At 38.9% G+C, this 72,089-nt stretch overlaps 2 protein-coding genes across 2 annotated transcripts; both read left to right on the top strand.

The window, feature by feature from the left end:
- Positions 1-450: 450 nt before the first annotated feature.
- Ankrd66 (ankyrin repeat domain 66) lies at positions 451-11,239 on the top strand. The gene is made up of 4 exons (XM_074081692.1): positions 451-498; positions 3,338-3,508; positions 4,719-4,947; positions 9,573-11,239. The coding sequence occupies exons 2-4, from the start codon at positions 3,346-3,348 to the stop codon at positions 9,751-9,753; spliced, it is 573 nt and encodes a 190-aa protein (XP_073937793.1). The 5' UTR covers positions 451-498; positions 3,338-3,345; the 3' UTR covers positions 9,754-11,239.
- Positions 11,240-35,034: 23,795 nt separating this feature from the next.
- On the top strand, positions 35,035-70,731 carry Mep1a (meprin A subunit alpha). Its single transcript, XM_020182539.2, has 14 exons — positions 35,035-35,168; positions 35,256-35,280; positions 35,364-35,414; positions 38,804-38,844; positions 39,352-39,427; positions 42,364-42,481; positions 45,485-45,660; positions 50,115-50,336; positions 51,084-51,233; positions 54,718-54,933; positions 57,929-58,402; positions 64,991-65,164; positions 65,848-66,148; positions 69,963-70,731. The coding sequence occupies exons 1-14, from the start codon at positions 35,100-35,102 to the stop codon at positions 70,117-70,119; spliced, it is 2,250 nt and encodes a 749-aa protein (XP_020038128.1). The 5' UTR covers positions 35,035-35,099; the 3' UTR covers positions 70,120-70,731.
- Positions 70,732-72,089: the final 1,358 nt, after the last annotated feature.

The following is a 72,089-nucleotide window of genomic DNA, read 5'->3' as shown; positions in this document are numbered from 1 at the left end:
TATGAAAAAGTTGTTAGCATTTTCTTTATTGGAGAGATAAATGAAGCTGTACAAAAGTAAGGAACTTGCCCAAGATCTCATAGCTGGTTCTGAATGTGAGACTCAAGCTGTCCTTTACACTTCTTGGGGTTCCTTGGGGTTCCTTGGGGTTCCTTGGGGTTCAGACACTTCTTTTATCCCAGTGGTTAGTAAACAGTATCTGTGAGCTGACAATCTTTAGCTACTTTTTTTTTTTTTTTTACTTTTTTTTTGTTTTCAAATGCTATTTGAAAGAACCTGTTGAGGACTACCACATTTGGACTAAAGTAGAAGATGGAGTTGCTAAAGAGTTTTCAAGTGGAACAGAGGGGCAACCCTATACTGCCACATACCCAGGGAAGCTTAAGCTGATTGCCCAGCTTTCCTGAGGAAGGAGGGATCAGTTACCATGGTGTAAGCACAACAACACTCCAGACAGTTAGGGCTGCCTGCAAGCACAGAGTTCCTTGGGAAAAGACAGTAAGTATTCTTCGTACCCCTCTCTTATTTACTATAGTAGTAATAGATCACTCATACCTATTAGAACCTGCATTACTGGCTACTGTGCAAATTGAGACACATCTACAAGAAAGATAGAAATTCAAGGGCACTTAATCAACTCATAAGAATTCATGTAAAGTTTTCTAAATTCAGTAGAAATGGTAAGTGTACTTCTGAGGCTGAGGAAGGAGAATTACATAGCAGGTTCCCACCCATCTCCCAACCCTGTTCTAACTCAAGAATACAATATATACTCTTCTGTTACTTGCTTTGTTCACTTAGCATGTCTCAGGATTTATCCATGAAGCGTGTGTCACTATTTTATTCCTTTTCATCAACAAATGATATTCCATTGTATGGATAGTCCTCATTTTATTCATCCATTATTCTGTTAACTAAGATTTGGGATGTTTCCACATCTTTGCCTATGAATGCTGTGAATATTCATTTACAAATTTTTACATAACTGTATGTTTCATCCTCTTGGGTATATACTCCATTAGAATATTTATACTTTCCAATTTCAAAACTTACTACAAATATGCAGTAACCAAAATTGTGGTGGTAATAAAACAAGGATACATAGAGCAAGAGAATAGAACTGAGAGCCTAGAAATAAATACTTACCCTTATGCTCAATTGCTTTTAGACAAGTGTATATATATATATATATATATATATATATATACACACACACTTTGAATATATATATTCAAAATGGGTCACCTAAATGTAAGACTTAAATCTATAAAATGCTCAGAGGAATACACAGGAAAAGATCTTTGTGAGATAGAGGACAATTCCTTTCCCACTGAATTACCCTGGCATGCTTATTGAAATCAGGAAGTCTGAGTCCTCCGATTTTATTATTTTTAAGATTGTTTTGACTGTTCTGGGTCCTTGCCTTTCCATGTGAATTTTTAACATCAGCATTTCAGTTTCTCTAGAAGTAAATGTTGCTGCCCAATGACAACAACTTCTACTTGAATTGCAATTCATCCATAGAAAGTACAATTTCTTTGCTATGAACTTGAATGCAGAACAGATGGGGAAGGTTTAAGTGTAAATCTGTTTAAATACTTGTACAGAAAGCAAGAAAAAAGGCTTCTAGATACTGATTATAAATCATTATAAAAATGTTTTTTTTTTATTTTTGCAGGTTTAGTGACACCTGCAGATTAGAGGTACCAGTACCTTTTTAAAAACCATTTTATCATTGATCAAGTCCTCCAGTGTAAGGTTTTCTATTTAAGCAGAGCATCTACTTCATGCAACCTGCATAATCCTTGGCCTGCACACCCAGAGGTCCAGGCATCTTTATTTTTAAAATCCCACTTGTGATTTTCTGGAGCCCCTCAGTTGAGAACAACAGCTGCCTCCTTGATGTCCCCTACAAGGTTCTAATTTTGCTGCCTGCCATCTATCTTCCGCTTTCTGCCCAGATAGTAAAGCTACTGGAAGTCTGGTGAATGAATTAGACCTGCTGTGGGACCTTATTACAAACACAGAAACTCAGGTCCCATTCCAGACCTATTCAATAAGAAGTGCAATTAAACATGCCTGCCAAATGATTTGTATAAACTAGAGGTTGGCAAATTGTGATCTAAAGGACAAATCGGTTTCGTAGGTCTGTGGTTGCCACCTATGGTGTTGGTCCTCCATGGCTTTCTATTGTGGGACTCTAAAAGCAAGCTCATACACCTCTCTTTACTTCTGTTGCCCTTTTCATCCCTGTCCTCCCTGGCTATGTCTGGTCACTGCTTAGAACCCTTCTGGTGACAATGGTGAAGGATCCTAAACCCAGGCACAGCTCAGCACCAGCTAGAGGCACACATTGCAAAATGTAAGTAGTTCCAATACTGGGGACTCTGTTGCTGGATCTCAGTATGGAAGTTCATGAGTCTGAGTTGCCTGACCTCTAGCCAGCTGCCAACTTGAGATTGCTACCCTCTCCAGGAAGAGAGAGGGCTCTCTGGGACCTACATAGCACTGGGGCTAAGAATGAACTGGACCACCTACTAATCAGCCCCTACCTCCTCAGGTCTGTCCTCTTTGCCCTGAGAATGTCTCCAGCTGAAGGCTGCTGGCACAAAGGGGATGGAACATCCACTTCAGGCAAATGGTGAAGGGCAGGCAGAAATTTTTCCTCTTGTTATAAAAATTGCTTTTAGGATCCTATGTGATAGCCTTGACTTTGACCCTTGGCCTAAAAATTACTTGCTATCTGACTCTTTACAGAAAAATGTTGTCAATCTTTGGTCTGCACATTACTGTTGGAAGTGTTTACACTTTGCAGTGTGTGCCTCCTGGCCTCAGATGTGCTGTGTCTGGGTTTGGGATCCTCCACTGTCAATGATCAAGGTGACTTCTAGTCATTCCTTTGTGATCCAGCATTTAATTTTAAATAGCATTTAATTTTCATGGATTACTTGCTCTGCATCCATGTGGGTTGTCATTCTCACAATAGCCCTGGATGATTATAACCATTCTACAGATGAGAAAGACAAGACAGAATTACACAACTAACTTAAGGTAACACTTCTAGACTTTTGAAGTAGAAAAAGGCACTAGAAGGTGGTTTGAGGCTAGATGGTACAGTGCCATTTTATGAGTTTAGACATATTTCTGAGTGTAGTTTTTGCAAAAGGGACTGGCATGCACTAACTGTTGTAACTAAGATTCAAGTACCTACTCAGCAGAACACACACAATCATAGATATAAATTCATGAGGCAGGAAAGAAAATCACTGACACAGAAATCTAAGGAACACTCACTAGGATTAAGTGGAATTTCCTGAGTGGCATGTTTCTCCCACAGTTTCTGTTATGGAATTGACCAAAATGTCAGACATGACAAAGCTCCATCAAGCTGTGGCTGCAGGGGACTGTAATTTAGTGAAAAGGATTTTGAAGAAAGGTCTCTGTGATCCAAACTATAAGGACATGGACTGGAATGACCGGACCCCACTTCACTGGGCTGCAATCAAAGGTGAGTAGGCAATGCCTAGGCAGATCCACCCCTGTGAGTCCACCATTCATGAGAATATCAGTCTACAGGTTGTGGAGGGGAAAGAACATTTCTTTGAGGCCAGGTGGAACATTTTAGTCCTGACATCACCCTTGCTAGCTGTAGAATCTTGCACATGTTATTTAATGTCTCTGGGCTTCTGTTTATTCTTCTATACAATGGGGCAGTAGTGCTACACTGGAGTCATCTGAATTCAGTAAGATAATGGGTGTATAGGTTTAGCATATATTCTGCTCTAAATTGTTAGTAGCCGTTGGCCCTCTTGATCTCTAATAGGGATGGAGATCATGGACAAGGATAGGGACTTTGTCTGTCTTTCTGAATCCCTCATGCTCAACACAGTCCAATTGTAAAATTGGAGAAAGATAGTAAAACAAATACAGCCAATATACTTGTCAAGGACTTTGGCACTAAAACACCATCAAAAATGTTAAGTGATAAAGTACTATTGTCAACTTTACTTTTAAAATATTTGTTTCCACTCCTGTGAGGAGAATGGGTTGGCAGAAAACGAGACTGGCTATAGGAAACTTAGTTATTTTTGCAGAAATCTAAAGACAAAGCCATGGCAGTTAGAAGACAACTCCTGTTAGAGAGTATTTGCTATGGACTGGCCGCCGTGCTGTGTACTTTATGTGTGTGACATCACTTGCACACCTTAAGAATTCAATGAGTAACTGGTAATATCCTAATTTACAAATGAGGAAAAGGAGCCTCAGACATTTGTTTCTTGTTCAAGGTGTCACTTGTCAGTAAATGATATTGTAAGGATGTGAACCCACATCTGTCTGGTTAGAAAGCCTATGCTCTTAAGCTGTGTTAGCTATACTGTAAGTGGGCTTTAAGGTGGTTGTTTTTGAAATGGGCTGTGAGTCTGCAAAAGCAGAGTGAGACTTACAATGCTTCCATGGGCAAGACTTGAACAGCTTTCTAGGCTAGACCTGGGACAATGGACAAGGGAGAAGAGTGCCCTGGAGGGCTCAGGTCTCTGGTGGAGATGAGGTTTCTGGAGTGCACTGATTGCCCAATAATAAGGAGAAGGGTGAGGGTGATGATAGCAAAATGGAGGTACCTCAGAGGCAAATTTCCTTCCCTTTTTTGTGTTGTCTAGTCTGTCCACCAGGGGCATTTTTTCTGTTAACTTCATCTGTTCCTTTTTGGTTCATTTAAGGGCAAATGGAGGTGATGCATCTTCTGATAGCATATGGAGCCAGACCCTGCCTGGTAACTGATGTGGGCTGGACCCCAGCTCATTTTGCAGCTGAGTCAGGCCATCTGAATGTTCTCAAAACCCTCCATGCACTGCATGTTGCTATTGATGCCCCTGACTTCTTTGGAGACACACCTAAGAGGATCGCACAGATCTACGGACAGAGAGCCTGTGTGGCCTTCCTGGAGAAGTAAGTTTCATTTCTTTTCAGCTATAAAAAGGGAAGAATCTATAGTCAAGGTCTCTGCCAACTCAATGATCTCAAGTCAATGAAAATGAAATGAAGAGAGTCAACCAACTGACTGTTTTTATTAATTTTAAATTGAGTTATTTTTATTAATTTTTCACTGAAATGACCATTGGGGGTAAAACCTAGATTAATCTATTTTTTTAGATCATAAAAAATTATCTCCAATAACAGAGTTAGGACACTAAGTTTGAAGATAGGACATTGTCCGAAATTCATGGCTCCTTCAGCTTTCTGAAAGGTATTCAAGCAGCTGTGTGACTTTGTGCAAGTTAAATTGCCTTCATGATCCTTAGCTTCCTGAGGCAGGTGAATTAAACTGCTATTCTTAAGACCCTTTTACTTTTTAAAATGTCTATGTTCATCTGTGAAACTCCTCCCTATACATACACCAAAGATAATAACTTGTCTAACATTTGTATATTTTTTTACTTAACCAAGAAATTGAACATAATTAACTATCAGTTAAGTATATTACTGTTATATCTCTGAGAAGTATGGAAAGAAAATTTATAATTTGATTGGGTTGATAATAATTCATACAAGAAAAATGTTGAGTAACAGTCTGGGCATTACAGCTTGGAGATAAAGATGGAATAAATAGCAGTTCCATCAGTAGAGTAGTTTCCACTAGGGAAGAGGGTGACAGTAAACTGCCTTCTAAAAGCTTGAAAATATAGTTATTCTCAGAAAGTTAAACTAGTAATATGCTTGTCTATGATAAGATTAGTTATGTGTACAAATTATTCAAGAGACCCTCTCTTAAAGGTGGTGTCACCTATTGAAAATATCAAAAATCATGAATGAAGTGGTTTGGAGAGTAGAGAAGCAGAACCTGAGTGTTAACTCACAGACTCTTCACAATTCCTGCTACCATCCCCTATACTCAGTGACCTCCAGGCACTGTGGACCTCGGCATCATCATATCTTATTCTCTGAACTTTCTATAACTCTAAAATACCACTGTGTGAACATAGTTACCTTCATCATACCAGTTTCTAGGTCCTCACAAAGGTCATTGAATTGTCAAGCCCTCTTGTCATTCAACATTTTTTTCCCTAGCCTATTACCTGCCTGGAATAAGTTCACTAACTTCTCTCTGCCATATGGACACCATGATACACTACTTCTACTTTCTTCCCTCAACCTATCACTGTCCAACCCTTTGTCATTCTGAGGCATTTCACCTGAAATTCACAACTTTGGATGAATCTCTGAAATGTCCACTCCTATGTTTTGTTGACCAAAGAAAACCCCACACATAAGTAGATGAATATCTCCAGAAGGTTTAAGATTTCTACCTCTAGTTGAGTTCTCAAGTGCATCTTGGGTATCTCTTCCTGTTCTATTCCCTCATTGACAATTCCAATTCTCAACACACCTCAGTCTGTCTCTCAGAGGCTATGTCTTCTACTTGAAACTATGGAGTACATATTTGTGACCCCTGTACCTACAGATCTTCCATGTACCTCCATCGGTTCCTTCTTGCCTTCCTACCTCCTTCTGTGAAATGTTAATAGACTCTTTGTCTTCTACAAGGCCATCATTCCTGTATTCTTTGTTGCATCTTTACTCTTTCTCCTGTTTTTTTAGTTGTTTCTGATCTTTTTGGTCCTGTGAACAAGTTCAAATAGCTCTTATTAAATAAATAAAACATTAAGGGCCCCGCTAACTTCTGAGTTTCTCTTCTTCCCTAAATGTCTAAGCCACTTGAAAGTGGATCTATGTAGTTGTTTCTACTTCCTCATCTCATATTCACTCTTAATTCTTCTTTTCCCATCTTTGCACTGAATCATATCTCACCCGAGTTATCATGATGAGACCCAAGACAATGGCTTCTTCCCGATTCACACCTGAACTCCATTTAATTCCATATTTGATATTCCTGGAACTATCTCCCTGGCCTTATCTGGTGCTACTCACTTCTACTTTTCTTTCTGCCTCTGATAATTTTTCATGCTTTTTATATGCTTTTTCTAAAGATAAAGCTCATGACTGATTCTTACATGCCTTTTTAGATGCTGGAATTCCTTGGGGTCCTGTCCTTGGCTCTCCTTTACTGACTTTCTCTGAGTAATTTCAGGCCTTTCCTAATGACCACAGGCAGATGAACATGATATGTGGCCTCTGCATAACCAATGTGGAAGAAGAGTGTCTCCCCTCCAAATATTTGGGATTGCTATTGCAAAGAAAAATGGGTAGGCAGTATTGAGCAGACAAAAACAACAAAAGTCAACCACATCACATGCTAGTCATTCTTACTTCTCATCATTTCCTACCAGGAACTTCCCTTCTGATGTTAGAGGGATGAGAGAGAAAAATCTGTTGATTTTGAGTGAAGCCACCAAGCTGGAAATATACATAGGTTTTTGTTTTTTTTTTTATGTGTGTGTGTGTGTGTGTGTAGAGGTGAATGGTTTGGCTAAGCAGAGCCTTCATACCAGGGAGATATGTGGAATAGGTTTGGATGGGTGAGTGACCATCATTAGCTGGTCATGTAGCTGAGGGCGAATTCATTGTGGGATTGACATGCCGAAATAGATGTTAGCAAAATTGCTTACTCAGAGGAGGAGGTGGAAGTGGCACTGTGAGGCAGGATTGGAGGCATTAGACTCTAGACAAAGAGATCACTGGATTTCTTAGCAGGTCACATTGTGAGGAAGTGAGCTTCTGGGCCAAGGGTACAGATGCAGGAAAAGGACATAAGAGAATTTTAAAAGACGTCTAGAGAGTATTTAACAATTTTCTGAATATCCTGGCACTTATTGAGGAGAACTTCAGTTTTGTGTGTGTGTGTGTGTGTGTGGTACTGGGGTTTGATTTTAGAACCTCACATTTGCTAGGTAAGTACTCCACCACTTGACCCATCCCCCAGTCCATAAAACATCAACTTTCAATTGAGCCTTTCTAAGAGGCAAGCCACTCATTCAGCCCTACTATGTGCAAGCCATTGAGCTGTACCCTTAAAAAGACATAAAGATAAATCTGATACAGGGATGAATATCAAGAAGTTTGCTGTCTGGAAATAACTTGTTTGTTTGTTTGTTTTATAAATAACACTGATACAAGATAAAAAGTGACAAGACAGAAGAATGTCATGTGGTCTGAAGATGGAAAAGTCATATTCAAGTGGCTAGGGGTAGGGAGAGGGAGTAAGGGACAAACACATTTGCTATCCTCTGAATGAACTGAGCATTTTTTATACTGGTTTGTCTTGCCTGTCCCTTCTTTATCCTCTCCAATTCCATTTATCTTCATATTCGCTTGAATGCTATCTCTGTCACCAAGGTCTCTAAGCAAGTCATGTATTCACCTTTGGCCTCATACACAAAACTTCATATTTTTTTTTTCAAATTAAAAAAATTTTTTTTAATGAAAATAGGTTTTCTTGTTACAGAATATACCAGGCCAATACTTAACTGTTTATTGACAAAAAATTAAATTTAAATAGAAAGGAAGAATCAAAATGACCGGAAACCTTGGCCTCTAGATTTAGTTATCATCAACCAGTTTGTGACTGATTTTTTTCTTAGATCTCTACAGACATAATTGTGTTCCACTGGTATCTTATATAAATTATATATATATATATTTCCTTTTTCTTTTATTCATATGTGCATACAATGTTTGGGTCATTTCTCCCCCCTCCCCTCTTCCCCTACCTTCCTACCTGCCCTCTCCCTCTCCCCCCTCATCCCCTCAATACCAGGCAGAAACTATTTTGCCCTTATCTCTAGTTTTGTTGAAGAGAGAGTATAAGCAATAATAGGAAGGAACAAGGGTTTTTGCTAGTTGAAAGCAGTTGACCTGCACTGCTTTCCTGTACATGTGTGTTACCTTCTAAATTAATTCTTCTCAAACTAACCTTTTCTCTAGTTCCTGGTTCCCTTCTCCAATTGGCCTCTGTCACTTTAAAATATCTGCTTTAGTTTCTCTGTGTTGAGGGCAACAAATGCTATCTAGTTTTTTGGGTGTCTTACCTATCCTGATACCTCCCTTGTGTGCTCTCGCTTTATCGTGTGATCAGAGTCCAGTCACAAAACTTCACATATATGCACCTGTATATGTGGATATGATAGCTCACACATCTAATTGTCCATCCACCTGTCCTTCATAACTATTTTTATGTAATTCGTCTACACATACAATGCATGTGATTATCAGTGATTTTCATTTTCTTATGTTTCTGCACTTTAGAATTTTAAACAATGAATATGCATTGCTTTTATAATAAGGAGAATACAATTAGAAACAAAAAACAGCTTTCTAATCATATTCAGTTTGCTTTAGAAACATGAGCAATTTAAGAATGAACAGCCCTTTCTTCAAGCTGTCTTTGAGTCTGTGTACTAACATCTCACTCAGGACATCATTTTTCTCCACCTCCAAAGAGTTCTTCAGTCTCCAGACCTCCCTGTGTGTACCCTTGGACATGTGCACACTTGGTGTCCTCTTCAACTGAACAATGAATTGCCCATGCTGTGTGCAGAGTGTGGAAGGAGAGGTTGGTCCCCAATCTGGGACAGGCTCATCTATTCTGAATGCAGAAGTCCTCTTTCTTTTCCTAGGGCAGAGCCTGAGTGTCAGAACTACCGGCGTGTCGCCCAGCAGAAGGGGCTGCTGCTGGATGAACTGGACCCAGACTGGGACCAAAAGAAAAAGGAGCTGGAGCTGTCTCTTCCTTCCCGAAACCAAAACACTAACAAAAAGAATAAGAGAGGCCGAGGATCTAAGGAGTGGAGAGTGTGAGGAGGAGCCCAGGAACTCTGGCAAAGGACTTTTCCTGGGGCCAGAAGTAGTTTGTTAGGCATGTGTTGTCTTTATGTGATTTCATTCAGATACCCTCACCCAGGCTTCTTCCAGAATCTCATGGTCTGTCATTCAATTTGAAAGTCTTGCCTGAGTTCCCTCTATATGAGCTGTTGTCTCCAGGCTAAAACCTGCTGCCCACAAGAATGACCAGGAGGGGACAAATGTCAGCCTGTCAGCTGCTTATCTTTTGTCACCAGTGACTTGTACTATTAGCATTTCCTGACGACCACCTTCACCCATACACACACACACAATTACACAATGTCAGAATCAAAGAAAAAGTTCTAAGGAAACTTGTTGTTGTTTTTTTTTTTTTCAGGAAAATAAAAAGTAAAACAAAGGCCTAAAAAAAACATAATCAGTTCAATTTATGAAAAAATTATTCTTTGTAGCATAGATTAAGCACAAATATGTGTGAGTTTCTCCCAGTTTGCATCTTTTTTTTCCTTAGGAGCAGGAGTCCATGGTCTCAGCATGGCCATTTTTACCCATGATCACATCCACAAAGTGGCACCAATCTGAGCAATGAACCAGTTCAGTGAGAAATAACTGGAAACCCCAGCACAAATTAGTTCTATTCCTCATAACTAATGAGAGATAATGCAAAACAATGGGATGTGATTATAAGTCTACGTCTTATTTTTATTGACATTTTATCATGTTTGCATAATCTTATTTAAATAAAACTTACAAAATATTAATAATTAAACTGATTTTCTGGAATCCCACCACTCTTTTGGATAGTTATAGTAATTGTATGTGTACATATGCACACATAGGTATCTGGGAGCTATGTAGAATGTTTATTAAATTTATATAAATTATATAATACTATGCCTTTTCTAAAATATAGTTTTTATTAGTATATATTAATTGTACAGAGTGAGGATTTTATTGTGTTAATTCCATACATGTATTTTATGTACTTAGATCATATTCTACTTCCTATATTACTATTTCTTATAGGCTTCCTTTTTCAGTTGTAAATTGAAATATAGATCAGATACAGAATATTTAAATACAGATCAGATATTTCCAAGAAAAGTATATCATCAAAATTGAGATGTACAATACACATTAGAGTTTGAAGACTTCGTATAAAAAGGTAAAATTAATATTGCTTTGTCAAAAAGATAACATTTTAAATGTTTTAGGGCTAAATACAATTTATCACCAAAATTAAGTTTACCTCTTTCCTTTTCCTTTTTAAAATATGTGCCTACTTCACTGCTTAAAGTACCTATGTAGTTTGTATTTTATTTGTATTAGCATTGCTATAGAATTCGGACATGAAAAGCCTAAATAGGAGATTAGTCTGGTATATTTTTAGTTTCTCCACATTCTAAATTTATTAATTTATCTACTTAAATGAATCTTTACTAAACATTTTTATCAAACATTCTTCAGTCCATGCTTCTGTTAATGCAGGCCATGTTTGATTTGAACTTTCTGAAATAAAAAATGCTTTGGTATCTCACAGAAAAGCAGTGTACTTATCTCTTCCTGAGCATCAGTCCCCTTTCTAGATGCCTTGCAATTCACAGGGTGTTTCCTGCCTGCCTTGTTTTTCCTGATCCTCAACCAGCCCAAACATTGGAAGACACCTGACTCAAGCTGGACTAAGAAGATTCTGCACCCAGGATCTAGAAAAAATATTTTCATTAGAGATTGGACCAGTAGCAGATAACTTCAGAAAAATGAAGAGGCTAATTCTCTATGAGTGGGAAATGTAGAGTTGCTCTACAGAGAGGAAGAGAGTACTAAGGCAAAAGATAGAGATAGATAGATACATGATAGATAGATAGGTAGATAGATAGATACATGCATGCATACATACATAAACATACAGATAAACAGCTTTCCATTTCTTGGTATGGTTCCTTATTCAAGAATCTGTCACATACTATTTTCACAATAAACTTCCCCTTTGCTAACAGTGTATTAAATTGACATTTTTTCTTGCAACCAGTCTTTTTTCTAATACATATAATACTTTTCAAGATCATGGGCTCATAATTCAAGTGGATTTAGGTTTGTACCCTCCTCTATGAAATATGAGAAATAATCTTCCTCTCCTGGGATTGCTGTGAGCATGAGATGTGGTGATGTGTATAAAATGCTGGCCTTGATACCCTACAACTGGTTCATGTATTGTAGGACTACAGATGAGAGGTCAGTTTTGCTGAGGGCTTTGATGGGTCAAGTGAAGCTTTTTGTCATCTAGGATTTTTTTTTTTTTTTGAGGTGCTGGGGCTTGAACCCAGGGCCTTGTGCATGCCAGGTGAGCATGTTCCACTGAGCTACATCCCCAGCCCCCATTGCCCAGTTTATAAATAATCTTGTCTGCTTTTGTGGAATGGGAGATAGCCTGTCCTTCACTGGCTGGAAAGACTTGGGCCAAGTGCTAAGTCAAGTCTCCTTGGGTGGTCCTTACTGCATTCATAACCCCATGCCTTCCTGTGCCCTCCTTTTACACTTCCTCTCATTGAGGGATTAGGAGGCATCCTTCTGCCATGAGTTTTTATATAGCAAGTGGAACAACAGGAAGAGGATCCTAAAATAGCTTCCCTGTGTGAAGAACTTATGCAAAGTAGGCCTAGTTGTGGTGGATCACACACACCCAGCACTTGGGAGGCCAAGGGGGGAGGATCCCAAGTTTGAAGCCACCCTGGGCCACATAGTGAGTTTGAGGCCAGTCTTTAGTTCAAGGCCAACAAAGTGAGACTCTGTCTCAGAAAAAAAGAAAGAAAGAAAGAAAGAATTTTGTGCAATAGAGACAGTTTACAAACAGTTTACATGTAATTATGTCTAATTTGCATGACACATCTTCAAAGCAGATGTCATTATCTCCAACTGATATGACACACTGAGGTTGTGAGAGGCTGAGTGACGTACCTTAGGTCACCTGACTGGATTTGGACACAGCACTAACCCTTTTGTTTTGGGATCTTGCTTAATTTCGCTGGTTTCCCCATCTGGAAATTAGGGATAACACCAGTGCTTATGTCACTGGCTTGTGGTGAGGATTAGATGAGATAATGCATTTTGTATTTTGACAGTACCATGTCCTCCACCTGGGAAGCATTCATTAAATGCTAGTTGTTGGGCTTATTGTTTTTCTCTGCCTTCAATGTCTCAGATAAGTAACTAGCATGCTTGCTAAGAAGCATTAGCACCCTTCCACAGTGGGAGACTTAGGGGACAGTGGTGTCTCTGAAGCACCTGAGTGGAGGTGCTCAGTTATTTTTTCTGCCCCTGTGGTTGAATTCTCAAATGAGTAGCCTCAGAGCTGAGTTTACTTCACAGAGATGTGGGCTCATTCCTTGGAAGGTTAATGTACTGCTCATCCCACCCTCATCCTGCTGTGCTACAGAGACATTTCAATGGGTCAGCAGCTGGAGGGTGAGGCTTTAGTGGCTCTCTCCCACCCTCAGAGGCAAGGAGGAATTAACTCTTCGCACATGTACAAAATAGAGGAAGTGGCAAGTTATGGGAAGAGCAGTGGAAGAGGAGACAGGCCACTGTGGACTTGACTTGGTGTGGAACTGTCTATGTGACTACAGACTGTGATCCTAGGATGGAATTGTTTACCTGTAAAACAGAAGGGCAGAGCTGATCTCCAAGATCACATCTAATGTTGATATTGTGTATGAGTCTAGGGCCCTATACCTAGACTGACTAAGAAACCAAGACAAAGTTGGATGTTGCCTCTGGTGAATTTACACCAGGCATCCAGGCTAAATATTTAAATTAATATGTTTGTATTTGCTAGAATCTTGAATGTTGGATCTATGCAAAGCCTTGAACTCATTAAGGAAATGACCAGCAATGACATTTTTTGTCTCTAGTGAAGCTCTACTCTAAGCAAAATCCTCTCTTCTCCTTTCCTTCTTCCTTTCTTGTTGCCAGTCACCAAATACTTACTGAGCTATAATCTGTGCTTAGCCCTACTCTTGCTTCTGAGAAACAAGGGATAAGTAAGGCCTGAATAGGCTGTGTGGTCCTGAGGGCACTTTACTTAACTTTGAATCCTATTGCTCAGAACAGTAATTATAAATGTTTCTTAAAAGAATATGAAGCAAGTTACAAGAAAAATAGAAGATGCCTTTGATCTGGTTTTATAAATTCAGCCTGTTATGAACTGAATTATATGCCCCTCTCCCACCAAACTCCTAGGTTGAAGTCCTAATCTTCAGTTCCTCGTGTTTAATGTAGGGACTAGGGAAGGAGTTAGGAAACCTGATGGCTGAGAACCAAGCTTGAATGTTAATAAGGAATCGCTTCCTAGATTAACAGAATGGCTGGTGACATACAGCAGGGGCTTGTTGATCTGCAGTTCCTGAAGCCCTCAGAAAACAGCAGCCCCAGTCTGACCATCCAAGGCTACCCCTCTCCCCACCATGGGAGGAGCAGATGAAACATAGCCCAGTCTCTGAGAGTTAATGACATATAACCCAGTTTTCCAGGACTAACTACATCTCTGCAGACCCCAATAAAAGCAAAGCCTTGGGACCTCCACTGCAGCACTCCTTCTGGAGCCTGCCTACCATCCCACTGGAGGGTGCATTGTTCCTTTGCTTTTGGTTTGCTTTGCATTAATAAACCTGCCCCAACCTTCATATCAGCACAGCAGCAGCGCTCCCTTATGCCTGCATGCCTACTGCTTCTCTTCGCAGAGCCCTAATAAACCTTTGGCTTGTTCTACTTGTTTGTCTTGGTAAATTCTTTTTACCAACCATGGCACCACCAGTTACTGGAACTGGTGAGGCTCTAGGGGGAAGTCTCCAAAAGGAGATTCTATCTGGCCCTTGGGTATTGACTTTGTGACATTGTCACAAATAAGAATTTAAGGATACACAAATTACAGACCAAGAAAGTTTATTGATAAAGTAAAGTAAAGAAAATAAAGTACAAAGGCCAGATATGAGTGAGAGCACATCTGATAAGAGGTACAGTGAGTGCTTTAATATCAGGGGTCTTTATGACAAAAAGGTAGGTCGGGGGATTGGCTCAAATTCTCTTAGGGTAAGTTCTGGACACCTGGTACATTTAATCGTTCTTGTTGTTACGTGGTTTTATCAGTTGGGTCCAGTGATATCAAGATTGATTTGCTTATTAAATTTGGGTCACAATCACATAGGTGTCTGTGTCCTACTTTACGCAAAGATGGATTCTCCTAGGTATTCCCTTTAAGACAGGTGTCCTGCCTTGAGATATTTTCCCTTGCAAACAGTTTTGTGCTCAGAGGAGTCATTTCATCAAAGGTTTTTCTTTTTCTCCAGGATAAATGTCTTTCTTTAAAGTATTCTTGAATGTGATAATCATTTGGACCAGTTGGCAAGGTCAGCGGGAAAGAGCTGCTCTTTTTCCTTTTATTTTTTTTTCTCTTTTTAGCAAATGTTGCAGTTTAGTGAGGGACTTGAGGCTTAAAGCAAAGAAAATAGTGCCTGTGTGCTTTGAATCAAGCCACTCATTCTTACAACATTTACCTCTGATTTCCTGGTTCCCTGACTTATTCTGTCTCACTCAGAATGTGATCCTATTTGAAAACAGAGTCATAGTAAATGTACTTGGTTAAGATTGGGGTCACAGTGGCAGAGAGCAGGTCCCTAATCTGATGGTAACCTTATAAAGAGACACACGTATTGAAGGAAGTATACACACACTCACACAAGCATAAAACAAGGCCACGAATATGAAGCTTAATTATTTCATCTCCCTTAAAACACAGTACTTGAAGTTCTCCTCTTAGCAGAGTGAGTAAATCCTCAGTTGTTTTTGTTTTTGCTTTTTTCTTTTTACTCTATTGTGCTAAAAGATGTAATGACCTAAAGGAAAAAATTCCCAATGGAAATAAAGGCAGACTGGCCAAAGGGAAGACATTCTGGGAAAAGTCATATCAGAGGGTGCTGGAGAATAGTGCTAAGTGCTGAGGCTTTTGCCTGAAACAGAAGTGAGCTCTGGTGCATCCCAGGTCAGTGATCTTGAGCAAAGTTCTAACTTTGCCAGCTTCAGCTTCTTCTTTCATAAGTGAGGCTTGGCAAGGGAAAAAAGGATTGGACAGGCAAAAGCTTTCTCAAAGTTCAAGACCAAAGACTTCTCAAAGAATAATATAAATCTGTGGAAGAACAGTGAGATGGGTAGGTGCCTAGCTATGCCTAAGCCAAGGTATATAAGGGCATCATTGTGACATTCTTCCAGTTTTCCTGTTTATAACCATTGTAAGTACAGTGCTGTAAATAAATCTACAGGATATTCTATAGCAGTGATCTGCCTTTGAGAAAGTCTTATGAACACTGTTACAAGCACAGGAAATGAGGAAAAATTCCCTTACACTCTACTTTGTTGTTAGATTTCAGGTTTAGAGTCAAAAGATTTGGGTAAATCCAAGCAATTCTGTTAGCTATCAGTTTGAACTTGAGGAATTTGGTTACTTACCTTTTCCTCAATTTCCTCATTTATAAATGGTGATAACAACTATGCCTATGGTTGTTCCTTCCATCTTACAAAGTCACATAGACCAACTATAAGGCAATAAGGTGTTACCAATAATTTCCATGCAAAAGGTCAAATTCCAGCAAAAGCCAACCTAGAAGCAGGGCAGTGGAGAGCTCTCCCTGCTGGCTTTGCTGCTCTGTCCTCAGCATGAGTAGTCCTAGATTCCACAGGGTGAAATCTTTTGGAGCAACTAGACTTGAACTCACTGGGTATCTTGGACCTACAAAGCACCACAATTTTTCTATTTGGGCACTAGGGTATGATGTGTGCAAAGCAGCAGGCACACAGCAAGCCATTTCTTGTTCCATCTCCTTTAACTCTTGTTAACTCTTTAACTCCTGTTCTTACAGGAAAAGAAGTTCCCCTCCAGGACATGGCTGGGGTCTCAAGGCCAGCCTATTCCTATATATGTTTCCCCTTGTTAGACTGGGAAGCTACACATCTTTACCAATTTGCAGAAGAGAAAGGAGAGACCTTCCATTCATTAGGAAACAAGTGACTGTCTAGCAACTTTTGTACCACTAGTTCAAAATTTACAGAAAACAGCTTCTGCTCTCTACCTCAGCTTCCTATCACTAGCCTGGTCACACTGGGACACTTCTCTGGCCTTATTTAATGTGCACGTACATTTGCTAGTCCCTAAGTAGGTTGATCTACAAAGATTTTTTGTGTTTTAATGCTGAGTATGAGAATTCTCACAGCCATGTGATGCTGGCCTCCTTAATCAGGTGAAGGGAAATTTGATTATAGACTCAAGAATTTGAGGTAGCAAAATATCTTTCACTGAGAAGTCAAAGTTGCAGATGAAGCAGTAAAATTTGAGGTCTGAATATTATTGATTTTATAAATATGTTTCATAAAATTTGGGGCTCAGCCCTGCTGTCAGAGAAGTCTCTGGAACCGATTGCTAAGGAGCCAGCAAAGACTAGACTTTTTTTAAAAAATGGTTTTATTTAAGTGTGTTTTACAGGTCATAAAATGCTCTCACCTTAAGTGTACAATTTAGCAATTTTTGGTAAACACACAGAGTAGTGCAAACATCACCACAATCCAACTTTCAAGCATTTTCATCAACATAAGGAGATTTCTCCAGCCCATCAGCAATTACTCCTCATTCCCACTCCTGGCAACCACTGATCTTCTGTCTCTATGGAACTGTGTTTCTGGACATTTCATGCAAATGGCTAGGATGAGCATTTAAGAGGGTGAATAGTTTCTCTATTACTCATTTACTCAATAAATGGCTTAACAAATATCTATTAAGCAGGCATTTTGTATCAGACACTAGGCTAGATGTTAGGATTTTGCCTTAAAGTGACCCAGCCAGCTGGAAAGGCAAGAAATTACGCAATCGAAAACAATAAAAGGTGGGCGGGCTGTGAAAGGGGAATCCCAGAGATTTCAGAAGTCCTTACCTGAAGCTCATGTGTAGTCCGAAGAAGTCAAAGGAGATGCATCAGAGCAAGTAGCATCTGGACGGAAAACTGAAGGGCGGGTGGGAGAAGAGGCCGGGAGTGGAACACTCCGGTTCAGGGAACTGCTACAAGGAGGCCCAGATCTTCATGTAGGATGCTGCTGAGTTTGAGGGACCAAAGTCAGTTTGGCAAAGGTGGAGTGGAGTGTGCATAAGGTGGCCTGGGAAGGCCATGAGGAGGTGGTGACCATGGAGAGTAAATGAAGGCAGGACACAAATACTCATAGTATAGCCCTCGGGAGGCCTCTGAAGGGCTTTAGTTAGGATTGGTTGTGACATAACAGCATTGCAAACATACTGGAACAGTACAACATACAAACAATACCAACTAAGGAAACTCCTGGAGTACTGAGGTGAGAGATGTCGCTAGGAGGCAGCCTAGCCTAGTAGTTAGCAGTTTGGATTCCCAAGTCAGACGGTCCAGTTTAAGAGGTGTTTAATCTTGGGGGAAATTAACTAATTTCTCTAAACTGCTTATCTGTGAGTTCTCTCATCTGTGAGTTGGGGAGAATGGTATTCTTCTCTAGGGTTTGTGACTGTGAGAATTAAGTGAGAGCAGCTTCTAAGGCATTTCACACAGCGCCAGGTGTAAGGATTGTGCTCAGCAAATGTTAAGTCCACCCTTCTCCAAAGCCTCTCCATTTCTCACTCTGCCCATTACACATTGAGCATCTGAAATATGTTAAGTGCCATGACTAAAGGTAAAGATGTTATTCCTGCCCTCAGATCATTTTAATGGAGCAAGGTAAATTCTTAGCGTCTTTGTACCAGACTCTTTTGACTGTCTGGTGAAACTTAGGGACCACATGTCAGAGTCATGAATGTGCTTTGAAGGGACAGCAGAGGACCCAGTAGTTGGATGAGTAGACAGATGTGCAGGACATGCCCTGTCAGCCCTTTCCATGGACATTGATTGTGTAAGATACCAGCTCAGCTTTCAAGGAGGGAACCCTTTTGTTAGGGGGGCCTCTGTGAGCTGATTTTTTTCTGAATAGCTATGGATATTGCTCTTGCTTTATTCATCACTATCTGCTTCTGACTGTTGCTTGGGAAACGATCTCTGTATGTGCTGCCCTTCCTGTATCTTGATAACTCAGCTTTGTTTTGTAAACTATTTTTGGCTAGTTAATTATCATGGACTCACTTGTGTTTTATTTTTCTGAAGAACTAACCTGCTATTAAGGTCTAATTTACATGTCAACTGTACAAAGCTTAAGCGAACAGTGTATTATATGTGTACACCCGTGAAATCCACTCTCAAAACATGATTAGAACATTCTCATAACCAGAGAGAGTTCCCCCATATCCCTTTCAGGTAGCTCCTACTTGTCCAGACCCTCTTTCTCCCCTGCCACCTCCACCTCCCACTTACAACTTCTGATTGTCACCACAGACTAGTTCAGCTTGTTCTTGAAAATCTTATAAAGAAATCATTTTATTTCAGGTTTCTTTCATTTAAAACATTTTGGAGATTTATGTGTTATTGACTATGTCAGTATCTTACTCCCTGGGTGAATATACCACAATTTACCATTATCAATTTACCGTTTTATGGACACTAGGGTTGCTTTCAGTTTGAAGCCATTGCAATTAAAACAGCAATGAAGGTTTAGTACATGCTTTTTTATTTATACATGCTCTCATTTCTCTCTGTTAAACATCTAGGAGTAGAATTGCTTGGACATCGGGTTGAACTTCATAAGAGTTTTGCTTTCAATTTAATTGCCATGCCTGGGAAGGCACAAAAGTCTTCTAGCTAGGTCCACTCACTGAAGGACTTGCATCAACAAGTCTTAGAAAGAAAACAATGTATGATGAGAGAGATAAAAATGGTGATGAAATAGGTGGGAGGACGGTGCTGCTGCTGTTTCTATCAGAGGTGATATTTTGCAGTACTCACCATATGTGACTTTATACGTCTTACTTTGTTAAATCCTTCCATCCTCACTGAGAGGTACTATTAGCCCCATTTTATATAATAAAGGGGGTGAACTTGTTCAAAGTACACTCCGCACATCTATGGAATTATCGCAATGACACCCCCTCGTGCTATTAATGTATGCTAATAAACAGTGGGGAAAAAAGACAGCATTAGGTGCTCAAGAAAGAAAATAAACTTGAAGAAACTGAAGCTCAGAAACAGTACTTAACTTTTTCAAGGTCACTCAAACCCATATTGAAAGCCTTACGAACTCTAGGGCTTAATATAAGAAGTCTTTCTTGTAGATGTCATCTCTCCTGTCTCCTGATGACATGGCCAACCTTCTGGATGGCTGCTTTGCCTTTTGTGTGACTTTTTGAAAACTGGTTCCAGCAGCCTGGCAGCTGCTGTATGGTTACTGAGGTCATGATCCACTGTGCCTGCCTGCTGGATACCTTAGACGAACACTATATCCCCCACTCCTCTAATTTGCCCTACTCCTTTCTCCTCTGCTCCCTTATCTCTATCACCTTGGCCCCACCCCTCCGTCACTACCATCTCCATCACCAAATCCCACAATCATTTACCTAAAGTCCTTCAGTGTAGATCCTTGAATCACCCTTTCTCAATGGTTAGAAGAATCTTTCCTCAAAACTTCCTGTTTGAGGGAGACAACACAAGGAGGAGGTGACAGGTGTCAAAAGGAAGGTGCAGTCAACAATCCTGGTGAGGCTCAGAGAAAGGAAAAAACTTCCTGGAAATGGTAACATTTAGAGCCCTTGAGGATACATTTTATTGTTGACTCATCTGGTAGAGAAGGAGGAAAGAATATTGCATTTAGAAAGAAGAGCAAAGGGAAAAAAAGAAGACTGGAAGTTGGGAAAGCATGAAGTGTACATGGATGGGACATAGACAGACAAGGGAAGATAGTCTGGACCAGTAACTTGGGGCTGGGGCATACACAACCTTGGATGTCTGCTAAGGTCAGCAGTCTTAGAATGTTTGTCAGCAAGAGCTTCTCGTCTTTGCTTTAGGAAAATAAGTAGAGAAGCTATGTCCTTCATGGACTGAAGCCTGGTTAAATTAGGAGGGTAACGCAGTGCTCAGAGTGAGAAATGATGAGGAAAACAATAGGACATGGAGGACAGGATGGAGATGCAAGAGACCATGCAAGTATCAAGACTTGGCAAATGATTTGCAATAACCAATTTCTGATCCGCAGAAACTGCTTATGCCAGTAATCCCAGCTACTTAGGAGGAAACCAGAGCTCTAAAATCTCTACTTAGGAGGTAGAGATCCGGAAATGGTGGCTTGAGGGCAGCTCCAGCAAATAGGAAGACCCCATCTCAACCAATAAGCTGTGCGTGGTGGTAAACACCTGTCATCCTGATTAAAAAGAAAAACCCCAAGGGAAAGATCTGAAGGCAAGCTCCCTCCTCCAGCCAGCCCCAGTTTCACACATGTGCTCTCTCCCTCGGCCAGGTCGGATGTGCTAATGTGGTGTTCTGTAACCTTGTGCCAGTATATGTTGTAACCTCCTAGCAAGAGGCTAACTGCCACGTCTGCTTTTGTCCTTCCCGCTCACTTGCTTCCACATTCTGAGGCATAAAAACCCCCGCAACCTTGAGCTGCAGGGCCGGTGCCATTTTTGGAGAGATCCAGGATGCTGGCCCCCTAGCATAATAAATCTTCCTTTCCTACAAAAAACAAACAAACAAACAAAAAAACTTCTTTTTGTTCCCCCAAAATGTTCTGTTGTTTTGTGAAGACTCGTGCCAAAATAACTTTGTTTTGAAAATGTTTGATTCAATGTCCTTATTTTCACAAATCCACCAGGTAGCATAAAAAGTATGTACACTATAGAGTACAGACATGTTCTTTGGTATGTTATTTATTTTTGAAGCAGGGTCTGACTGCGTATCTCAGTCTACTCTTGAAATTGAAATTCTCCTGCTTTAGCTGGGATTATAGACATGTACCATCACTTCCAGCTCGAGACATGCTGTTTATGTGTGGTTACCTTTTATCTATTTGATGGAAATGTCATATAAATACATTTCAAGAGGAAAACTTGGATCTTTTATTATTTTATTTTACCTTCTTCCCCCACAGGTATCAAATTATAATTAAGATAGTTAACACACATCCTGAGCTCTGATTGTTCAAGCAGCGAACTCCTGCCTAATAGTCACATACTACATTTAGGTAATGTTTCCAGTCACTTCTGTACATTGTGCAGATGCAATTAGGGAACACAACTGAGAGCAAGATGTTCGTAAGTTAAGGAATTAGGAGCTCTCTATTGTGTCAAGAAGAACCTCAACTCTAACTCCAAACAAATTCCACTTTAATATCATGTCATGTTCACACATTTGTGGAAATACTCTTTTTAAAAAACTGAAATCAATTTGTTGTAACAATTGTCTTTTGAGATATCTAAATAAGTTATAAGAGATGCTTAAATTGTTTGTAATCCTGTGCTCATGGCGATTTCTCTGAAGTTTTCAAAGAATGTCTGTGAAACCAGAGCTCTAATATTCAATTTGTTAGAAGTGGGTGCCCTCTTGTGGAACACCCTAAAACTAAAGAAAGCCAGTTGCAGTGTAGTAGTAGCTTTTCACCCAGGTGTGCATTGAATCTATAGACATGAATTATAAAATCAAATAAAATCCTAACACAGAAGTTTATTCAACACAAAAATTTTAGAATTTGGCAAAGACCTCATCAAGGTGTGACATCATTTTAGGGTCAAGGAAAGCAGAGTTCAAAGACATTGACTACTCTCAAATCATAAGACAAAAAATACAGGGTCCTGCTAAGAATTCCTTCATGAAATTCCTTCATGAAACCAGCATTAACAGGTTTCACATCTACAGCAGACCACAGAGAGACGTCAAGAGAAACACCTGTAGTATGGCAAATATAAAAACTTAAGAATATGTTATTGCAATGCATTCTTCAGACGTTCTTGATGTTTCTTATCCTCCATAAGTGAACTGGGGTGGGGGCGGGTTTGGTTAGGCTGCTTAGGGGTTGATGCAGGATTTGGGAGTCATGTAGCACCTGAGGAAGGGGCCGTGTAGGAAGGTGTGAGGCAGCTGGTGAGGGAAGTTAGGTGTGAGGGTAAAGCCACAGAGCTTAGTGAGTTGGTTGTGGAAGAGGAAGAGGCAAAGATGGTTCCTAAATTTTTCTTAGGACGACTGAGTGGATTGTAGTTGAGGCAGGGAATCTAAAAGCAAGAGCAAGCTTGAATGACTAAATGATACCCCAAAAAGTTAACAGCAGTGTTGTTTACACTTTCAGGATTAGACCATACGATCTGAAGCTTTGTATGTGTCCACATGATTTACTTAAAGTAAATTCATGCTTGACTGGCTTGCAAGTGTTCATGAGTCAAAGAACACAACCAATAAGTAAAAATCCCACGGGCATAACAGAACTTCATTTTCTATTTTGGTTGTCTGGTTTTTTTAAAGAAAACTTCCTTCAATCCCAGTGTCAGGATGTAATTACAATAGAGTCGTTCTAAATTATATAATAATGGCTTTTAGTTTCAATTATGAAGAAGTATGGATTCTGTCCTCTTTGTCTGATGACTGAAACAGAATTGTGTTGATGGACAACAGGTTAGACTTCTTTGTCATCTTCTGTAGTCTGGATTATTGGACAAAGGTAATGCTCTGAAAAGTTTAGGTGGTCTGTAACTTTGGGGAAGAGACTGCGTGCCAGATTTCTTGGTTTAAAATCCTTCTTCTAGGATTTTTGGAATTTTATAGGAGGTTTCCAATAAGAGAGAGAGGATATTGGAACTTTGGGCAAAAATTCTTTAATGATAGGTAAAAGACATGTCTTGGAACTTTGGAGGGTTGAGTAGAGTGTCTCAAATCACACCAATTTTCACTCCTAGTACATTCAAGAGGGAAAACAGGCAGAATGTGACTGCAGCATCAGACAGGATGAGTTCAAAAGCTGGCTATGGCTTACCTGTGACCTTACACAAATTGTTAGGCTTTCTCAGTTCTTATCTATGACACAGCTGATGACAATAACCATGTTGTGTCAATATTCTCAGTTTGCTGTTACAAAATACCACTGATGAGGTGACTGCACAACAGAAATTAGTTTATAGTTTGGAGGTCTCAGCAAATTGATTATGGAAAGGGCTCTCTCCTCTTCCTGACTTGAAGGTGGTCATCCTCTTTTCTCCATGCATGGTCTTTCTTCTGTGTATGTGCCAGGAAAGGGAGAAGAAGAATGTTCTCTGCATTTCCTCTTGAGGATAGAGCCTCAGCATATAAATTTGGGGAGTCCATAACAAACATCAAAGGGCTTGAATGAAGATTAAGTGATAGAATAATGCTGGATGCCTACTTCCATTCTGGTTGCAGCATATAGATAACAAAGGTTGACTTCCTTTACCCCTTCAGAGACCTGTCCTGGGTTTGATGTTCCTAACTCTCATCCTATTTGAAGGTTCCACTATAGGAAACTTCCATTTTACTCTTCTTGCTTTTTATGTATCACAGCATCTAACAAAGACCCTAAGTGAATTGCTGTCCTCACCTTTGTGTTACTTTTGATGAGCCACCAAACCACAGTGCAACTACTTTGTTTCCCAGTAATTCCTGCATTCCTAAGGTCTTTGGCTAAAGGAACTTTCTGGAAGAAGCACCTGGAGGGTTGGGGAATTGAGGATTTATTGAAATCGATCCCTTTAAAAAAATAAAACAACCCACTACCCTCTGACTCATTTGTTTCCTCTTTGAATTTGTCCTAAGGCAATACTATCAACGATTGCAAATGCAAGGGTTTTCACTTCCTGTAGCTTTGCATGTGATTAGAAAGATCAGTTGGAAACAACCTTTAAATTCACAGCACAGGCTGGGTTAGATAAATTCAGCATATGCATTTAATAGGATTATAAGTAGCTGCTGAAAGGCATGTTGTTTAAGAACGTCTATCAATGTGGGAAAACATTTATAAGCCAGGCTATAAGCCTGATGTAACGAACACTTTTTTTTTTTTGGTGGGACTGGGGTTTGAACTCAGGGCCTTGCACCTGCTAGGCAGATGTTCTGTCACCTGAACTACACCCCCAGACCCTTTTCCTTTGGTTACTTTTGACATAAGGTCTCTCATTTCTGACAGGGCCAATTTGCACTGAGATCCTCTTATTTGTGCTTCTCTTGTTAGTTAGGGTGACAGACATGTGCCACCATACATAGCTTTTTTTTTTTTTTTTTGCAGTATGGGGCTTGAACTCAGGGCCTTCACCTTGAGCCACTCCACCAGCCCTGATTTTGTAAAGGGTTTTTCGAGATAGGGTCTTGTGAACTGTTTCCCCGGGCTGGCTTTGAACTTCGATCCTCCTGATCTCTGCCTCCTGAGTAGCTATGATTACAGGCGTGAGCTACCGGCGCCCAGCCATACATAACTTTTTAATGGTTGAGACGGTGTCTCGTGAACTTTTTGCCTGCTGGCCTCAAACTGCAATCCTTCAGATCACCACCTCCCAAATAGCTAGGATTACAGGTGTGAACCGTTGCACCTGGTTTCAGCGTTATTAAGCTGAGACATTCAAAGTAGTGTTTTGGTGGAGCTCTGTATCAATCAAAACCTATTGGAGAGGACTAAGTACTGATGAGCACTCTCAGGGAAAGATCATTTATGAAAAATAGGTAACACTCCAACTCAATACCTCTTTGAAAGTCCTACTGGTCACATTTAAGTGGATAAATATATTATCATAAAGTGTGCAGATATTAAAACATTGATGTGCCATCACTGGCATTTGTGGAGATTTTTTTTCTTTAATTTTTTGTAATTAAAAATATCTTTAGGGCTGGACATGGTGGTATACACCTGTAATCCCAGCTACTCAGAAGGTAGAAATCAGGAGGATCACAGTATAAGGTGAAAAGTTTCCAATGCCCCATTTCAACCAACAAACCAGGTGTGATGGCACGAGCTTGTGGAAGGAGGAAGGTAGGTGGATCTCAGTCCAACAATGGCCTTGGACAAAAATGCAGAATCTATGAGGTTGGAGGGGGACATTAAAGCAAAAAAAAGGACTGGGGATATAGCTCAAGTGATAGAATGCCTGCTTAGCAAATGTGAGGTCCTGAGTTCAGACCCCAGTACTGCCAAAAAGAATGCTTTATATTTTCAAAAAAATTAAAAATTCCATAATGGAGACACTTTAATGTCATAAACATTTTTTTCCTGATCAGTAAATGAAGAAGCTGAACTCAGAAAAACTTAAAACTTGCAGGCCTCTGAAAGTTTCTTCTCACCTCAGCAGTCAATCTCCTTCCCAGTCCCTGGCTCCTGGCATCCACTGGTTTGGATTAATTTTGCATTTATCTAGTATTTAAAAGAAGCATCACACAGCATATGGGTTTGTGTCTGGCTTCGTAGCATCATTCTTTTGAGATCCATCCATGATGTGTCATGTATCAATAGCTCAGTGCTTTTTACTGCTGAGTAGGGTTCCACGGTGACAGGAATCTATTGTGCATTCTATCCTAGTAAGATTCTATTGTGACCTATGAAGATAGCACAGTGTCTTCCTCTAGTTACCTGTCGAGCTGTATTTACTTTGGGGTCTACTAAAATGTTTGCCTCCTAATGATGTCACTTCTGTCTAAGGTCCCCGAGGGCAGGAACACAGATGTATAGCTGGTCCTCATTGCCTACTATGAGATCTGGCATGGAAAATGTCATCAATAAAAACTTTATGGATGAATGCATGAACAGAATCATAAATGAACACATACCTGTGGCAAGCAATGTGTTGATAATCTGCTAAGAATGAAGACTGAGTGGAAGAGAAACACATCTTTTTTTTTTTGGTGGTGGTACTGGGGTTTGAACTCAGGACCCCATATTTGCTAAGCAAGCACTCTACCACTTAAGCCATAACTCCTCCCCTTTTTGATTTAGGTATTTTTCAAATAGGGTCTCAGATTTATGTCCAGGCTGGTCTGGACCTCAATCTTCCTATTTACACTTCCTGCATAGTAGGGATGACAAACTTGCACCACCACGCCCAGCTTCTATTGGTTGAGATGGGGTCTCATAAACTTTTTGCCTGGGCTGGCCTCAAACTTCAACTCAATCTCCACCTCCCAACTAGCTAGGATTATAAGTGTGTGCACCCCGGGCATCATTTCTTTGTTTAGATATTTTTCAGGTTCTGGGCACTTATGTGTCAAGCTCAGTCTTTTATAAAATGAGGGTAACAATTCTTACCTTCTGTGGCTGTTATGAGAATTAAATAAGATAGTCCATATAAATTAATCCCTGGAAACATTGCCTATTAAGTCATCTGATTGTTATATAATAGCAGTTACTTTAATAAGAAGAAATGCCATTCAAGGTAAAAAAAAAAAAAAAAAACTTTGCCAGGAATTGGCAAACTATTATTCCCAGAAACTCAACTGAAAAACCAAGTGTGGCTATTTTTCTTCCTTTCCTGGTTTGTAAAGTAATTTTACCCATCTATTCATGGGTCATCAGTGATTGGTACTCTTGCTTGCATATCTGTGCAGGGCTGTCCTCAATTAGTGCATTATATGTGGCGGTGTTTTACAACATGGATGCCACTATAGTCTTTTCATGCCCACCCTTGAAAATTAGAGGTGAATTTACATAAAAAAATTTGAGTCTGCATTTGAATATAAACGACCTGCTACTAATTTAGGAAGTCATCCTTGCTAGTCTATTGACGTTGGCAATTATCCTGAGGACTTTCCAATAACATCCCCACTTCCCGAAGCCTCCCATTCCCTTCCCCTTGTCACTTCCACTCAGATTCCTGTTGAAGTGGCAGATAACGCAATTGACCCCGAACAGAGCTCTTGGCCACTTGCACAAAAGAATCAGCTGTACCAAAAACAATTTTGTGGTTTTCAAAGGGAAATGGGTTTTTAAATCTTGTTCTCTGGATCAAGTTGCATGTGTAACTTTACCACCATCTTGCTTTCATTTAAAAGACCTCAAAACTGAATGTGCCCCGGACAGAGAAAAATCTCCTAACTCAGCCCCACCCAATCTTTGTCTAACACCATCTCTCTGCGAAACGTTTCATTAGTCTGTTTGCTGCTCCTCCTGGCTGTGGTCATGGCACCATTTCTCTACGACTAACACTGGATCCCTCCTTAAAATACTTCAGAATCCAAGAATCCTCAAATGACCAGGAATTTCTTTATATGGAACAATTAAGTATCCCTTTTGCAATTTTAGCCTGTGTCCTTATTACCCTAACTCTTGAGGTAGTAGAAAACAGATCTCTTCTTTCTTAGAATAACTTTTCTGAGAAAAGTCTGGCCCAGTGTATCGTCCCTCCACTCAATCATCCTCACATGTTGTGCCTTTTCCCCTAGATGTCATAGTCCTGCTGGGCAGTGATCACCACTGTCGTTAGCAGAAACTAGAGACTTTTTCTGGAATCAGGGGCAGCCTTGTATCTCTCAGCTGAGTGGCTCCAACTTAAACACTTTATAGAATTTGATAAGTAGTAGGCAGATATCTGGAAAAAATGAAGGAATCTCCCCATCTGATTCCTCCCCACACTATGAGAGAAAGGAAACAATATCTTTTTTGAGTCCTACAAATGAGAAAAAGCTGAAAATGAACCCACTGAATCCCCACTTGGAGGTGAAGAGTAGCTAGCTTACCAGGGCTCTACCTCAGCATCCAGGTGAGTAGAAAGTCCTTCCTAGCTCTCCAGCCTGATCCATTGGGATTAGTGTTTACGCCACAACAGAGTTTCCTGCAGAGGTCTCAAAGATTCTTGCAGGTCCTCCACCCACGCCCAAGGAGACTATTCCTGGAGACATCTGAAGTGGATTTCTGTGCAACTCCTTCTCTGCTTCTTAATGTCTAGTATATCTACAACAGGAAACTGGAGGCTGTTAGGATCACTTGATTTTCCTATAAAGGGGAGCCAGAAGGGAGCTATCTAATAATCATAAGCAGAATCGAAGGATCTGGTTGATACAAATTCCACAGAGCCTTATTCATCAAAGTGTATCCCAGAGACTACCTGAATCAGAGTCTTATTAAAAATGTAGATCCCTGGGTCTCATGCTTTGACATGGAAACAGACTTTCCAAATTCCAGCCTCAGGAATCTCTATTTTTGTGAGCATTCCTGAGGATTTTGAAAGGTTCTGTATCTTGGGAACTGTTTACCTGGAGGTTAAATCTTCTCAACAAACAGGATGGAACTCTCTAGAACCAGGAGCCCTGCATGCTGCAACTTGATAGTGGGGGCTTTAACCCTGGGCTGCCAGGGGACAGTCCTAGGTGGAGAAAGCAGCCATTCAGGTGATATTTTAAGAGCATTGGGCAGGATATGTGTGACTGTCATCAAATTTCTTAATCTTTCTGTGTCAGTTCATTAATCTGTAAAATGGAATAACAGCACCTACTAGATAGGATTGTTGTGAGAATTAAGTGAGTAACTAACTACACTTCAGTTTCTTAGAACAGTACCTTGTCCAATGTAAGCATTAGGTACATGATGGATGCTGTTACTGCTTCTGTTTAAGTTATCACTATCTTTTCCTCTATTATTTTATTTCACAGTTTTCAACCATGTAAACTTCAAAAGAATTTATGATAAATACCAGTATAGCTGCCACTTCCTAGATTCTGCAATTAGCATTGCATCACGTTTGCCGCCTAATCACATACCAATCCATCTTTCTGTCATCAACTTGTCTTTTTAATGCATCATCATCCATTTCATTATCTTAGTCTACATTCTATAGGAGTCCAATTCTCTAAATTCCAGAATTCAACAAACTATGACCATTTGCCTGTTTTTGTAAAGTTTTATTGGAACAAGCCATGCTCATATTTCACATATTGTCTATGGCTGCTTTTGAGTAAAACAAAGAAGTTGAATAGTAACCATTGGGATCCCATGGCCTTTGCAGTTTGAATAGCTCTCTTTGACCCTTCATAGAAAAAGTTGTTGACTCTCACTCTACATGACTTTGAACCCCTGTTAATACGTGGATAACTCTGAGAAGAACCACAAGGTCTGTGGTGGTTAGAGGTTAACTTACAGCAGTTGAGGGTAGAGCTCTGTGAATGACACAGAAGAGATGATGTCTCACAAGTGTGGAAAGAGAAGGAAGCAGAGTACAGAACACATGTTTGCAGAGCAGGCGGAGTGAGAGGACTTGAAGCCTCCCAGGTCAGCCCTGGTGGGATCTGGCCTGTGTTTAATGAGGCTGGACAGTGTCTGACTATAGCTGGGGGAATGGTTTGCTATTTCCCACCTGCTGATAGCTTTCCCCCTCCACATTTTCAGCAGGTTAGTTTATAAAATCTCACTGAAATCAAAGCAAGTCACTCCAACACTGTCAGAGAAAATCATATTTTGCTGTGTTTTACCCAATATGATAACTAATTGCCTTATTATGTGGCCAGACACTGGGACACATAGAAAATAAAGTATGGACCTTGCTCACAGAGTATGTAATTTACTTTTTAACTACAAAACCATAAACCCTTCAAACCAAGCACTCACAGCTCCAGCCTCATTCACTAACACCCTAGGATGATGAAGAAGTGCCCTGGATTGCAAATAACTGGTAACTAATTAACACCTGCAATCAAGATCATAAAAGGAAAATCCTTAAGGCCAGCTGTGTTGGCCACAGACCTATGCTCTCTCATCATGAGAGGTCCCACTGAGCAACAAGTGTGTTCTTCTTGCTTGTCTTCTACCAGGAAGAAGTGTGCATAGAGAGAAAGAGCTATAGCTTACTGTTTTCCTGTATTTCCAGAAGCTGTGGTTTACATACATTATCTTGTTGAATCCTTACATTTTAATTCCACATACCCATTTTACACATGGAAAGTAGTTGTTCATGTTGCCATAGGGAGTCTGACTCCAAAGCTATCCTTGTAGTATACTGCTTAGATATGTTTAAGAAGGAAAGGAAAGATAAAAGTACATCTGGTTGGAAGTAAGGGAAGGTGGAGAGAATTAAACAGCCCAACAATTGCCTGTTTGAAATCTGAATATCTGTGATTTAACAGAGTGCAGAACCAAAGCAATAACAATTGCCTTTTTCTTAAAAAACAAAACAAAACAAAATAACAAACCTCTACTTCTTGGCCTCCAAAACTAGCAAATATTCACTTTCATCATTATTGCTTCAGAAATTGAAAAAATTATTATTATCCTTATTATTGCTTTTGGCAATACTGAGATTTGAACTCAGGTCTTCACACTTGCTAGGTTGGTGCTCGACTGCTTGAACCACACTCCCAGCCCTTCTTGCTCTGGTCATTTCTGAGTTAGAGTCTCACTTTATGCCAGGACCAACCTGGACAGTGATCCTCCTATTTTATGCTTCCCAGTGGAGCTGGGATAACAGGCTCTTGGCACCAAGCCCAGCTATTGGTTGAGATGAGGACTCATAAATATTTTTGCCAGAACTGGCCTTGAACCATATCCTCCCCATTTCAGTCACTTATTAGCCACCATAGGAGGGCACTGAGATGGCTAGGTAAGCCCTTTACCACTTCAGCCATGCATCACTCCTTTTTTGCTCTTAGTTTGGTTTCCAGAAAAAGTCTCTTGCTTTTTTCAAAACTGATTTAATAGCATAAATTAGTTGTACAAAGGGTAATGTGATATTTACATACATGCCTATGGTATATTTTGTTCAAGTCTACCTTGTCTATATTACTTTATTTTAGCTCCTCTTCCCTGCCTTGTAAAACAATTTTAGTGGGTTTCATTATGCTATTTTCATATCTATATCTATAGATATACATGTTAGATAGATATAGATATAGATACACACACACACATATGGTAACTTTGATGATATTCACCCTCTGTCTCTTTCTCCTCTCCCCACTCCCTCCCTGCTGCTTCCTCCCATCAAACAGTCCTCTTGGTATAATCATGTCATATGATTTTTTAAGGTCTACTTTCTGCCTATGAGTGAAAGCATGAGATACTCATCTTTCTGAGTTTGGTTCATCTCACTTACCATCATGCTTTCCAGTTTCATCTGTTTTCCTGCAAATGACATAATTTCATTCTTCTTTATTGCTAAAGAATACACCACTGTATATACGTGCCACATTTTTCTTTATGCAATTACCACTTGTTGAGCTCCTAGACTGATTCCATAGCTTGGCTGTTTGTAAATAGCGCTGCTATGAACATTGGCCTAGGCTGGCCTCAGACTGTGATCCTCCTACCTGTACCTCTGAGTAGCTGGGATCAGAGGTGTGCACCACCACCAGCTTGTAAAATTTTTATATTTAAGAAAGAAAGTTACCTGCATTTTCCTCTCTGATACTTGGAGCCAATTATCCTTATCATGTCGATGTCTATTATGACTCTCCCCATGCATTTTTTATAATTATAAAGATTGTATTTGCTGACTTAAGGCATTTTGGCTGTTGGACAAGTTCAGATTCCTATGGAAAAAATTAGCAGCTTCCAGTAATTAGAAAGTGAGTGGTGATTACTTCCCTTTACCACCTCATCACCATAGCTTTTGTAAAGCAAAAACTTGTCATTTTCCTCTTCTGCTCATCAGCTGCTGGCCCTTGGCTGCTATAGCTACTGCTTTATAGCTTGGGAAGCCCACTCCTCACCTCCTGAAAGCTCTTGTGGCAGAAGTGGCCTTCTACAGCAGAACGGGCCCCTACTTATCAGGAGCCCTGAGATGGAGATTCGTAGACTCTAGCCCTTGAGGATTGCGGACACCAAACATTCTTACACCTTTTACTTGCAAGGCTAGGAGGGTGTGGACATCCATGTAGCACTGTGCTGAGGGAGATGCATCTCTTCTTAACGCTGCATTCAGTGCCATAGTGTTGCAGCTTGAGTAATTGACCACGATGAGGATATATACACCATGGGAATCAGGACTACTACAAATGAAGGCTTGCTTTTTCAAAGCTGTTGTTACACATTTACTTGGGCCTGACTGAATTATATTCCATACTTTTTTCTTTTAATATAAAGACATTTTTCCAGTTTTTTATTATTTCGGAAGTATTACAGGTTCTTTGTGCATGCATGTGTTTCTTTAATACATATCATCAGAAATGGAGTTTCTAGTCCATGAACTATGCACATTCCAATTTTATTTGATAGCATCAAATGGTTAAATTTGTCCTGCCAACAGCCATATGACATGTCCTGTTTCCTAACATTTTTGTTAGTACTTAGTACTGTCAGTCTTCTTCATTTCTGCCAATCTGAGCTTGAGTTACCATTTCCTTGTTATTTGAACTTATATTTTTCTGATTACTCGTGAGGTTGAAAATCTTTTTATATGTTTTTTGGCCATTGGAGTTGGACTGTTTATGAATTTCTTATTCATATTTTGTCCAGTCTTCTCTTAAATCATATCTCTTTTGTCTGTCATTGACTTGTAGGAATTCCTTGTATTTCCTAGATGATTTTTTATTCAGTTATACGTGGCATAATTTTTTTTTATCTCATCTGTGGCTTGTCTTTTAATTATGTTGTTGTATATTTGTCATAAAGAAGATTAAATTTTAATTTTTTATTATTTTATCCTTTATGATTTCTAAACTTTTTTCTTATTTAAACAATCTTTCTTTGACCTCAGGGTTCAGGGTGTTTTCCTATACTTTCTGTTTCAAAGTTTTGATTTTTGTATCTACATCTTTGTCTAGAGTTTATTTTTGAGACTAGTCTAAGGTAAGACCTTAATTTACTCTTCATATGGAAATGCTGTTTCTCCAACATTATGATAAACAAAACCAAAGTTCTGCTGATTTTTGTTTCCTCTTAAACTTGAATGCCCCATGTATGTCTATACCTGTTTTGATTCTGTATTCCTTTTTATAAACTTAATGATTTTTCATTTGGCAACGTCACACTCTAATTACCAAAACTTTATAAAATTTCTTGATACTTCTTTTATTTATGACAATTCTTTTCTTTTTATTCTTCCTTGTGGGGAGTGGATTATGAGAAGCCTATGAGAACTTGACATAAGCACAACTAAGTTGCTTACATTTAGAGAAGTAGGAACACAAGGCAGGTTTCTCTTGTTGCAATGTCATGGCACCTCCCAGAGAACTGTTGCTCCACCTCCTTGTTTACCACTGGATATAAAAGACTTGCTGAAGGAGGATGCAAAGGGTTTTTTTATGGGTTTTGATTGGCTGCCTGCAGGCTGAATGATGCAGCTAGCTGTGTGTGTCTCCACCAGAGCAGCTTTCTGAACCGAGAACTTTATACATAGGCTTTAGAAAACCTACACTAAAGAAAAGCTAAAGAGAACATGGGACAGTCCAAGTCTGAGGACCGAGACTTTTAAGAGTTATGCTAATGCAGTTTTTGGAGGCAGCTGCTCTTGTTTGTCTGCAAGTCTGAGCACAGAGGCTTTAAGAAAGCTAAAGAGAGAACATGGGACAGTCCAAGTCTTAGGGCAAAGACTTTAAGAGAGATTATGCTAAAGAAAAGCCAAGAGAAAACATGGGACAGAGTGAGGCTAAGGAAAGAGACTTTAGAGAACAGAAAAGAAGACTTTAGAAGCAAGGTTTTAAATAAAGACTTTAGGACAAGATTTTAAAGAATTGTAAAGGAGTAAGGCCTTAAAGAATAAAGAATAAGAGAAAAGAAGGAAAGTGAATGAAGTGAATAATAGAGTAAAAAAGCAACGAGGCTGTTGTGCATCTTCATCTGAGCAACCAACACACCTGACCCCAAATTTCTGCGTGTCTGTTTGTCTATCATTCGTCCTTTCTGCATCTCCAGTAGCCCCCAGTTAAGCCACTTAGGTTGGAGAACCAGGAGTGAGAGAAAGCTCGCTCACTTCCATTTCAGAATTTTATTGATTCTAGGAAGTTTATCCTTTTATGTAAATTTCAGAAACAGTTTGTCAGTTTGGCAAGTTCCCCTGAAAACCTTGTTAGGATTTTTACTGAAATGACGTTGAATTGATAGACTAATATTAGACAAATCCAAGAACATAACATACAATACACATACATATGAGAGAGAATATGGTCAGGGGAAAGGGAGGGGTCGTGTCTTTTTACAACTCTGTTCATCTTTTATTACATTTAAGTGCATTATAATCACTTTAAAGATTATTTTTATATCTATTGTGAAAGCATGATGGAGAAAATCTTTATATGTTCACATCAGTATTAATTTTTCAAATGTTTTCCCTGTCTCTGCTGCATAAATTTTTAAGGTAGGCTTGACCTGCTTTTGAGACGGTTGATGACATTTTCTTTGACTACCTTTTAAAACACTGCAGTGCATGCAGAGGGTCAAAGTTTCTAATATGGCAGTCTGGGCAAGGTCCAGCAGGTTTTTATGACAAAGTATTTTTTGCTAAAATCAGTTCATCTGCAACAATGGTTTGGAGTAGAACCATTTGTGTTGTCTCTTTTACCTTGTTTCTTGTCCACATAGCAGGTGTATCGGTAAGTAGAACTCTGTTCCTCTGGATATTTAAAATATATCAATCATAACATAAATCACCTATTTTCTGTACATTTATTTCCTTTCAGATTAAGCATCTTTCTAAAGAAAATGGTAAGAATCAATTCAAATGCATAGTTTTCCTGAACTTTCTTTTGTTCCTCAAGACTAGTAACATTTTTCCCCTCTTTTAACAGATCATGATGCAGCTTTTCAGGAACAAAAGGATATTTCAGAAATTAATTTAGGTAGGTTCAATTTCTAAATTGTTAATGTCTTGAAATAATTTAAATCCCAGGGACAGGATTTCTGAACAGCACTTGCCTTTGTAATACTGTACTGTGTACCTTTTGGGGAGACATATTTATGGGTGCTTTATTGGGATTTGCAGTTTCTGAAAAGTGGCAAGGCGGCAAGATGAAGACAGTTAAATCAGATTTTCTAGGAGACCTTGTGAGTCTGCAGTGGATCTATAAACACATAAGAAGTTTTCTGTGTATGGAAGTTTCATTTTTTCCAGTTTCTATTTTTTTAAAAAAGGAAAGAATGGGTGATTATTTTGCTTGATAAAGAAAATTATAAAGAATATAACTACAAGTTATATTTAGTGGGGGAAAGACTCTATTCTTCCTCTTTTTGCACATCATATATGCTAACCATTGTTTGGTTGGGAGCTTGTACATGTATTTCTGCTTACTTACCTAACTTGTAAATATTTTTCTTGAAAAAAAAAATCTATGGTCTCATCCATTACTTAGAGGATGGAGAAGCTATTAGTCTCTCATTTCACTCTGTGTCCTGCTTCTGAATTGAAAGAGAAGCCTTTCCATCTTGGTGTCTTTGGTTAGGACTGGTGGAAGTGGATGTATTCATGATCACAAAAACCATAGTTTGCAAAAGCTTTCTTATCTAGTAGCATCTTTATTAGTCCCATTTTGTAGTAGGGTAAATGCTCTTTTACTTTTGCAGGAAGGGACAAGAGGTTCCTTGTAGAAAAGATGACTCACTCAAGATCACAGGTTGCAGGAATGAGGCTTGCCTCCAGGTCTCCTGATTCATATCTGAAGAACTCAGTGCTATTTGAACATGACAAAACTAAAAAAAAAAAAAAAAAAAAAAAAAAAAACCAGCCCTAAGTGGTTTCACAGAGAAGGCAACTGGAAATAGCTTAAGAATGACTGCACAGGCAGGGTAGAAAGAGTTTAGTAAGGTAAATCGCAAATAGGTCCCAACTCTTCACAGCCAGGCACCAAAATACCTTTCTTTAGTGTCAGACAGTCATGGTGTATGTAATTAAGAGGATCTACCATATTTTAAAACAAGGCTGGGATAAGAATTAGAATTTTCCTAACCTCATTCTTATATTTATCCAGTAAAAATAAATTTTTTCACCACCGAGACATTTGTTATTCTGCATCCTCACAACCACTTTTAAACTATGATGCCTGATAATGAAATCTCTCTACTGTGTGGAGAGTTTAGGCCAGTCTAACCAAGTCACCAGGATTGGTTGATTGGCTTAGCCATGTGGTCAGACTTTCACATCACAAATTGGTTAGGAAAATCATAGAGAGAAAGTTCTTACCTTTTACCACTTTGTCTCCAAGCCTCACAGTGATGATTCAACTTTTCTTACCCTCCCTCCTAAGACCTGCTCCTCTCAGTATTTTTGATTTCATTAAATACTGTACACTCCCTCCTTTTAGATTTTAGACTCAGAATAACAGAGTTACCTCTAACTCTTGTCTTTCTTGCATACCACCTTATAGTCTGTCAACAATCCTACTAGATAGGTCTCACTTTTTGTTACAGTTGAGAAATTTCAAGACCTGTTACTGCTCTCATTGTCCTGGAGTCACTTCACATCTGACCAGTCGATCCTTTCAGAGCCTTCAGTGCACTTCTCTTTGTACCCTCATCCTCTACAGACTGTGCTCAGATTATGTCCCTTCTCTGATCCAATTTTCTGATGACTTCTCCTCCAATGCAAAATAAAGACCATACAGCCTTGATTCCTAGGCCAGCATCAACAGTACCACTTAAGAGCTTTCTCAACAGCGCAGCATTTCCGGCCCTTCCTTATCTACAGAATCAGCATCATTTTGGCAGACCCCAGGGGATTCCTGTGCACGTTCCAGTGTGAGATGATCTGACTCTGACAGCCTCTCTGACCCTATATTTTACTACTCGTTCCTTTTCTTACTTGACATTCCCAGCCACCCTGACAGCATGGATATTCCTGTATGAGGGTGATTATAAGTGTGTGGTCCCTCAATCTGCAGCATCAGAACCCTTCAGGAAACTTGTTAGAAATGGGCTGTCTCCCCCCGACCCATCTTACTGAAGCAGAAACTCCATGGATAGGACTCATCAGTCCATGCTCCAAGCCCTCCAGGATGCTGATGCTCACATTTGAGGACCTCCTCAAGGACATCAAGGCTTTCCTGCCACAGGACTCTTTACCTGCTGTAGCCTGTGCCTCCAACACTCTTCCTTTATTTCCTCCCTCCATCGGATTTCTGCTGAAGGCCTCTTCAGGGAGGACTTTCTGATTACCCTTTGTAAAACAGCAACTCTCTCTCAAGTCATCACTCTTTTTCCTTGACCCTGTTTTATATATTTGTAAAAAATTAAAATTTTTTGTTTATTTGTTGAGCAAGTTCTCATTCTGTAGCCCAGGTTAGCCTGGAACTTGCTATACAGCCCAGGCTGGACTTGAACAACCAATCTTCCTGCCTCAGCCACACAAGTGCTGGGATTGCAGGTGTATGGTGGTATATGCATACACATATATATGTGTGTGTGTATATATTTTTTTAACATCTGCCTTACTCTACATTTATTTGCTTACTGATTTGTCTGCCCCCTCCCCTTTCTCAAGAACATCATCTCCTTAGTCAGGCATGTTGGCACACACCCAAAATCCTTGCACTGAAGAGGTTGAGGGGTTGTCTCAACCACTCCTCCCACCCAAAAAACACAAATAAAAAGAATGTCGTCCCTAAAAGACTTTATTCTATGCTCTGCTATTATCCCCAGCATCTAGAACAAATCCTGAGTCACACTTGGCAGCTAATCAGTACGTGTTCCATGAATCAACTGGACAGTGACTAGATTGAGGCTTGCTTTCACTGGATATGCACTGATTTAGAAAGCGTGCAAATTGCACTGGAAGATTCCAACCCCCGCCCCCCAAACCTACTGCATGCCAGGTACCAGGAGATACATCTTTTGCTCATGACATACCCTAGATAGAAGGATGGATGGACAAAGCACCTGTACTGAAAAACGATTCAAACCTGGCTCCTACTGATAATGAGACGTGGTATCGGTGCTGTTTGTTGTTGTTTCCTTGTACTGTTGTCATGTGAATAGGTCAGAATTGAGGAGGTTAAAAAATCTAGGAACTGTGTGCATAAAGAAGGGGACGAGGCAAGGACAGCTTTAGTCATTGACAGGTGAAACCATGAAGCCTCCTCACACCTAACACCTCCTTGGGGTCATTTGTGAGACTGAACATAGCTTTTAAAGTTTCACTGTATCAGAAATAAAATTAAAAATTTATAATGCAAAAAGCAATTTGATTGTGAGGGAGAGACCTTTTCATAATGTTCATTTATTTTGAATGCACATCTAGCTGCTGGCGTGGACTTCTTTGAAGGAGACATCCTTCTTCCGGTGAGTCCTGCCAATGACATTATAACGTGACTTGGGACTGGTTACACCATTGAGGGTGAAATTCTGCTCTGTGGCAAACCAGGGTGGACACTGTGAAGGAGAAGAAAGAATTCTAATCCATAGTCTGTGTCCACAAGGACTTCCACTGTAATTTAGTAGTGGCAAAAACAAACAAGCAAACATCATGAAAGAATCTATAATTATTAAATGATTTATCTATTCAATATTCCTAAAAAGCAAAGAATGAGAGGGAAAAAACCACCAATGTGTTTATAATAGTCATGTCAGTTTATGGGAATTGCAAGTCCTCTTTATTTTGTTCCTAATAATTTCTCTGAATTTCCCAAATAATCTCTAAGGCATTTCTATTGTTTTTATAATGTGAAGACAAATGCCATTAAATTGAATTGCTTGATACATTCTGTGTGGTGTGAGTTTAGTGAAGGAGGAGGTCAAGGTGACCTTGAGTGCTAGGCTTCCCAGTCATCTTTGCTTTTGTTTTCACAGAACTCCAGAAACGCCCTGAGAGACCCAACCACCAGGTGGCAGTTCCCCATTCCTTACATTCTGGCTGACAATCTAGGTAATAGCAATCATTCTTAATTAGGAGCTTCTGACTGAGCTGCTCTGTTCCCTTTCTCCTTTTCATGGGCTTTAGACTGAGTGTGACCACCAACGTGGTGAATAGTCCATTGCACTTGAAATTAATTTATATTCTGCAATTTGGGCGTAGATTATTCTATCAATGGTAAATAGGTCAGGGTGATTATCCATAATAGTGTTCAAATTATTTTCTACCTATTTTTATTTTAATTTTTTTATGGTTCTGGAATTGAACCAAGGGTCTCATCCATGTTAGGCAAGCACTTTGCCACTGAGATACATCTCTAGCCCTTTATTTTTGACTACTTGTTTTATAAATTACTGAGAAAAAGATGCTAAATCTTCAAGTATAAAAATTGCTTATGTTTTCCTTTATCATTTTCATGAAATTCTATTATTTTATGCAAACACATTCAAAATTGTTGTAGTATATCAACAAAATTGTCCCTTTCATCATTTAAAGTAGTTTTTTTTCTTTTCTTTTTTTTCTGGTAATCTTTGTCTAAAGTCTATTTTGTTTAATTTGTATACAGACAGGTCATTTCTAGAGTAACCATTTTAACTGAAGTGAGGTGATATCTCATTGTGGTTTTTATTTGCATTTCCTGATAGCTAATTATGCTGCATATTTTTAATAATTTGAACTTAATTATCTATTCATATTATTTGCCCATTTAAAAACTGGATTATTTTGGAGGGGTTGTTATTGAGTCTTTCTAGTTCATTATGTATTCTGGATGTATTTGTCATATGAATGGGTTGTCTTTTCACTCTGTTGATTGTTTTCTTTTCTTTGTGGTATAGAAGCTTCTTAGTTTGTTATAATCCCATTTGTCTATTTTTGCTTTTCTAGCCTTTGAATTTAGGATTTAGATCTTATCCAAAAAAAAAAAAAAAAAGAAAGAAAGAAAGAAAGAAAAATATCCTGATGCATTGAATTGTTTACTCTGTGTTTTCTTGTAGCAGTTTCATAGTTTCGGGTCTTACATTTAGGAGTATGGTCCATTTTGGGTTGATTTTTGGATAAGGTGAGAGATAGGGGTTAAGTTTCAATTGTTTGCATGTGGATCTCCCCAACACCATTTACTAAAGAGGCTTTCCTTTCTCCAGTGCATTTTTTTTTTTTTTGGTGCACATTTTTGGTGCCCAGAAATAATCCCATGCATTTACAACCAACTGATTCTCCACAAAAGCACCATTTCTTTAATGATCTTGATCTGATTTTATGATATCTACACTGTGGAATCTCCAATGTGGTAGTTTATTAAATAAAATAGTCGCCAGACAACCATAACACAATTACCTGGCAAACTGCAAAGAACTATAAATTCTTTAAGAGAGTGTATAAAATCAAATGTGCAAAAAATGTGATTTAGTTTTATATCACTTGGTTTGATTTTTAGCTGAAATCGCAACCTTCAGTGAGTTGATGGGAGAAAAAAATGCACACAAAGTAAAACAGAATCTCAGTTCCTCTGGAGTTATCTTTCCTCCTGTCCCCATCCTTGTCCTACAGCGCCAAGGTGTGTGCCTGCTAGATGAAAGGAAAGGCCTCTGCTCTGTCATTGATCCTCACAGGTTACCCAATCACCTTTAGTGTTCCCACCCCTTCAGGTCTATTAGGCTTCTGCTGCTTTTGTACTGAACTTTGAGCAGAGAAATCTTTTCCAAAGCTGTGAATGAGCAGAGGTGGCTGTCTAGCCCTTCCACCTGCCTAGCAATCTCAAGGGAAGTAGGAGAGCATGCCTCATGTGCTTTTTATGCTTTCAGACCCTGTACACCTCTCTAAGCTAGAGGGCATGTCTTTTTAGTCTGTAGTAAGGAACATTATTTTCACTGCTTTTCTCTTCTTATCCATGAATATGAAAGACAGAGCTTTTGGAGGCCACTTCTCTTTTCTGCCATGAGAGAATGCAATGCCCTCAAAATCTCTGCTTCAGTGGGGAAAGGAAAGGAAAAATCCTGGAAGCTACTCTATGATTTTATTCAGCCACCTACCTGTACACGTATTCTTTTTTTTTTTCTTTTGGCTTAAGTTTTTTTTTTCTTTTATTATTCATATGTGCTTAGAAGGCTTGGGTCATTTCTCCCCCCTGCCCCCACCCCCCTCCCTTACCACTCACTCCGCCCCCTCCCTAACCCCACCCCCTCAATACCCAGCAGAAACTATTTTGCCCTTATTTCTAATTTTGTTGAAGAGAGAGTATAAGCAATAATAGAAAGGAACAAGGGTTTTTGCTGGTTGAGCTACACAGTCAACTCCTATACAGGGAGTTGACTCACATTAATTTCCTGTGCATGTGTGTTACCTTCTAGGTTAATTCTTTTTGATCTAACCTTTTCTCTAGTTCCTGGTCCCCTTTTCCTATTGGCCTCAGTTGCTTTAAGGTATCTGCTTTAGTTTCTCTGCGTTAAGGGCAGCAAATGCTAGCTAATTTTTTAGGTGTCTTACCTATCCTCACCCCTCCTTTGTGTGCTCTCGCTTTTATCATGTGCTCAAAGTCCAATCCCCTTGTTGTATTTGCCCTTGATCTAATGTCCACATATGAGGGAAAACATACGATTTTTGGTCTTTTGGGCCAGGCTAACCTCACTCAGAATGATGTTCTCCAATTCCATCCATTTACCAGCGAATGATAACATTTCGTTCTTCTTCATGGCTGCATAAAATTCCATTGTGTACACGTATTCTTAACCCATAGTCTCGCTTACATTGTGTGCTTAATGTATGTATATGATGTTTAGGTCCACGACTCATTTTTTGTTTTAGTTTCTTAGGTATCTATTTTCTACCAAAAAAACTATAATGAATCTCTGCAGATTTCATATAATCACATGTTTCTCTATAAACTATAAATTATGTCTATTACCCAAAGTCGAAACAATGCTTGCTGATGCTTTTACTGTTTTCTACAGCGCTGAATGCTAAAGGAGCCATTCTCTATGCCTTTGAAATGTTCCGCCTCAAGTCCTGTGTGGATTTCAAGCCCTATGAAGGAGAGAGCTCATATATCATATTTCAGCAATTTTCTGGGTTGGTATGAAATATTACAGAATCTGAAATGAATGTGAAAATTATGCACCCTTTGGTTTGCAAAGTGACACATCTGTTTTGGAAGCTAAATGAAAAATTGTAAGAAAGTAAAAGCAAAATCAAATCTTTCACTGTGAATTTCTTAATTCTGTAACATTTTTCATGTGCTAAATAGACAGTGAATTGTTTGGATATCTCTGGACCCTAGAGAAGTTTATCTCAATTCTTTCCCTAGGTATAGGTCATGTTTAAAATTGCATTATTTGGGGAGGTTTTTTTTTTTTTTGGTCAGGTTTACTGAAGTATAAATTATACCCCTTTAATGATACTGTTTTAAATTACAGTACTCTGTTGTCTGAACCTCTTTGAAAAATTCTACATGAAAATTTGCTCTTTATAGGTATTTATTTCTAAGAATAGATGAATGGTAGCTCAAGAAAGAAGTTCTCTTTCTTCAGTGGAGTCTTTGGCAACCAACTTGGGCTGGATGAGTTTGGGAAGCAAGACCATCACCAGCTGAGACACTGTCAAATTGTCTTCACGCCCTGCCTGCTGCCTTTCCTATCCAAACTATGTCCTCATAGATTGTCTAGTTCTGCCTTTGAGGTTTTTATTAATCTTGGAAGGATAGTAGAGATGAAAGAGAAGTTAATTTATTGTCTTAAGGAAAAAAGTGTATAAAATAGTAGCAAACAAAAAAATACAGATGACTACTTTGATACAAGCTAAATACCCAGCTTACTTGAAATAGTTATTTTCTTAGCTCATTCTTTTATTTAAGAAATGCACACCTACTATATGCCAAGAAGTATGCTAATTTGTAGGTACAAAGAAGTGTGAGAGGCAGTCTTAGAGCTCATAAGGTTTACAACTGGCAGATGGGCATGGTGGAGAAACAAGAGTTGTAACACAAGATGGTGTGACAGAGGCAGAACCTTCAACAGTGTGGGGTGAAGCTAAGCTGGGTGTCCAAACCAGAAATCTCAAGGACATCTTTGATTTCTTTCTTCATAATCAGATTAACTAATCTGATTAGGCCAGGTTCTGATAAGTCTACCTTTTTACAACCTTCTGGAATCCATTCCTTCTTTATTTCAACTTCCTCTTCCTTAGTATAGGGCCTTTTCATTTCTCTTCTGAAGAATTGGAGTGTCCTTTAATTAGTTTCCTGTCACATTTAAGTTAGGGGAGGAGAAAGGGGAAGAAGAAAGTATAGGGAAGAGACTGACACATAGTGCCCCAAACACTTCAAGATTTTGGTCCCCTGAGGCTGGAAGCCACCTGGTTTCTTTCAGAAAGACAAGGTGAAAGGCTCACAGTATGGCAGAATTTATGGATTTTGGGGGGGTGGCACAACTTGTACTTCTCTTCTGGTTGGGATGGGATATTGGAACTAAAAAAAGGCTAAATAATAAATGCTTCTGTTGGGTTGTGGATATTTTGCTGAGTAAATTCTGATTTAGTAATGAAATGCTACTGTCATAGAAGCAAGTTGACCATAGTTATGCTTGTCCAACTTGGTAAATTTATTAAAAATCACTAAAATAATCAATAAAATTGGTGAATTTTATGGCATTTAAGTCATTCCTCAATAAAGTCATCTGAAAAATAAATAAGAACCATTTTGAACAGAAGCCAAAGCCATTAGCATTTGAGAGTACATGATGCAAATAATCTTAGGGAACCAAAGCAGACCGGGTACTACTTCTGTCACTAAGGATGAACATGCCATGCATTGGTGGCACTGAAAACTCTTGGACAGTGCCTTATCTTGCTAAGCATTATATAAAATATAGGCCCTGTTTTAGTTTCAAGCCAATAAGGAGACAATTTGTGGAATGTTTTTACTTACTAACAGAGGGGAGAGATTGGATTTATGAGAAAAGATAAAAATAATTATAAAAAAGGAGGCAAGAGGCTCCACCATGAGGAACATAGAGACTCTGCCAGGAGTTCCCAAGTCCACTGGCTTCTGAGGGAAGTTTTGGGTGTTACTCACCGGGGCTTTTCAGAAATAAGCTAGTCAGCTTCTCTGTGTCATGACAGTACAGGATATCTGCCTACATCCAAAGGCATGGACTTTATTAACTTGCTTTTAATAAAGTCCTTTCATAATCATAAAATTTGCTCTGGTTCATTATAGGGAATTTGGACACTTATTAAAGTATGAGAAAGAAAAATTAACCAGTGCTATTACTGAGAGACTACTTAATATTTTGGACTAAAGGCTTATTTTCTTTGGAATGCCGATAGGCTTATGGAAGTGAGGAAGAACATAAAATTTTATTTCTTTCCATCTTGATGAATATGAAGATCAACTAAATTTTGTTCTTAATTGATACCTAATAATTGTACATGTTTATGGGTTCAGTGTCATGTTTCCATACGTGTGTATTTTGTGTAATAAATTAGTCAACAAAACCATTAGACAGGAGGAATAAGTTCTCCTGTTTTATTGCACAGTAAGGTGACTACAGTTAATGATACTGTATTAAATATTTCCAAATAGCTAGAAGAGAACATTTTTAATGTTTTCACGCTAAAGAAACTTTTTTTTTTTAAATCAAACCTACCTTTATTCTAACTTGTGTTCTGGATCCCAATGAGTTATGGCTATGTAAGAAATCTTTAGAAAGTCCACGCACAGTGGCTAATGCTTGTAATCTTTGCTACTGGGAAGGTGGAGATCAAGAGTATTCCATCCTGGCAGAAAGTTAGTGAGACCCCACCTCAACAAATAAGCTAGTTTTGGTGGCACATGCCTGTCATCCCAGTAACATAGGAACCATAAATAGGAGGATCAGGCAGGCCAGTCAGCATAAAAGTTAAATCTTATTCAGAAAATAGCTAAAGCAAAAGGGCTTGGAGCATGGCTTAAGTGGTAGAGTACCAGCCTGGCAATCACAAGGCCCTGAGTTCAAAGCCAAGTATTACTCCTCTCCCCGCCCCCACAGGGAAAAAAGAATTTTCTAGGAAAATCTTTTCCTTTCCTCTTCTTTAAAGGTGCTGGTCTTGGGTTGGTGACCAACATATGGGACAGAACCTCTCCATTGGTTTGGGGTGTGACTATAAGGCCATCATCGAACACGAGATCTTGCATGCTTTGGGATTTTACCATGAGCAGTCAAGGAGCGACCGGGATGATTATGTCAACATCTGGTGGGATGAAATTATTTCAGGTGTGTATGAACCCAGCGCAGATGAATGGAGATTCTGCTGTCTCCATGGCTTGTTGAGAACAACTCTGGGGTGCTCAGAATGACTGTGTGAGGACTGAGGCTCAGACTCTCTCACGGGAGCACGGATTGTGAAGAAGTTGCAACTTGCTGACCTCTCCCTTGACTAGGCCAATGTGACCATAACTAACCCCAGAAAAAGGGTCCCAGTGAATGGTTTCTGTTTTATTAGTTTAAGTTTCATCTTGGCTTCTAGATAATGTTCTGTTTTCATTTTTTATTGTTGTACTGGGGTTTTATTGTGGTATTTACAAAAGTTCGTGATGATGTATCAGATATATCATATTTGAATTCACCCTTCCATCATTTTCCTTTATCTCCCCTTCCACCATTCATGGAATAGCTTCAATGGGTCTCATTTTTCCCTTTACATATGTGTACACAGTATTTGCACCACATTCAACCTCCCACACCTTTTTGGTTAATCAAATTTAATGGTCTTTTCTTTGACTTTTCTATGCCTCTCTTCTTTTCTGCCCCACACCATACTATACAAAAGACAACACAGTTTTATCTCACATATTGTGCAGTTGTGTTATTCTAACAATTTCAATGTCCTGTAGCTTTGTTAGACTTCCTTGAATGCTTCCTTCCTTAATTTTTGAGACAACTAAGGTGCTTTTGAATATTCTAAGACATTATTTGTTGAGCAGTTTCCAGATGTTATTTAAAAAAAAACCCAAGTCAATGTCAATGCTGTTTCTAAAGATAACTACTATTTTAAAAATGAATTAATTCAGGGAGTATAAAAGTATTATTTTGGCAATAATTCAATAATAAAACCTTAGTGTGGTAGAAATGCCTTAACTATTACCATACCTGGTTGTCATAGCAAATAATTGCCTTGTGTAGGTAGCAATTTTTTTTTGAGACAGGATCTGCTATGTAGCCCAAACTGGCCTGGAACTAGCTGTGGAGCCCAGGCTAGCCTCAAACCCTTCATCCTCCTGCCTCAGCCTCCCAAATGTTTGATTATAGGCGTGCACCACCACACCTGGTGGAATCCATTTTACTTAGATCAATTTCATATGTGGCTCGTGTTGCAAGGTATGTATGATAATTTTACACTTACGGCCTTGGAAGAATTGGCCAAGCTTTAAAATTAATATGAGTCCAGTAAAGATTTCTCCAGTACTAGCTTGTTTTGGAGCAAGGTAGTCAAAGGTCCCCACATGAGGTAGAGTAGAGATGGATAATTGTATCAAATTCCTTGTGGGTTTTCTCTGCCTGTGTCCCTCTCAGCCCCTCATATTCTGATAATTCTATGAATGTGGAGTGGTGGAATTTGTAAAAGCCTAAGAGGTCAACAGTATAGAATCTACACACATACTCCAACCCATCCCACCACCTAACCATTGAGCAAGAAGCCAACTAGTGTTCTTTGCCTCCCTGTCTAGTATAGAAAAGTTTTTGACCATATTTGCCCAGAGATGAAAGATACAGATGAAACTTAATATATTTGTCTCCCAGCGGTAAGTGTGGGTGACTGGGTGTGCTGGGCGTGTAAAGCGGGGAAGGAATGGAGTCAGAGGTCAAAGAACTAAATCTCTGATAATGAACCTCAGAGCACTGTAGACTTTGTATTTGCCTAGTCCTGACTTTCTTACCTTCCTGTACATACAGTTGGCTTCGCTGAAAATTCCACAAGAAATTAAAAGATGTTCCCATTTCTAAGTCTAGAAGAAAACAATGATTAGAGCTTTTAGAATGGTTTTAGGCCAAAGAAGATCCTCCTAAAAAGAATGAGGCAAAAGATTTGCTGATGTAATTCGTGAATTCGCTCAGCTCTGGTTGAACATGGATTGCTCAGCACATACTTGCTTATCACCCATTTATCTTTTCATCAGTTAAAATTCCACCTATCTAAATTGCTTGCAATCACTGGAGTACTGTTCTCAAATGAGATCTCAGATCCAGTAAGATGATAAGAAGAGCAGTATTATTTCTCGGGGTAATTCATGACTTTTATTGTATGTCGTATTCAATCGGGCAATCTTACTGTTTGTCCTGACTGTACTAGCAACACAGTTTCTCTACCCAAGTCCATCCTTATTTCCTGAGTCAGAATTGGGTTTGTTTTCTTCCACTAAGGGAAAAACCTCAACTTCTGAGGTCTAGCAGAGCTTGGTACCATATCCACTTGCTTTTGTAAATAAACCTTTATGGAAACAACCACACTCACTGGTTTATGTATTGTCTGTCACTGCTTTTGAGCTACAGTGGCAGAGCTAAGTAGTAGACAGAAAATGTGGTTTTCAAAGTCCCAAATATTTTCTGACTGAAAAAAAGAAAAAAGTATAGAAAAAGGTTGTCAACTGATTTGTGGTTTATAGGATCACTGTCTTCAAGGCTCTTAGCAGTGAGTTCCCTGGAGGCAGAACTATGTCAGGGGCCGCTACCCTTCTAGAAAAACTCCTGGAAGGTGGTAGGTACAATATAAATATGCCGAATAAATTTTAAAAATTATCACTGGGATGTGTCTGAAGTGATAGAGCACCTGCCTACAAAGCATGAGGCTCTGAGTTCAAACCCCAGTGTCATAAAAAAAAAAAATCAGGGCCAGGCACTGGTGGCTCAAATCTGTAATCCTAGCTACTCAGGAGGCAGAGATCAGGAGGATTGTGGTTTGAGACCCTATCTCAAAAATTTTTTTAATCCAGATTATTTATTTGTAAAATATTCTGGTAAGAACCCTAGAATGACAATCTATTCTAACCTGACAATTTTATGGGAAGTTAAAGAAAAGACCCAGTGAGTTGAAAGTGACTTGCTTCAGGAACCACTTGGAGTCATCAGGACATCCTGGGCTCAGGCTTGATTTTTACCACCACCTGGTGCTCTTTCTGTTCTATTACCTCAAATGATTCATAGGACCAAGTGCTCTGCAAGGAGTTACTTTCCCCATTTCCTGTTTGGGTTGTTTTGTTTCTTTTAGTCCTGTCCCAACTTTGAAAATGTTTTGACCCTCTCAAGTAATTGCCCCCCAAATCCCTGTGCATTGGGATAATGAAACAATATTCTGATTTTAAATTTAAAAATGAGGTCTTGCTTTCACAGGTTCATTGGCTTCTCTAAAAGCATTTGACACTGCCGGGTTGCACCACACTTATTCAGTCCTATATGTTCTTGTGTGTGATGTTTTTGAAAGGCAGTTATGTTTTCTTCTCTATATGTATTAAAAACAGCTGGATGGGGAGCTAGAGAAGAACATGAGGATGCAAAGTTATAATTGGAGGAGCTATGAGCAGTCTCATTTGGTTTTGTTATCACTTCCCGAGAAGAAAATTAAAAATCTGCAAACCTTTCCCATTAAGGCAGCTGGAACAATAAATTCCTGATGGTTGGTCAATTAAAGGACATTGGATGAGTTATTAGTTCAGTGTTTTACATTGTAGCACATCTTGTCTCATCCCTCAGAAAAATATTTACATTTCCTATTTTGATAGGAAAATAAAATTACTTTCTTCCTATTTTATTTTTCTCTCCATAAGGCAATTTCTGGATTAAATCCTCTTTTTTGCAGCTACTTACTTTTTCTCTGACCCTCAGACTTCTTTTTACTAAGCTACAAAATGCTGTCCAGATACAGCCATTGGCAGACCTGGTTGGTACTTGGCTATTAGGAAGCTGTATCTTGAATATTTTCCTAAATTCAAAAATTCTTTTACACATGTATGAAATTAGAACTATGAAACCTGTTGAATTTGTTCCAAGAAGGAGGGAGAAAGGATAAGGGGGAGTGATGGTGTGGACAGGTTCAGTTGGAGTACATTGTACACATATATGGGAAATCACAGTGAAACCCCTTTGTACAACAAATATATGATAGTAAAAATTCCTTTTCCTTCCATTTAGAATAATTGTCTCAGATTTGCTATTTTACCTTCTCTTTCTGAAAGTCATATATACACACATATATTCCCCCATATATGCATATACATATTTATAATGTATTTTGACTTAAATGCATACATACATAGTTAATACTTTATAATATGTAAGTATGTATTTTATATATTATAGCAGTTTTTTCTGATAATTCCAATAATTTCACAATATTATATAGCACATTAATCTATTAATTTATTAGTATTAATAGTAACACATATTCATCTTACATATTATGCTAATTATAGAATACGTGTGGTTTTTTTGAAACAGGGTCTTGCTATGTTACCCAGTCTGGCCTTGAATTCATGTTCCTCCTACCTCATCTTCTCAAGTGCTAGGATTACAGGCATGTACCAGCATGCCTTGCTCATAAAGTATGCATATATATGTATTTAAATCAGAGATGCATTGTTTCCCTTTTTAGGGGATCTTTAAGTATCTATGTAAAGACAAGGTTGAAGGGAGCAATGTGACTGAGCAGGACTTGTGTTTTCTCTCCTTAACAGGTTACAAGCACAACTTCGATACCTATGATGACAGTTTCATCACTGATCTCAACACACCTTATGATTATGAGTCTCTGATGCACTATGCGCCTTTTTCATTTAACAAGAATCAAAGTTCCCCTACCATCACAGCCAAGATCCCTGAGTTCGGTTCCATTATTGGGCAGCGCCTAGATTTCAGTGCCATTGATTTAGAGAGACTGAACCGGATGTACAATTGCAGTGAGTAGCTCCCTGCCTGGGGACAGCCTTTGTCTCCTTAATATTTTCCTTTATTTCTCTTGAATGTTCTGGTTCAGGGAACCAAACATTGCTTAACTACACAACCTAAGGTATTCTATCTCTAAACTATGAAAAAAATCATAGCACCTAACTCACAGGATTGTTTTGAAAATCAATTATGTAGTTGTGTTTTGAAAAGTAAAAGTATTAGACTAATGTCATCTAACTTCTTTAGGTTCCTTTTCAAGGGAACATGGTTATGTGAAGGTCCAGATAGGCAATGGCTTGAAAGTGTTTTATCCTAAAAAATTCTCTGCCCAAGTCACTCAACTTACCTAGAGTACCCTAAGCCTTTGGGATGCGGTATTATTTTTTTTAAAGATGAACCCACTAGTCTTCAGAGACAGTCTTTAGCTCTGTTCCATAGGTATGTATAGGGGACCAAGTACAAAGCTCAGTATGGATAGGTAGTGTGCTCTTGACCTAAAAGAGTTAATGGTCGGCCTTCACAGAGTAAAGAAAGATTGTAGGTCTATTTTCTTGACTCTGTGTGATAGGTAGGTCTGTACCCATGTTCCAAGACCTAACTGATGACAGTAGGATTTGGATTTTGAGAAAAAGTCAAGAAAATGAATGACTCATCCTCTTGGTGTTTGAACAGTGAGGTTTTGGTGGCATTAGATATTAACTATTTGGAGTGAAATGCTTTATATTTTTAAACCACATGATAAAAACTGTCATTTGCAGCCTCAACACACACCCTTTTGGACTATTGTGCTTTTGAGAAGACAGACATCTGTGGGATGATTCAGGGCACCAGAGATGATGCTGACTGGGTCCATAAGGACAGTGGTCAGGCTGGACAAGTGGATCACACGTTGGTGGGACAATGCACAGGTGGGTGATGGCACAAAGTGAATACACTGAGGCAGTTCAGTTATAATGGGAACACTCATGTTTTGCCCCAATCATAATAGTTATCAAAACTGAAAATTGAAACAAGGACAATGAATATTTCTCTTATCTTAATTATTAACTCAATAAAGATGTACTTTAGCATGACAAAATGAATATGAATAGATGGTTGATAAGACATGATTTTGTAAGTAAGGCTAATGTCTCCAGGTCAGAAATCTCCAACAGAAATATAATTCTAGTCACATATGTAATGTAACCTTTTCTAACAGCCTCATAAAAGGCTAAAAGGAAATAGGTAAAATTAATAATATATTTATTTAACCAAATGTCTCAAAAATATTAGCATTTCTACACATAATCAATATGAAAATTATAATGAGATACTTTGCTCTTATTTGAGCATCTAAAATGGCACATATATTTTATACTTCCAACATAGCTCAGCTAGGACTGGCCACAACTCAAGCACACAGTAGTCATGTATATTTAGGAGATACCATATTAGTAGAACAGCTTCAGCTAGTTCCTAAATATGTATGGGTTGTGTAGTGAAAAAGCCATTAAATCAGACAGACCTGGGTTTGAAATCTGACTCTGTCACTTACTAACTGTGACCACAGGAAGTTGTTGTCATGTGTGCTTTTAAAAAAAAATCTTTACATTTGTAGGCTCTGTGAATGTCATGATACTAATACCTGGCAGAGGGATGGGAGAAGATAATGCATACAAAGTCCCTAGCTGAGACCGGCAGCTTCACTTCCTAATTTTTTTCCCCATCTTCCTAGTGCCTCCAGAAGTTCTATTAATCTTTTATTTCTATTTTAGTATCATTTTATTTTATGCTGGTCACAGAAATCATCTCCAGCCTCTTTGGAAGCAAGTGGGATTATAAATTATAGCAGCTCTTAAAGACTGGAGTATTGTGAAATCACTTAGACCATGCTTTCTGAGATTTGGTTGCATATCCTTTCCAGAACTGACCCAGTGTATCAGTGTATCTCTGATTGCCAGGCAATCAGGGAGAATGTCAGCGGTCATGTCACTGCACTTTTCCTCCAGCCTTGGCTCAGGGTGAAAGTCTGTCTCACAGCAGGTTGTCTGACATTGCCCCCTAGTGTCTGAGGGTGATCAAGCCTGAAGTCTTCTAAATTGCACTGTTAGCCTCTACTTCAACTTCCCCATGGGCTTGCTGTTCGGCTGGCATACCACTTCCAATTAGAAAGTAAGTTTTCATTAGAAAAGTGAGTTGGTTTTCAAAATGCCATGTTTATTTGGTGACCTGCTTCTTTTTAAGGAAGAGTTATGAAGTGCCTGAGTTAGACGAACCTCAAGCTATAGCACTAATTCAGACTTTGTGCAGTCTTTTTTCAGAATTCTTGCAAAACGTTCCTTACATTCAGGTGAAATATTTAATTAGTACCTAATATGGGACTAATCATGGAGTAAGGATGATCTTTTTGTTTAAATTTAAACACTTTATTCTTATTATTATACAAAATAATGGGGTTCGCTATGACATTTTCATACATGTACATAATATACTTTGATCATGTTCTTCCCATAATACTTGCTTGTCCCCTCTTTCTCTCTCTCCCACTGGTTCCCTTTCTCTTCCCAAGCAGCCCCTCTTCTTCTGCTATGTCTGTTGGTAGATTCTTGACCACCAATAATAACCCAATCATTAGGATAAGAGTGGAAACTTACACCCTTATTACTGTGAATATGTATTGTCCAAGTCCTAAACATGTATAGTTGGGTTTTGTTGTTGTTTATTTTGGTTTGGTTTGGTGGAACTGGTGTTTGACTTCAGGGTTTTGTGCTTGCTAGCCAGACATTCTACTGCTTGAGCTATGCCTTCAGCACTTTTTACTCTGGTTATTTTAGAGATAGGGTCTTGTTTTTTGCCCAGACCAGTCTGGACTGAGATCTTCCTATTTTATGCTTCCCACCATTGCCCAGATGACAGGTGCACACCACTGTACCCAGCTATTGGTTAAGATACAGTCTTGCTAATTTTCTGCCTGAACTATGATCTTCTGGATCTCAGACTTCCCAAAAGCTAGGATTATAGGCTTACATGGGTAATCCACTGACACACAGCCCTGTGCAGTTTTTATTGGTATATATTAATTACATCCAATAATAGGTTTCATTATGACATCTTCATACATGTGTGTAATATACTTTGATAATATTCAACTCTGTACTCTTTCTTGTCTATTTCCCTCCTCCCACTGGTCCCCTTCCCCTTACCAAATAGCCCCTTTCTGCTTTATGTCTTTTTGTTGTTTTTTGGGGATTTTTTGGCGGCACTGGGGTTTGAACTCAGGGCTTCCCACTTGCTAGGCAGGCGCTCTACCACTTGAGCCACTCCCCAAGCCATATTTTATGTCTTTTTAAAAATCTAGGTTCTGCATATGAGGAAAAAAAAAACATGAAACATTTGTTTTTATGAGTCTGGATTTTTTTGCTTAACATCATGATCTCCAGTTTCATCCATTTCCTGCAAATTACATAAATTCTTTATTCTTTTTGGCTAAACAATAGTCCATTGTATCTATAGAACACATTTTCTTTATCCATTCATCTGTTGATGGGCACCTAGATGGTTCTATAACTTGACCATTGTGAATAGTGCTGTGATAAAAATGGAGGTGCAGCTATCTCTACTGCATGCTGACTCTGACTTTTTTTAGTATATACACAGAAGTGGTATATACTACCACTCCTATAGAAGTACTACGGTACTTCTATTTTTAGTTTCTTAAAGCCCTCCATTCCCACCAGTGATTCATAAACAGGTTCCTCTCCCATTCCATCCTCAGCAGCATTTCTTCTTTTTGCCTTCTTGGTGGTTGCCATTCTGACAAAGGGAGAGATGGAATCTCAATGTCATTTTGATTTTGGTATAATTTCTTATACAACCAGGACACCGACTCTCCTCTGTGAAATGTATCTCCAATTTAAACAATGATGTCAGTGAAGAAAACAGAATTTGTCTCACAGATACTAAATTCCATCAAACTTTGGTTGCACTCTGTGTTTCTTTAAGTGAGAGTTCACAGACCAGGCAACAAAGACAATCAAAAGGGGCATGAAAGTTGAGACGCCTGTAATCTAGTACTCAGGAAGCTGAGGCAGGAAGATCATGAGTTTGAGGCCAACCTGGGCTACCTAGTGAGAACCTCATCTCAAAAACAAACAGCCTCCACTCACCCCTCTACCAAAAAAAAGGCAAAACCCAAACCAAAACAACAATAACAAACCCCGGAAAGGTAGTGCGGGGCAGTGGCTGTTCATTGACACAGCATATTTACTGACAAATGACCTTTCTATGTTCCTCAAAGAATTCTAGCTTTCAGTGCCTGGATAAGGCTATCATTCCATATTTCAGCTTGCCTGGGTGGATAGCACCCGCATTGTGGAAGATCAGAGCCAGAATGTTGGACTTCTCTCTCCACAGGTGCGGGCTACTTCATGCATTTCAACACCAACTCAGGGGCGGCAGGAGAGGCAGCCCTACTGGAGTCTCGAATTCTTTACCCAAAGAGGACACAGCAGTGCCTGCAGTTTTTCTATAAGATGACAGGAAATCCTTCAGATAGACTCACGGTCTGGGTCAGAAGGGATGACAGCACAGGCAATGTGCGCAAACTGGTCAAGATGGAAACCTTTCAAGGTACTTAGAGGTGTTTGCACAAGGGCTACCCTTCCTTCCTCTTCTCTTCCTTTTTAACCTTTCCACCCTTCTCTTCCTCCCACTCTTTGTCCTCTCCTTCTTTTCCTTCACTCCCTTCATCTTCTTCTATGAACCTAACATAATGTCTGACAAGTTTTACCAGCATGCTTTAAGCACTCCAAATTAGGAGCATTGAGAGTTTAGGTGAGGCTTAAATGTACTCTTATAAGAGGCCAATCAGAAGATATAAATCCAATTTTCACTGGCTCTTTGGAGAAAGTCAGGACCAAGAGGGGTAAGAGAAGATTCCTAGGTGGATATTAGAAGGTAGAAAGTTGGAGGGATTGATGCTGCTGAAGAGAGAGAACCATAAGCTCTTCTGCATCATTTCCAGAATACTGAATATCATTATTTAATATGCTGAAGAACTTGAAGTCTATTTGTGAAGCTGGTGGGAACATAAGCCATTTGTATCAACTTCTCTATAATCATTGGCACATTGCCAAGTGTTGCTTTGTGTATTTCTCTGTATTTCAGATGAAAACCTTAAATTGCTAAGGTATAGGCAGCATGATGTAAGGACCATCTGGTTCTAAATTAGATCCAGGGTTGCAAGCTCAATGTGTATATTTTTTGATGTGCCAGTGGTTCACTCATAACTAGGAAAAAAGATCAGCTTTCTTATTTTTCCCACTCAATAAAATATTTCTCGATTAAAATGGTCCAGAGAAAAGAAATATTTTCATTACTGTAGAAGAGGCCGCTGCTCTTCATGAGCAGAAACTTCCTTAGAGGTCCCCAAATCACCTCTATCCATACCACACTGCCTGGGACCCTACAAGAAATGGTTTGAGGAGTTCATTTTTCTGGTTGGAGTTTATCGTAGTTGGTATGATAGGAAGATGACAGCTAGATGTCCTATAAGAGCTGAGAATCTTGTTATGTTGCCAGAGACTCTAAATAATTTAATGAAAAAATGTTACAATCTTAATGCTATTGAAGGGATCTATTATTACTCACTTTCATCTCACACTGAAAATGTTATCCTCAGAAGTGTAAAATCAACCAATCATCCCATGTTTAATTTAGTTCCCCTCACTGCTGTGCTTTGAGTTCCACTGAATTCACGGGGTGTCTTTGTACGTTTCCTGGAAACACCATATGTTTGGATTTTTAAAGTAGTCCATTCTGATAATGGCTTACCAATGTAACTTTTCTAAAAGTTGAATATTACTTGATGCTTAATAGGGTGTTGAACAAAAGATAGTTAAAATAATCTTTGAATAGCTTTTAACTTTTGTGAAATGTGTTTTTAACCAAAATGCTTCCATAGAAAATTGTGCCTGTATGCATACTTATATATACATAACATAATATATAAATGAAGATATAACATATAATGCTTGTGCACAAATTTACATGCAAAATGCTCCCATACAAATTTGTGTATACATACACGCATACACACACACACATACACACACACACACACATACACACACACACACACACACACACACATACACACACACACACAAACACACCCTTTATGTTTTTTCTGAGGCCAGGACCCCCATATTGATGACAATTTTGAATTAACAATAATGAAATTTACCTTAAACAATCTTGTTATCATTATTACTGACTGATTCAGGGATGCCCTCTGGAGACACTTAGATGAAATCTAAGGATCAATTTCATTGATGAGTCCCTGCCCATATGGTAGTCTGTCAGGTCTTTTTCCTACTACCATATTCCCACATTTCAATCTCATTATCAAAACACATATTAAGAAAAACTGAAGTTACTCATTAATGAGAAAAGAATTTTTATGTTTTGTCAGAATTCCTATGATCTATAACCCTCTGGGTAAATAGTTCAAATCTATGTCTCTGACCCTTTTTCAACCTTTCTGTCACTCATTACACTTCCAGCCCATGTGTCCTCCATGTGCTGTCCCCAGGAGATGGCAGTCACATAGACTTGTATTTTACTGATGTGTTCCATGTACCTCCACCACCGTCTTTTACGAATCCATGCAACCTAACCACACAGGCCATAACCAACTCCACTCCAGATAACTGGACAACCCAGCTAGTTGTTCTTAGAATGACCTGAGAACACAGGGAGATGAAGTGGCTCTTCTGTTTTGGAAAAGTATAAGCAAATTTCTATTTAAAAAACATGGAAAGAGGAAAAAGAGACACTTTCAAGACCCTCTTCTTAATTTTATTTCAGATTATATTTCTTTGAATATCTTTGGGGAACTCTGAGTTGCGATGGTCTAGTAAATTTCCTTTCCCAGGATGGACAAGGCTGCTGTCTGGATTCTTAGAGCCCAGCATTCCAGTTCTGGAGTAGCCCCTCACACTCTCACTTCAGATCTTTATTCAAAATTCCCACTTCCAGTTCAGTATCGTGGGAAAAAAAAGAGCAAGCAGACCTAATCCACACTAGAATGTGGACATCTGTATAATGGAAACTCTTTGGATTACTGGATCTTTGCCTTGCTGGAATTCTAGATAATAAAGAAGAGAAAAAAAATCCAGACAATCAGATTTTGGCAAAAAAAAAATCCAAGATTGGAATGTATGGAATTGACATTATCTGACTTTTGGTTTTTGAAATATCCATTTTATATGGCTCAGCTAAATGCTTGGGCATTTTTGGTCTAACACCAAGGGGGTAGGATGTAGTTGTACCAACAGACTCTGTAAGAAATGTAGAACCTGTGAAACTGAATGATAGTGGACAACAAATACATGATTAAAATTTGGATATGAATTTTCAAATAAATCATAGATGTCTTTTTTAAACTTGCTATGCAGGTGACTTGTCAAAAGTTTCTTAACCTGTCTATATAGTACCAATTTTATATTGTTGTGAGAATTGAGCGAGATAATTTATGTAAAGTGCTCAGCACAGTGTAAGATTCATAGTAAGTGCTCACTAAATATTGACCACATTCTTTACCTTCCTTATTCTTTGTCCTCAGGAGATTCTGACCATAATTGGAAAATTGCCCATGTGACACTCAAAGAAGAAAAGAAATTTCGCTATCTTTTCCAGGGCACAAAAGGTGACCCTCAGAACTCAGCTGGGGGAATTCATCTGGATGACATCACTCTGACAGAAACCCCCTGCCCTGCAGGGGTTTGGACAATACGGAACATCTCCCAGGTCCTTCAGAACACCATTCAAGGGGATAAGCTCATGAGCCCTCGATTCTATAATTCAGAGGGCTATGGTTTTGGGGTCACTTTATACCCCCATGGAAGAATAACCTCCAGTAACTCTGACTACTTGGGGCTTGCTTTTCACCTGTGCAGTGGAGAGAATGATGCCATCTTGGAATGGCCAGTGGAGAACAGACAGGCAGTAATGACAATACTTGACCAAGAAACTGATGCCAAGAACAGGATGTCTTTAAGCTTGATGTTTACTACTTCCCAGGCCCATACATCTTCAGGTAAGTGGTTCTCATTATCTCTGGGTTCTCTACATTTCTGGGTAAGTGGTTTGAGCATAAACAAGAACTGCCCCTCAACCTGGACAGTCCATAAGTGTAAAATTGCCCATTAATGGCTCACAGGGGATTCTCATCTGTACACAAAAGAACATTCCTCTCATATTTACCCCCCTTGCTATATTAACAACATGGTGATGGTGGAGTATTAAATTAAAAGTTCCAATGTCACTTTTACCTCCTTCTCTTTCCTAAATCACCTCATCAAGCATCTATTGAGGCTCTGTCATGTGCCAACCTCTGTGCTAGGGACTTAGAATATAAGTGCTTGTGTGGTTTCCACCTCGTTGAGCTTAGTTTGAGTGAGAGGGCAGATACAGCTAATCACTCATCAGACACTCAGAATTTGCTGAACTTGACAAAGCTGACAGACTGAAGGTCAGCCTGTCCACAAAATAAACTTACATCAATTAAAATGGGAAAACTATTTTTTTCAAAAGAAAACTCTTAAGCCTTAAAAAGAAGCAGTTCTGTTTTCTCCTTCTTCCCTCATTAAGGAAGTCACTCAGGAATACACAACCAACCATCCAGAGCTGTGGTTCTCTGCCTTTCTTACCTCCTAATTCCGAATTTTAATTTTTCTGAAAAGAGTAAATAACCTGACTTTTTTTTTATTGTTTTGTTATTTATATGTGCATACAAGGCTTGGTTCATTTCTCCCCCTGCCCCCACCCCCTCCCTTACCACCCACTCCGCCCCCTCCCTCTCCCCTCCTATCCCCTCACTACCTGGCAGAAACCATTTTGCCCTTATCTCTAATTTTGTTGAAGAGAAAGTATAAGCAATAATAGGAAGGAACAGGGTTTTTGCTAGTTGAGATAAGGACAGCTATACAGGGAGTTGATTCATATTAATTTCCTGTACGTGTGTGTTACCTTCTAGATTAATTCTTTTTGATCTAACCTTTTCTCTAGTTCCTGGTCCTCTTTTCCTATTGGCCTCAGTTGCTTTTAAGGTATCTGCTTTAGTTTCTCTGCGTTAAGGGCAACAAATGCTAGCTAGTTTTTTAGGTGTCTTACCTATCCTCACCCCTTCCTTGTGTGCTCTCGCTTTTATCATGTGCTCAAAGTCCAATCCCCTTGTTGTGTTTGCCCTTGATCTAATGTCCACATATGAGGGAGAACATATGATTTTTGGTCTTTTGGGCCAGGCTAACCTCACTCAGAATGATGTTCTCCAATTCCATCCATTTACTAGCGAATGATAACATTTTGTTTTTCATGGCTGCATAAAATTCCATTGTGTATAGATACCACATTTTCTTGATCCATTCGTCAGTAGTGGGGCATCTTGGCTGTTTCCATACTTGCCTATTGTGAATAGTGCCGCAATAAACATGGGTGTGCAGGTGCCTCTGGAGTAACCTGTGTCACAGTCTTTTGGGTATATCCCCAAGAGTGGTATTGCTGGATCAAATGGTAGATCAATGTTTAGATTTTTAAGTAGCCTCCAAATTGTTTTCCAGAGTGGTTGTATGAGTTCACATTCCCACCAACAGTGTAAGAGGGTTCCTTTTTCCCCCACATCCTCACCAACACCTGTTGGTGGTGTTGCTAATGATGGCTATTCTAACAGGGGTGAGGTGGAATCTTAGTGTGGTTTTAATTTACATTTCCTTTATTGCTAGGGATGGTGAGCATTTTTTCATGTGTTTTTTGGTCATTTGAATTTCTTCTTTTGAGAAAGTTCTATTTAGTTCACTTACCCATTTCTTTATTGGTTCATTAGTTTTGGGAGAATTTAGTTTTTTAAGTTCCCTGTATATGCTGGTTATCAGTCCTTTGTCTGATGTGTAACTGGCAAATATTTTCTCCCACTCTGTGGGTGTTCTCTTCAGTTTAGAGACCATTTCTTTTGATGAACAGAAGCTTTTTGGTTTTATGAGGTCCCATTTATCTATGCTATCTCTTAGTTGCTGAGCTGCTGGGGTTTCATTGAGAAAGTTCTTGCCTATACCTACTAACTCCAGAGTATTTCCTATTCGTTCCTGTATCAACTTTAGAGTTTGGGGTCTGATATTAAGATCCTTGATCCATTTTGAGTTAATATTGGTATAGGTGATATACATAGATGTAGTTTCAGTTTTTTGCAGACTGCTAACCAGTTTTCCCAGCAGTTTTTGTTGAAGAGGCTGCTATTTCTCCATCGTATATTTTTAGCACCTTTGTCAAAGACAAGTTGGTTATAGTTGTGTGGCTTCATATCTGGGTCCTCTATTCTGTTCCACTGGTCTTCATGTCTGTTTTTGTGCCAGTACCATGCTGTTTTTATTGTTATTGCTTTGTAATATAGTTTGAAGTCGGGTATCGTGATACCTCCTGCATTGTTCTTTTGACTGAGTATTGCCTTGGGTATTCCTGGCCTCTTGTGTTTCCATATAAATTTAATGGTAGATTTTTCAATCTCTTTAATGAATGTCATTGGAATTTTGATAGGAATTGCATTAAACATGTAGATTACTTTTGGGAGTGTAGACATTTTTACTATGTTGATTCTACCAATCCATGAGCATGGGAGATCTCTCCACTTTCTATAGTCTTCCTCAATCTCTTTCTTCAGAAGTGTATAGTTTTCCTTGTAGAGGTCTTTCACATCTTTTGTTAGGTTTACACCTAGGTATTTGATTTTTTTTTTGAGGCTATTGTAAATGGAATTGTTTTCATGCATTCTTTTTCAGTTTGCTCGTTATTAGTGTATAGAAATGCTAATGATTTTTCTATGTTGATTTTATATCCTGCTACCTTGCTGTAGCTATTGATGATGTCTAGAAGCTTCTGAGTAGAGTTTTTTGGGTCTTTAAGCTATAGGATCATGTCATCTGCAAATAGGGATATTTTGACAGTTTCTTTACCTATTTGTATTCCTTTTATTCCTTCTTCTTGCCTAATTGCTCTGGCTAGGAATTCCAGTACTATGTTAAATAGGAGGGGAGATAGTGGGCATCCTTGTCTGGTTCCTGATTTTAGAGGGAATGGTTTTAATTTTTCTCTGTTAAGTATAATGCTGGCTGTAGGTTTGTCATATATAGCTTTTATAATGTTGAGGAACTTTCCTTCTACTCCTAGTTTTCTTAGAGATTTTATCATGAAATGATGTTGGATCTTATCAAAGGCCTTTTCTGCATCTATTGAGATGATCAAGTGGTTTTTGTCTTTGCTTCTGTTAATGTGGTTTATTACATTTATTGATTTTTGTATGTTGAACCACCCCTGCATTCCTGGAATGAAGCCTACTTGGTCATGGTGAATAATCTTTTTGATGTGTTGTTGAATTCTGTTTGCCATTATTTTATTGAGGATTTTGCATCAATGTTCATTAAGGAGATTGGCCTATAGTTCTCCTTTTTGGAGGTGTCTTTGCCTGGTTTTGGGATAACTGTAATACTGGCTTCATAAAATGTGTTTGGCAGTTTTCCTTCCCTCTCTATTTCGTGGAACAATTTAAGGAGGGTTGGTATCAGTTTTTCTTTAAAGGTCTGATAGAATTCAGCAGAGAATCCATCAGGTCCTGGACTTTTCTTTTTGGGGAGACTCTTGATTGCTGCTTCAATTTCATTTTGTGTTATAGATCTATTCAGGTGATTAATGTCCTCTTGGTTCAGTTTTGGATAACCATAAGTATCTAGAAATCTGTCCATTTCTTTAAGATTTTCAAATTTATTTGAATATAGGTTCTCGAAGTAGTCTCTGATGATTTCCTGGACTTCCATGGTGTTTGTTGTTATCTCCCCTTTTGCATTCCTGATTCTACTAATTTGGGTTTTTTCTCTCCTCATTTTAGTCAGGTTTGCCAGGGGTCTATCGATCTTGTTTATTTTTTCAAAGAACCCACTTTTTGTTTCATTAATTCTTTGTATGGTTTTTTTTTTTGGTTTCTATTTCATTGATTTCAGCTCTTATTTTTATTATTTCTCTCCCTGTATTTGTTTTGGGATTTGCTTGTTCTTGTTTTTCTAGGAGTTTGAGATGTATCATTAGGTCATTGATTTGGGATCTTTCAGTGTTTTTAATATATGCACTCATGGCTATAAACTTTCCTCTCAGGACTGTCTTTGCTGTGTCCCATAGGTTCCAGTAGGTTGTGTTTTCATTTTCATTGACTTCCAGGAACTTTTTAATTTCCTCTTTTATTTCATCAATGACCCTTTGTTCATTAAGTAATGAGTTATTTAGTTTCCAGCTGTTTGCCTGCTTTTTGTCTTTACTTTTGTTGTTGAGTTCTACTTTTACTGCATTGTGATCAGATAGTATGCACAGTGTAATTTCTATTTTCTTATATTTGTTGAGGCTTGCTTGTGCCCTAGGATATGATCTATTTTGGAGAAGGTTCCTTGGGCTGCTGAGAAGAATGTATATTGTGTAGAAGTTGGATGAAATGTTCTATAGACATCAAGTAGGTCCATTTGATCTATTGTATATTTTAGATCTAGGATTTCTTTATTGATTTTTTGTTTGGATGACCTATCTATTGTTGATCATGGGGTATTAAAGTTTCCCACAACCACTGTGGTGGAGTTAATATATGCTTTTAGGTCTTTCACGGTATGTTTGATGAAATTGGATGTATTGACATTGGGTGCATACAGGTTGATGATTATTATTTCCTTTTGGTCTATTTCCCCTTTTATTAGTATGGAATGTCCTTCTTTATCTCATTTGATCAATGTAGGTTTGAAGTCTACTTTGTCAGAGATAAGTATTGCTATTCCTGCCTGTTTTTGGGGACCATTGGCTTGGTAAATCTTCTTCCAGCCTTTCATCCTAAGCCTATGCTTATTTCTGTCGGTGAGATGGGTCTCCTGTAAGCAACAAGTTGTTGGATCTTCCTTTTTAATCCATTTCATCAAGCGGTGCCTTTTGATGGGTGAATTAAGTCCGTTAACATTAAGTGTTAGTACTGATAGGTACGTGGTGATTCCTGTCATTTAGTTGTCTTAGTTGTTTGAAGGTTTGATTGTGTGTACCTAAGTTGAGGTTACTCTCTACTGTCTTGCTTTTTCTTTTCCTGTGGTTTGGTGCTGCCTGTCTTTTCATGGTTAAGTTGGGTTTCACTTTCTGTGTGCAGAATCCCTTGAAGAATGTTTTGTAGTGGAGGCTTTGTGGTCACATATTGTTTTAGTTTCTGCTTATCATGGAAGACTTTTATTGCTCCATCTATTTTGAATGATAGTTTTGCTGGGTAGAGTATCCTGGGGTTGAAGTTATTTTCATTCAGTGCCCAGATCTCACCCCATGCTCTTCTTGCTTTTAATGTTTCTGTTGAGAAGTCTGCTGTGATTTTGATGGGTTTACCTTTGTATGTTATTTGTTTTTTCTCTCTTACAGCCTTCAATATTCTTTCCCTAGTTTCTGAACTTGTTGTTTTAATGATGATATGTTGTGGGGTAGTTCTATTTTGATCTGGTCTGTTTGGTGTCCTGGAGGCCTCTTGCATCTGTATGGGAATATCTTTCTCTAGATTTGGGAAATTCTCTGTTATTATTTTGTTGAATATATTATGCATTCCCTTTGCTTGCACCTCTTCTCCTTCTTCAATGCCCATGATTCTCAAGTTTGGTCTTTTGATGGAGTTACTGAGTTCTTGCATTTTCTTTTCACAGGTCTTGAGTTGTTTAATTAATAGTTCTTCAGTTTTTCCTTTAATTACCATTTCATCTTCAAGTTCTGAGATTCTGTCTTCTGTTTGTTCTATTCTGCTGGATTGGCCTTCCGTTTTGTTTTGCAGCTCTGTTTCGTTCTTTTTTCTGAGGTTTTTCTTCTTTAATGTTGTCTATTTTTGTCCTGAGTTCATTTATCTGTTTATTAATCGTGTTCTCTGTTTCACTTTGGTGTTTATACAGTGCTTCTATGATTTCCTTTATTTCTTCTTTTGCTTTTTCAAATTCTCTATTTTTGTTGTCTTGGAATTTCTTGAGTGTCTCCTGTACATTTTGGTTGACCATATCCAGTATCATCTCTATAAAATTCTCATTGATTACCTGTAGTATGTCTTCTTTTAAATTTTTCTTGTGGGCTTCATTGGGTTCTTTGGCATAGTTTATCTTCATTTTGTTGGAGTCTGGATCTGAGTATCTGTTTTCTTCATTTCCCTCTGTTCTTGTACTAATTTTTTGCTGTAGGGAAACTGGTTTCCCTGTTTTTTCTGTCTTCCCATCATTGTCCTTGGTGTTGTTACTGTCCCTGTACTTGTCCACATCTTCCCAAGCAATCTGGGCGTGGGCGACTGGCGTCCTGGGGGCCCTCCTGGTTTCTCCATTTAATGTGAAGTGGAGATGCTTTGCACCGGCTGGAGGTGTGGAGGGGTCAAAGTTTTGCCTCTTCTCAGTGGTTTTGCCTGCAAAGTGTGTCTCCAGCATCTCTCCAAGATTTCACTATAGGAGGCATGCTTTCTGCTTCCTCCCTCTAGCCACCATCTTGGAGTCCCTCTCTTGACTTTTTTTTTAATTAACAAACCCCTATGTGCTCATTAAAGACAAATTGGAAAGTGAAGAATAAAAGATAGCTCAATTTTTTATAACATATATCTTTGCAGCAATAAATGGCTCTATCATCTGGGACAAGCCATCCAGTGTGGGAGTCTATGATAAAGACTGTGATTGTTTTCGAAGCGTTGAATGGGGCTGGAGCCAGGCCATCTCCTACCAACTACTAAAAAGATGGAGTTTCCTTAAAAATGATGATCTCATCATTTTGGTGGACTTTGAAGGTACTTTTTCTGGTCTTCCTGGGTCATTAATTCTAAGCTCACTATGCTCTACTGATTTACATTGATTTTAAAGCAACTGATAGAAAGTGGGGGTCTTTTTTGAGGATGAGGTATAAAAAAAGATACTGTAAAAAAGTCTCATTTTATTTGATTGGTGAAGGACTCACATCTTCATTTTTTAAATACATTTTTAACTGACACAAAAAAATCATACATATTTATGGGGGTACCATGTGATGTGTTGATACATGTTTTCATTGTGTGATGATCAGACCAGGGTAAACATATATATTTTCTCAAACATCTATCATTTTTTGTAGTCAAAACTATAATCCTCAACTGTCCTTGGGAGAAATGAAAATATCATCTTTTTCAAGTGTCATTTTTTTGATAACTTATCAAATATGAATTTGCTGACTTCAGTTTAGTTTCAATCAGCTTATCTATGGTAATGTCATGATTTTTTTTTTCCAAGTTTAAAGGGTAAAGCTGTGACAGGACTACTGTAAAATAAAAACAGCTGGCACCACGAGAATCAACTGGACTCAAAGTTCCTTTTCCATATTACTAGGCAGATGTTGGTGTGGACAGAGTTGGCCCAGGGACCTTTCTCTAAAGTGGATGTTAATCATGATCAGCTATTAATCCAGGATCTTCCTTACCACCTTCTCTATTTCCTGAAGATATCACCCACCTGAGCCAGACTGAAGTTCCTACTCCAGGCAGAAGGCTGACCCCCCAAGGCCTTTTTCTCCAAGGCCAGGAGCACCAGGCCTCAGAAGAAGGCTCAAGAAAGGCCAAGTTAGAAGAAGTCCTACCTGGTACCCAGGACCAGGGGCAGCCCAGCCGACAGAAGCGGTCAGTGGAGAACACAGGCCCTATGGAGGACCACAACTGGCCACAGTACTTCAGAGACCCCTGTGATCCAAACCCTTGCCAAAATGAAGGCATCTGTGTGAATGTGAAGGGCATGGCAAGCTGCAGGTAGGCTCTGTGGCCAGGGGAGCAGGTGGCAGGTTGGCAAATCTAAGCTGAGGGTTTGCTCACCACTGGTAAAGGCACTGTTCGATGGTCCTGGTGATGGCTATATCAGATGGCCAATGGGATGTGGTTTTCTTCAACTCTACAAAGGTGTGCCCTAGCTCAGTTGGCTGACACTGTCAAGGCAGATGAGTCCCAAGTCCCTTGTCTCATTGCTTTCATCCTTTTCTCATCTCTAGGGCATTGTCAACATTATTCTAGATTTACTTCAATTTCTGATCTCATTAGAGTGCTCACAAATGACCCAGGGGCTTTGGTCTAGGGATTTTCTACTCCATGACCTGCAATAGGGGACTCAAGGTCAAGTTTAAATCTTCACTGACTACAGATGTAATCTTAGTTATTTCTTATTAGTAGTAATAGTCAATCTATAGTACACCCATTCTGCTGTATTATTATATTCTCAACAATAGTAATAGGAATATCTTTTTTTTAACTGCTTGCTATGTGTCACTTGTTCTCTTACATGCATGGTCTAAATTTATTCTTACTGTCTCCACTGACATAAGGACTCTTCTTATTCTCAGTTAGTGCATTGAAAAATTGAAGTTTAAAAAGATTGAATCATTTGTCTAAAATTATCCAGATGATAAATGCTGGAGCTGAGACTTGCATGATATACAAGTTGCTATATTTGATTGTTCGTTTTGTAATGTTTGTGTGCATAAAAACCTAAAAGAGTTTCATAGAAAGGATGTAGGTGATGATAAACATCATTGCATTTGACAGAATGACAGCAGATGTAAGAACCATTCTGCCTGTTTCAAAACACCTACATTTCCTTGAGCTCTGTTCAAACTTCACATGTTTCTTCTTTCTTTACTTTTACTTTGAAATAACTTTATGTTTAAAGATATACTGCAAAAATCCTGTGAAGTTCCTTTACACTCTTCAAGAATTTTCCCCTAATGTTAACATCTTACACAACCACAGTACCATTAGCAAAGTCAAAAAATGAACATTGATACAGTGCTATTAACTAGACAGCAAATTTTACACAGAGTTCCCCAGTTTTTCCACAATGTCCGTTTCTGTTCCAAGACCCCATAGTACATTTAGTTTTCATGTTTCCTCCTTCAATCTAGGACAATCCTTTCCTTGTCTTTTATTACCTTGTCACTTTTGAAGAGTACTGGTCAGTTATTTTGTATGTTTTCTCTTAATTTGGATTTGCCCTGTGTTTTCTCATTATTAGGCAGAGGTTATATTTTGGGCAAGAGTAGCAAAGAAATCTCAGTGTGTACTGTGAGTAGTGCATGATGTCCATGGTCAAGGGGGTGTCCACCAGGCTCCCTACTGAAGAGTTACCATTCCCCTCTCTGAAATTGTGTGTTGAGAGAGATCATGCGGCCATCTTGCTCTTTCTCAAATCCTTACCCACTAATTTCAGTGCTCATCAGGAATTCTGCTCATAGCACGCCCACTGTGATCTCCTGGTGGTGATTTCCTGTTTCCTCCACATTCACTAATTGGAATTTTTCTATAAAGAATAACTGTCCCCTCTCTGCTGATTTACTTATTCTTGTAATTACATGATTATTTCACTAAGGAATCATAAATCTATTGCTGTATGGGCTACATTTCAATAATTCTATCATTTGTTTTATTGCTCCTATTGTTGCAGCTTTGGCCTTTGGGTGATCATTCAGGTTGTCTCTTAATTTGTTTCTTTTTTTTTCTTTTATTAATTAATTAATTTCTTGTTATCATATTATAGTTGTACAGGGAATACATTGTGACATTTATATATGTGCTTATAATATATTGTAATTAGATTCACTTCCTCCATCTTTCTCCCTTATTCCTCCTCCTCTCCTTCATAAAGCAGTTTCAAAGGTTTCATTGTTCTATTTTCATACATGGATACAAAATACATCCAACATATTTGCCCTTCTTCACCTTTTCCTTATGCTCTCCCCATTCTCACTGGTACCCACCCTTTGATAAAAATTGTTTTACCTTCTGCTCCTTCGTTTTTTAAAAAACATTTCTGTGAATATATGATAGTTATATAGGGGATTTCATTGTGACACTTCCACATATACATGTTTTATACCCCAAATTGGTTCATCGCCTCCATTATTCTCCTTCCTACCCCATTTCCTTTCCTAAGGTGACTTCAACAGTTTCAACGTTCCATGTTCATACTTGTATAGAAAGTACATCAACCATATTCACCCTCTTTACTCTCTTCATTTAGTCTCCCCCTCCTCCCCTATTACCTGTTTTATATTCCTGTTTATTGTTCAGGTGTTTGTTCATTTCTCAGTGGGGATTTTGCCTTGGTATTTTACCTGTAAATATATTGTGCTTAATTCAGTCTAACCCCCTCTTGTATTCTTTCAACATCACTAGGCTTTCATAAACATGGTGTGAAACTTTCTGATACCAGAGGATGCTCCGGACTCACCTTTTACTTTTTCTACCTGAGTGATGGAACCCATTGTGTTTCTAAGCAGCCTGCAGTTTCCTTTTGTTTGTTTGCTTTCTTGTTCTTGCTGTAGTGGGGATTATACCCAGGGCAAGAGTTCTACCACTTGAACCCTGTCCCCATCCCTTTTGTTTGTATGTTTTTGTTTTTGAGACAGGGTCTGACTAACTTTGCCTGGGTTGGCATCAGACTCATGACCCTCCTGCCTCAGTCTCCTGAGTACTGAGATTACAGGTGTGGGCCTCCACACCCAGCTCTTCTCGTTCTTTTTTTGGGAGAATGCCTACATTGTTTCTTGTGGGGTCTGTAGCTACAAGTCTACACTTCTTAAATTGACAGGTATTTGGAGGTACCCTGACTGGCTTCATCCTTCCCTGGGTAGGGAAGGCCTAGGGTTACAGAAATACTCAGCCAAAGTATTTCTCTCCCAAACACCTGCAGCATGGGGCTTCTAGAATAAACTCTTCTAAAGTAGCATAATGGATGTAATTAAGCTGTTTTTGGATTAGACAGGCTGAGAAAAAAAAATTGAGCAAATTGCTATTACTGATATTAAAGAAGCCAATTCCTAGACTAGAGATGAATCCATTAAAAGGTAAAATAACTTCAGGGATAATAAGAGAAGTTCTTGACTTCTGATCTCTCATCCTGATATAGTGAGTAGACTTTGCAGCAGAGATGTTATTTGGAAGAAAGGCTAGAATTTTAATGGAAGAGAGGAAGCACTACCTAAGATGCCTTGGTTCTGAGATTTGTGGATTTTTATACAAAATAACATTTTAAAAAATCAAAAACTAAGCAATGTTTGATCATTATCTGCCTACAGGTGTCAACTACCTTGACAGGCACAGTGTCCTCCTTATTTCACATGAACTTCGGGTATACCTAACCCTACAGTAACATTTTATGTGATGTTGTCTGGAAGTTTTAAAGTTCTAACTAGTGCACTAAATCAAGGTCTATCTGATTTCTCTGTAGATAATAGTCTGAACCAGTGTCTGGTTATTTATTCTTAAGTGCCCCAAACCTTCCTCTTGAATTCTTGGCAGCCAAGAGTACTGGGTCTGGAGATACACCTCTTGGGATTAAGCTTCAAGTGTAAAACCCTAACCATGTGACCTTGAGCAAGTTATTTAACCTTTCTGAGATTAAATAAGAATGGCCAAATAATGACTTCTACCTCAAAAGGTTGTTGTGTGGTTATGTTAATTGATTGATATAAAGCTCTTAGAACAGGGCCAGGCATGTGCAGCTTCTCAATGATTGTTCACTGGACCTGAGGCCCAGGTCACTTCCACACTCTTCCCTGTGTCCTGTCCCCTCCAGGTGCGTCTCTGGACATGCCTTCTTCTACACGGGGGAGCGCTGTCAAGCCATGCAGGTGCACGGCAGTGTGCTGGGGCTGATGATTGGAGGCACAGCTGGTGTGATCTTCTTGATTTTCACCATTGGCTCCATCATTTTACAAAGGTCAAGGCAGTGACACATCTACTGACATCGGCCAGACTATAGAAGCACCTCCTTCACTCAGACCTTCCTTCTTGTGGCCAGTGCAGTTTGGAACAGTTTTTAATCAGCCTTACTTTGAAAGGCACACCCAGAACCAAGACTTCTAGACTTACCATTTTTCTGCTCCCACATGTTTCTGTTATCCTACTATGTGCTCATAATGTACACAGTGGGACCTGTGACAACACTCATCACACTTAATTATAAATTACTTGTGTAACTGACCATCTCTACCATAGATTATATGGTAGGAACATATTATCCTCATTTTCCATGCTAGCCCCCCTACCTCGAAGTATGCCTGGCTAGTATGTTGAATGAATGAACCAATAAATGAATGAATAAGATATAGAAAACCTCTCTAGTTCAGATTAGATATATATGATGAAATACATACATGGGCATATTAAACCCAAATGTTCATTTTCTTTATCAGACACAGTAGTCTTATTGTTTTTTTTAACATCTTGATTGAGAAATTCAAATGAAGATTTCTTTAGGCAGCTGGGTTTCACAACATTTGCTTTCTTCTTCCTCTGATTCTAAGGAAAAGGCTTTAATAAATTTAATAAAGCTATAATTAGTATTTTCTCTGTGTCCAGCATCATGTATATGTCTGTGTGTTGGGGGTAGGGTGGGAATGTCCAATACCTCTTTTTCAGATTTTTAAATTATATTTTATATGCTATTTGTATGTAAAATGTGTTATATGTATCATATTATATCCATTATATTATCAAATTGAAGGTATCAAATAGAAGTATTTTTAGCTATACTTACTTAGTACCCAAGGAAATAAAATCTAGTTGGGGAAAGAAATGTCCAAAGTGGATCTAGTATAAAAGAAAGCTAAGGTCCTCATCCACAGTCACTGAAGAGCTGGCTCTAGAAGTTTAATAACAGAAGGTTTCCAGTAACCTGACAGACCCAGGCTTTATGTTACCAGGCTTCCTAAACATAGACTTTTTGCTCATTCTGTAGAGTTAGAATGCACTGGAACCAAATATGAAAGATTAAGAAGAGTCCCTTTAATGCAAACATATGAAACAGCTTGTAGCAGGTGACAAAAAGACCATTCCTCTCAATGACTCTCAAATTTGAGGTACAGGTGTAGCCCCTAAAGGACTTGACCCCAGAACCTATAGTTCAAATAGGTCTAGGATGGGGTCTGGGACCTTGAAATTCTAACATGTTCCCAGGTGATTCTGATGTTGTTAGCCTCCTCTATCACACATTGAGAACTGCTCTAATGGACAGAAAATGTTTCTGGAAGCCAGGAGTCCTGGCTGAAGGCTTAAATTGGCCATCCTGCTAGCCATGTAATTTCAGTAAGAAATCACTTAAACTATTCTTGATCTTAGCTTACTAATCTGTCAAATGCAAACACAGTAGACCCTTGGTATCTGCAGGAATCTGATTCCAAGGAGACTGCCACTGAATAAGTACTGTGAATTCTCGTGATGCATAGAATTAAGTACTGTATGTGGATGCTTGATTCATTTTTCCTATATGCTACTCAACTTCCACTAAAAATATGCTACCTTTCAATAAATCTAAAAACATTCCACATTATCTCTTAAATTAAGCACATTATGTGATTTTTTTTTTGGCTTGTGAGGATTACTACAACCTTACCTTGCTTTTGGGGCACTGTTGGCTTTTTAGGAGCCAGATTTTCCAAAACTAAGGGTAGGGAAACACTCAGCAGATCACACAATGATTTAAACACAACTGACAACACAGGACTGACTGAGAGCTTCTCCAGGTCAACTGAGCTATGTAATTCATGTGTGGGAATTAAAATTGTTTAGGTTTGAAATTTCTTTTGACTTTTTAAATTTTTCGATATTTTTTACTGCATTTGGTCAAAATGCATGCCATAAATCATGAATAAGATGAGCTTAGTGTAATAGCTGACTACTCTCTGTTACTCAACTTTACCCT

The sequence above is a fragment of the Castor canadensis genome, chromosome 8 (genome assembly GCF_047511655.1).
Source record: "Castor canadensis chromosome 8, mCasCan1.hap1v2, whole genome shotgun sequence".
Lineage (NCBI taxonomy): Eukaryota > Metazoa > Chordata > Mammalia > Rodentia > Castoridae > Castor > Castor canadensis.
Note: the sequence above shows the minus strand (reverse complement) of the source record. Positions and strands in the feature narration are given on the sequence as shown.

Bases quoted from the DNA above. Each gene is read 5' to 3' on its own strand.
- Ankrd66 (XM_074081692.1), top strand. From the start codon at position 3,346: ATGGAATTGACCAAAATGTCAGACATGACAAAGCTCCATCAAGCTGTG. The intron at 3,509-4,718 runs GTGAGTAGGCAA...GGTTCATTTAAG, and splicing joins TCACTGGGCTGCAATCAAAG to GGCAAATGGAGGTGATGCAT. The intron at 4,948-9,572 runs GTAAGTTTCATT...TTCTTTTCCTAG, and splicing joins TGTGTGGCCTTCCTGGAGAA to GGCAGAGCCTGAGTGTCAGA.
- Mep1a (XM_020182539.2), top strand. From the start codon at position 35,100: ATGGTTTGGAGTAGAACCATTTGTGTTGTCTCTTTTACCTTGTTTCTT. The intron at 38,845-39,351 runs GTGAGTCCTGCC...TTGTTTTCACAG, and splicing joins AAGGAGACATCCTTCTTCCG to AACTCCAGAAACGCCCTGAG. The intron at 50,337-51,083 runs GTGAGTAGCTCC...TGTCATTTGCAG, and splicing joins GAACCGGATGTACAATTGCA to CCTCAACACACACCCTTTTG.